A 72,089-nucleotide genomic window follows, 5' to 3' on the forward strand; every position below is an offset into this window, starting at 1 on the left:
GTTTCCATCAAATTGCATTTGTGTCTCTCCTGTTTTTGTTTTTCCTACTCATCTTTTCTTTGGAAGAGATTTCTGTCAATGTGAAGTCATGAAAATTCTTCCTAGGAGCCAATTGAGAACATCAGTTTTAGAACTCAGAGTTAAATGTTTTCCCACAAATTAAAAATGTATGGACTTTTGCATCTTGACTTTGCTCATTATCTTTAGTTGGTGAGGCTGGATTAAGAGGTGAAGGACCTGTATTTCTTTGAGAAAACTAATATCTATAATTTATAATTTAAAGGAAAATGGAATAAAATTTAAAGTTAGGTTTTGCACCAGTAAGTTCATTGTTCCAAACTAAGCCAGATAAATTAGGTTAAAAAGCTTTTATACCAATAAACACTTTTAACTTAATTATTCATTAGTTTTTTAATTCAATTAAATTTATGATCTTACCACTTATAAAGGTAAAAGACACAACTAGAAGATTTATAAGAGTGCAACTAGCTTGAAGTATATAAACACTGAATGTGCTGGTTAAATATTTTAGTCAACTTGACACAAGCCCAGGTCATCTTGGAAAAGAGAATCACAATGGAGAAAATGCTTCCATCAGATTTGCCTATGGACAAGTCTGTGAGGGACATTCTCATGATTAATTATTGGAAAAGCACATGCCCAGCATACTAAGCATGGTGACAGCCATGGGCTGGTGTTCCGAGGTGATATAAAAAAGTGGGCAGAATTAGCCATAGGGATCAGGTCAGTAAGGAGCATTTCTCCGTGGCCTCTGATTCAATCCCTCATCTAGATCCTTTCTTTGAACTCCTGGCATAATGGACAATAAGTTATAAGATGAAATAAATCCTTTCCCCTCTGCATTGTTTGTTTGAAGTTGTTGCTGCTGCAGTTGTTTTTGCTTGTTTTGGAGTTTTGGTTTGCCAAGACAGGGTTTCTCTGGATGTCTTGGAACTCAGTTTGTAGTCCAGGCTGTGATGAACTCAGAGATCCACCTGCCTCTGCATTCTGAGTGCTGGGATTAAAGGTGTGCCCCTGAAATAGAATTACATCACTGTTCCACATCCTTTCACCATTTTAGCTTCTCTGATCCTCCACCTTCTAGTTGATAGCCTCTTCTACAAGCTGCTTTTTGCCGTGATTATGACAATAGCAATAGAAAGCAAAGTGGGACCCTAGATAAACTCTGCTTTATAATGACAATTCCACTGATTTCCAAGTGGGAAACCAAGCTACAGGTAGCCAATTATGTTTATTTCCAAAGACAGAAATTCAATCATTGATTAAACATTAAATCCATTGACAAAATATGCACTTTTCTGTAGCAGGAATCTTAAAAGTTCTTATTAATAAAATCAAACCCAGGGCCAGTTATTGGGGTGAACACTGGAAGATCAGAGAGACAGAATAAGCCACAGCTTCCTCACCTTACTGGATCCTCAGCTGGTCTTGTTTCCTCAGACTGGAGGCCTCTAAATCCTCATCCAGAATGGCTCTCAGCTGAACTGCTGCTCGAAAGCCTGAAGCTTAACCAGCTAAAAGCTTAACCAGCCAAATGCTTCTAGTTTCTGGTCTTCATGCCTTATATACCTTTCTGTTTTCTACTACCACTCCCTGGGATTAAAGGCTTGCTTTCTGGGATTAAAGGCATGATGAGTCACCATGTCTGTTTGTATCCTTGAACACATGGATTTCTGTCTCTGGAATGCTAAGATTAAAGGCGAGTGCTACCACTGCCTATCCTTTATGTTTAATATTGTGGCTGCTCTGTCTCTGACCCCAGATAAGTTTATTAGGGTGCACAATATTTGGGGAAATACAATACCACACTTTTCAGTTGGGTTTACTTCTGGACTTACCAGAATAGAAAACCAGTCCATTACCTGATTATCTTCAGTGTGTTTGGCATTTTTATTAGTCAACTTACCATCAGTATTAACCTGTACTTCATACTAGACTAAAGTGTAAAGAAATGGTTTACTTCAGTTCAGTTTTTTAGAACCTCAACCATGATGGTTGGCTCAAAAACTTTGGGGGTCTAATGCAGGAAAACAGGGTTAACATGCATTATGGAGCAAAGACCACTCATGTTGTAGACAAAGAACAGAGAAGTACTAGAGGCTCAGGGCCCCACAATTCCTCTCCACGTCACCAACTTAGTGACCCAAAGAACTGCTTCTTACTGGACCCCACTTCTAAAGGGTCTATGCCCTTTTCAATTGTGCTAATACAAGCTATTTGGATTCTTATCTTCATCAGTAACTGCATCATACTTGAATATAGCATTATAAACGTTTTTTTCTGCCAACACTGGGAATATTCCAAGTCTTTTTACTCTGATGTACTTTATTCATGATTCTCACTGTGAATTTATCCCAAAGCAGTGATCATAACCATACTACACATGAATATATTGCTCCTTGGAAATCTGACACCCACCACAATAGCCATCACCTTTAAGCTGGGCCTCCAAGAGAACAGACTAATGCATCAAACCTTTTGAAACTGTGACAGAATTGCTCTATTCTGACTTTAGTAGCACTGTATTTCTATATGAAAACCATATGCATTATTTTCTCTGCCTACATTGCTATGAGTACTCTGCTTTACAGGCAACAGGAAGGGAACTAAGACACTGTGTGTGGCTTGAGCATATATGAGACCTCAAAGCTGATACAGTGACATCTTCATCCAACAAGGCCACACCTATTTCAACAAAGCCACACTTCCTAATAGTGACACTCCCTATGAGTTTATGGGGGCCAATTAAGTTCAACCTACCACAATATGCAAATATGGGGTAAAACTAACAAAGAAAATTTAGAAAAGTATTTTCATGAAGAATTGTGAACTTATTTGTAACTTATGAGCCAGAAGTTGCATTTACTTTCCAGCAGAAACACAGACAGCAGAGATCATATATACATGACTTCAGTGGCTGTTGCCTTTGAATTTGAAATGTCCCTCATAGGCTCACGTGTTTGAAAACTGGATTCTCAGCTCCTGGTGCCATTTCAGATGTTTATAGAACTGTTAGGAGGTGGTCCTTGTGGGAGAAGCTATTTCAACAGGGGCAGGCTTTGAGGTTTTGTAGCTGCACCCAATTGCCTATTCTCTCTCTGTTTCTGTATGTAAATGAAATGTGATTGATCAGCCTTACATTTCTGCATGTTTTCCCCCACCATTATGGTCTGTATCCCCTCTGGGACTGTGAACCAAAATGAAATGATTATCCCTGAAGTTGCTTTTTTTCAGGTCATCCTACCACAAGAAGAGATATGTAATTGATCCAGAGAACAAGACAAATTCTACTCTTTAAATCCTTGAAAGTGCTTAGAAAACAAATGAGTAGGCAAATTGTCAAGATTTTGTCAGAAAGACAGACTTCTAAGCTGGCATTCATTAGAAAAGATAAAAAAGAAACAAAAATGCACATTGGTATATTTTATTACTCTTTGTACCAAATTAATGGGAGCACCAGATGAAGAAGAGCTCACACGTCCCTTTTTTTGTGATGACTTGTGTTTCAACATCACAGCACAAGGTTAATGCCCTGTATCACCTGCTTATATTCCTCTAAAGTTCAGGAGGTAATGAGAATCAGGTAAATTTCATTACTGCCTTGTCATACACTGTCTGCAAACTATACCAAATTACACATTCCATCTCTTTTTGTTACAAATGACTAATAGGGGTAAAGGAGAAAAGCCACAGATGCAGCATTCTTTTATCAAAAGACAGAGTCTTCCTAGCAAAACATTTTTATACAAACTATTATTTCTGAGAATTAAAAGTTAAAGCTTTCAGGGATGGAAGAGGAGCATAAAGAAAAATATCCTTAATTGTGTGTGAAGAAAGCTGCCCATTCCTCTTTAAATTAAAATTCCTAAAGCTGAGATCAACCTGATAAACTCAGTCCAGGTAGGTCCAGTCCTCTCCTCCAAGATTGAGCCAAGCGTCCCTGTATAAGTCCCAGGTTTCAAACAGCTATCTCATGCAGTGAGCACAGGACCTGGTCCCACTGCCTAGATGCCTCCCAAACAGATCAACCAATCAACTGTCTCACCTATTCAGAGGGCCTGATCCAGTTTGGGGCCCCTCAGCCTTTGGTTCATAGTTCATGTGTTTCCATTCGTTTAGCTATTTGTCCCTGTGCTTGGGGGTGGGCTTGAGGGGAAAGGGGAAGGGGGCAGGAAGGGGGAGAACAAGGGAATCTGTGGCTGTTATGTAGAACTGAATACTATTGTAAAATAAAAAAAAAAATCCTGAAGCTGAAAATTTCAGTGGTTTCAATGGATCATAACAAGCAAATTATGTTCTATTATATTTTTCTTACTCATTATTAGAGATCATGAGATCTCTGTAATCAATATAGGGCCTGATCTCACTATCTAGACTTTACTTCTAGGCACTTGAAAAACTGAGCTTAGAATTCCTTCATCAGTCTCTCTCTCTCTCTCTCTCTCTCTCTCTCTCTCTCTCTCTCTCTCTCTCTCTCTCCATGTATTTGTGTGTACTTGCATGTGTAAGCTATAGGAAAAGTCTTAATTGTCATCATTATTTAGGTATCATCCACCACTTTTGTTTGTTTGTTATTGGTCTATTTATGTAATAGTAAGTTTTTCTCATTGACCTGGAACTTGCCAAGTATTCTACTTTGGCTATCCAGCAAGTCCTAGAGATCTGCCTATCTCTACTTCCCACAGGATGAAATTACATTCATTATCTACCCTGCCAAGTTCTTTTTATACAGCTTATGGGGATCAAAATCACATCTTCCTGTTTGCAAAGCAGGGACTTTAATAACTGGATAATCTCTTTAATACTCTAGCATACTTTCTGGAAAGAACAACGACACATGTGTGATTTATTGACTTCTGTGTATATGTGCATGGATGCCTACACATCTCTATAAAATTATGTTTAGTTTGACACAATGTTTTGGTATCATCAACACATTTCTTAAATCCATAGTTCAAAATTGTGATCTCAATACTCTGCTGTAGGAACAAATAATATAGCTTCATCAGCCACATATGCTCAGTCTTGTCTATCTACAGAGATGATATAATTGATGGTGAAATCTTTGCCTAAATTTTCTCTCTTAAAAATTTGACCACCTAATTTTTTGTGACACATAAAGTCATTAAATGATAGAGGCACCTTTCACCACTTGGTTACAGAGCTGGAAAATAAAACATCTGCCTAGAGATGCTGATAACAAAGTCTGTGTTAGAGAACAGGGTCATTTACAAGTCAGCTTCAACTCTTGCTTCCAAACTGTCTTACCCCAATGCCTTTAGACTACACGAGAGAATCACTTCAGCTTGTTGGTTCCTTTCAAAATTTTAGCCTAATTCCTCAAGTTAGTTGTTCCTGACTTCATTGTCACAACTAGATGTGAAATGATATTACCAGTAAGTGGTCTGGATAACTAAGTTAGTTAACTCACTGTACATGTGAATTCGGTTTATAATATAGCATGTCTCTCAGTAACTCTAACTTAATATACCAAATAGTAAAGTCAAGTGGCCAGAGTCTATACTGGGTAGTGGCATTATGGTAACCTTTCAATTCATTCCCAATTAGTCAAGAACAATGAAAGCATGATCCCGAGGTGTTACTATTGGGTGACACAGATCCAGTGCTTCAGAAACTCCAGTGTGCTGTGCCCAGGGAGTCTTATAAAAAGCCCAGATTCTTGAGACTCATTCATGCCATATGGAATCCATATCTGTAAGTAGAGTGTAAAGTTTTAACATGCCCCATGATTCTGATTGAGGCATAGAGAACATTTTAGGCTGTGGTAATTAACCTCAGAATTTCTCACACAAGTAACTTGATAGACTTTTGTTCAAAATAGATTTGCTGGGTACCACACAGATATGCTGATTCACAGTTTTATACAACATATATTTACATAAGATCCCCAGATAATACTGAAGCAGTCTTACAGTTAGGAGAAACAAGTTGAGGCTCTTACAAAGACCAACTCAGAAGTATACAAAGATAGATTCTTTCTACTTATATCTATCCCCAAATAAAATACTTTTTAAAAGTTATTTAATTTGTTCTTTAAGAATTTCATGAATTTATATAATATATTTGGATTACTCCCAAGCCGTACTCTCTTTTATCTCCTTCTCTTCCATTACCACATCCATCCCCATTTTCCTGCTCTTTTACCTACTCACTTTTTTTTTTCTGACCCACAGGGTTTGATCATTGGCTTTGTTGTATATGATTTTGGAATTATCCATTTGAGACTAACATGCTCACGAGAGAGTATATAACTAAAGAACGAGTCTACCACTTCCAGACTATTTATAGCCAGCACTTCTAAAGTAGCAAATAGGACACCTGTGAATATCTCTCCACATATATATTTCTGCATTTGCTGTTCACTGCAAATAAAAGCTTCTCTGATTATGGTTGAAGGTAGCAGTTTGTCTATGGATATATAGATACAGATACAGATGATACAGATACAGATATAGATATTTAGGAGGCACCTGACACTATAAACGTCTGTGGTATGTTTCTCCCTAGAACTACAACTGACCCATGATCAGATTTTGTCCAACTTCATAGTATCAGACATTGGAGCAGTACCTTTTTTCAGTAGTCATATTTGATGTTTTAATCAAGTCCAAACCACATTGGCCTACTTTAAAGCACTTCTGAAGACTGCCCTTCCTTTATCCTTTGGTCTGAATTCCATTTTTTTCCCCTTTTTCTAATTTGGATGCTTGCCTACCACTCTAATTTAAACGGTAAATAACTAGAGATGGAATTGAGTGAAACTGCTTTCTTCATTTACTTCCCGAATTTCACAATATATCAAAGTTTTAAGTAAAGCCAAAAATCCAGACTATGTGAAACTGTAAGAAAATTGTATTCCATGCTGTCCTACTTTCTGCTTTTTCACTTTAGATTTCATATTTTAGGGGACAAACAAGGTCTCTTTTCTATTATATGACAGTATCAGAGTGAGAAATCAAAATCTGTGCCATATTGGAATTGAGTAATTTACCCTTCTAAACTTTTTCCCCTTTGGAAACTACAGCAATAGACTTTTAGTGAGTAGACAAAATGCTAAAATGTCTTTCCATCTGTAAAGACCATTGTCGTTTGTATTCAGAAACACTTATAGCCCCTTGAGCTAACTTTTCTCCATTTTTAGCTTTGTTTACACTCATTAAGGACAGAATGCGATGTGGTATTGTAGTGTATGCAGTGTGATATTTCAGACCCCAGAGTGTGCACTGATCGAATTCAGGCCTCCTTCTTCTACCATTCCCACCCTGCTTCCTCCTGCCAATCACTACTCAGCTTTCATATTGACAGTTTAAACTGTTCCACATTTGAGATAATGTGCAGAACCTGTCTCTGTGTTAGACTTATTTCTATTAACCAAACATCTGCACTTTCATCCATCTCGCTGAAAATGATAGAATGCCACTCCTTACCAGTGTACAATGACCCATTGTGCACATATACCATATCTTCTATACCATTTCATATATTAGTAGACATATAGGCTTATTCCATGTATTGGCTGCTCTGAACTTTGCTGAAGTATCATAACTGTGTTGGTATCTCTTTGAAATTCTAAGTTCATTCATTTCGGATATATGTACTAAGAGGGATAGCCAGATCTTTTTGACATATCTATTGTAGTAAAAGTATTATGGTAGCTCAGTTGTTATCATTTATATTTCTTTAATAGAAAATGTTATCAAAGAGCTTTTATATAATGAATTTCTATTGAAAACAAAAATAATTATTAATGGTAATTTAAGGAATTAATCATGGAGTTATTTGTAGTTTTGAGAAAACAGTGCCTCATTCAGCAGACAAGATGAATGAATGAAGGCTGCTGTGTGTGCAGTTATCTTTCCTTCACTTTATATTAAAGGGGCACATATGATGCTACAGGCTGATTCTGGAAGAAATCTGCATGTGCGTTCTTATATTTCTATCCTCCACCACATCTCTTCCACACCTAGAAGCTCCTAAAATCCCCGTCTCATATCCATGCAATGCCTTACTGCCTTTTGCCATTCTCATCCTTCCCTGGGAGGAGTTGGGACTTTGTCAGCCCTGACATCTTTGCATCTGGCCTCTCTTTGCCTAAATGATTCTCAGAGGAGAACCAACACTGGGGCAATTCTGTGAAATAAAACCACCAGCTCAGTTCACACTGAAGACAATGATCCAAATGCAAACACGTAGGTAGTGCCTAAGAGGTTTATTGATTAGAGCTTCATGTGTTTTTCTTTGTTTTGTTTGAGTTCTCTGCATTTTATCACTTCTTTTTCTCTTTAATTGCATATATGCTGATGGTAAAATTTTAAAAAATTAACTGAAATACTTTTCAGAAGCCTTCTTTAACTCCTAATAGGCACATTCTTTAATATTAGGCTATTTACCTCAATATTATTCATTTATAATTTTGAAAAAAATGAAACAACAAAAAATAAAGACATAACAATTTCAGATAGACCCAAATATTTCCAGTGAGCCTCAAGTAGTGTTGATGAGGGCAATTCCTTGTGTCTTGAGTATGAAGCTGGATAGGTTTTCAGACCCTCTATGACAGTGTCTTTGGGATCAAGTATTCCTGAAAAATATGACTAATGGTATGAACTTCTTTTTAATGAATAAATATGTTGAGTTGCATTATTTTTATTACATATTTACTAGGGCATTGCTTTCAAGTACAGAGAGAACTGTACTGTAACAGCTCTGGAGATGAGAAGTCTGCAGTGGCAACGCACTCCCTATGAAAGGGAGGAACTGTTGTTTGTAGAGCAAGTAAAAACTGATGATGTGGTGTTAGATGTAATGGGCAGAAAAGCATTGAATAAAGTCAATACTACATTTTGTTCTCTGTATTGTTTTCATTTAACATTACATCCGTAACCAAGTAACATGCAGTTCTATTCATTTTACTGCTTATGTGTGCACTAATGTATCTGTGTATAGATTCTAGATTACAAAGACTTGCTTGTCTTTTCCAGTCTTCAGTGCTGTAGTGCTCTTTTCTTTTATTGGATAAAGTAATAGTATAGGCTGTCTGGACACTGGCGAACCCCAGGGCCCTGTTGTCTTTGATTCCCCAAAACTAGATTCATTAGGGCTTCTCATCACACCCTTTGTGATTCTTGGGCTCCAGCGTAGATTCTCAGTCTTGCAAGGGAAACATATTACTGACCTCTGCTCAGCCCATTGTATAGCCTTTTATTTAGCTTGTATTTTCATAGACCCTTATGTGGACATATTTTAAGTTTTCACCTTCATCATAATTGTTACAAATTAACAGTAGTCAGCTACCCTTTTAATTTCAATATAAACTATAAATCAAAGAAAATCAATATTTGTATAGCTTGATCTTCCAACATTTTGAAATATTCTACATACCAGTATTTCCATGTCTCCTAAGTATTTAAATGCATATATATAATGACAAATAATATATCTATATAATATATATATATATATATAATACTTTTATTATAAATAGAGCCATTTGCAGGTCATGTATAATAAAGAATGCTATTATTTGAGACATTACATAAATGCTCTAGTGTATTTGCTTTTAAGGAATGTGTTGTGAACACATTGACCTGCCTGTTCTTGTCAGAAAATGTTATATGTACACATCAGGGTTCTTATGTGATATTTATTTTATTTGATGAAACAATGTTTATTGAGAGCAAGGAATTTTAAAATGTATGTGTTTTTCTTGAGCTTAAACTATAGGGGAAATGCACAAGATGTTAATATATTAATTATGAAGGAGATACCTGTTTTTCAAAAATTACCGAAATATTCAGGATAAAGCAGGATAACTGATCTATGTACTTCCAAGGCACATGTTCAAAGAGAGAGTCAGGCAAAGCAAGACAGAACTCAACTTGCTATCAGCTCTTGTTACTGGTGGCATTTCATTGGAACACAGCTGTCTTCTTTTATTGTAGATAGTCTCTAGTTCTATAGATTATATTTGTTGACTTTGATAAGGGTAACACAGACTCTGTGAATGGCAAACCTTAATTGTCTTGTACAGTCCCTTTTGTTGACTTGTACACTGACTTCTCTTTTCTCCTTCATGTCTGGGCCATTTCTTTCAATCAAAGATATTTGTGGAGTTTTCCTAGAAATGTAACCATTAGGGGCAAAAAAAAAAAAAACCCTATGAAATAGGCACTTATTAATGCCATAATAGCACATATAAGCCATAAATAAGATTTATTTCTTCAATCTGTATTCATAGCTGTGAGTAAAATAACTAATGAAATCAAGTGAAAAGTTCTTTTGAACAAGTAAGAGCTCCCAGTTGAGACTGGCAGACAGAATTGAGAGGCTTCAAGGAATGTCATCTCTACTTAAGTCCATTTAGTAAGCATCTTCTAGGCACAGATTCTTACACATGTATCTCTAGTTTCTTGTTACACAATCAAAGAAGAATAATGACAAATAATACTATCCACAGCATGACACATATTCTACAACCAAAGGTCAACTTGCTTTATCATCTCAATGTTGGATAATTATGCTTGTAGAAAAGAGAGATATGAGGATGTCCACCCCCCCCCATTTCTCTCGTCCAATGGAAAGATAGTGCTTGAAAGTGCAGGATTTCTCTTACTTAAATCAGTTTATCTACCTGCTGAGCTAATAGTTCAGCAACTGCAAATTACATTATTGTTTCCACATCTGTTTTGATCATATCATTAATCAGTTAACTAAAATCCCAAAATTCATTTCCTATTTAGCATGAATTCTAATTGGTCTTAATAATAAAAACCCAGAGTCAGATATCAGGGTGAAAGCTGAAAGATCAGAGAAGCAGCACAGCCAGCTATTAGAGAGACTTTTTACCTCTTGGAATCCTCAGACTGAAAGGGTCGAGCTCCTGTCTCCATCCTGCCTTATCACTTCCCTTCTCTCCTGATCCATGTCATTTCCTGATTCCTCTCCCAAGTACTGGGATCAAAGGCATGAGATTCCAAGTGCTTGGATTAAAGGTGTGTGCCACCACTGTCTGGCCTGTAGTGGCAAGTTCTACACACTAATCTCTGGGCAAACTTTATTTGTTAAAACACAAACAAAATATCACCACATACTTATCAATTAACATTCAAACTAGGGGTATCAATAAACTAATAGCCATATTTTCCCCATTTCTGATAGCTGTGGTGATAAAGCACCAGTGTATATATGAATGCATATACAGACTTTTAGATTTGTTTTTTTTTTTTATTTCTGTGCCGATATTGTTCTTTGATGTGTTTGTTCTCTTTACTAAATTCTTGAGCCCAAACCACATTTCTATCATCTCTTTAGACTTCCTTGGTTGACATGTACAAAGATGTTTCTGTCACCTTGGAAATAGTTTCCAAAAGCTCCTCTAGGCTGGAACTTGGTTGCTAGACGTCCAGCCTCCTCCTGCAGGTCATTCTGGTTGTGATCACGGGAGACATGCTTTTCTTTATTGACAAATTCTGCCTTAAATAGATGGTCTTTGGTAGCTACTTCCTAAAGAAATCCCCCTTTAAATTAAGAAGCAACCCTCTTCTTATACAAGGCTAAAATTTTATTTTTAACTTAGTTGTTGGAAATACTGTTTATTTTTTAAAATATATACTGTAATTTTGATCATATTCTTTGCTGTCCACCAACTCTTCCCTGTTCCCTCATACATACTCCTTACTGACCTTTTATTTTCTTTTACTAAAAGGAAAAGGAAAACCAAAATAACACACACACACACACACACACACACACACACACACACACACATACACACACACACACACATCATAGAATCTCTTTTGTGTTAGCTAACTATTCCTAAGCATTAAACCTGCCCTAGAGTGTAGTTGATAAAGCCTCTCCAAGACGTTACTAATTGCAAGGCCTGCTCCATGAGACAGAACACATAACTGATACTGATAGTAAGGGCCCAAACATAAGACTACACAGATCAAGGGCCATATCAGAAAACAATGCTACAGGAACACAGCGATAGGACTCCAGATGACATATTGGTACACTCATGGATCAGTGCATCATCAAACCCTCATCAGAGAAACACATTTCTTGCAGTTGTGGGAAATTTACACTAAGACCAACAAATAGACAATGTTCAGAGAGTAAGAAACTTGAGAGCACTCAGCCCTAAATGGGATGGATTTATCATACTCCTCACCTCAAAGCTTCAGGAACTATGCAAAAGAGGCGATGGGAAGATTCTAAGAGATAGGAGTAGGGGATTATTTCAAAGAAACAGCATTTTCCAGGAATAATAAGGGTGATGCTCTAATGATCTCATAAAAAATGTCTGAAAGGACTCACAAGACCTGCAGTTTCAAACCATACAGAATCCTAGAAAGCAGAAGGTAAGAGGCACAAAGTCCCACCCGTAATCAAAAAGATTGTATAAAGGTTTTCAATAGCAAGTTCTTAGATACTAAAGTTTAATAATTCTCAGCTTTCACATGCATTTCTCATATTGTCTCCCCGGAGTGCACTGGGGCTACACAGTCCAGTAATAACAGCGACTGGACATTCAGATCTGTCTCTGATTTTTGGAGCTACAAATTTCACTCCAACTTATATTTTATTTGCTTACTAACAGAGGGTTATTTGCAAAGGACTCTACAAACTGGTCTTGAAATTTTCCCCTATCAGTTAGTCATTGAGTCCTGGAAAGTATCTGAATATGCATAAATGTTCAATAATTTAGCATGCTCTAATGTCTTCCCTAGGAGATTTTTTTTTGCATTATCTGTATGTTAGTTAATTCAAATATATACCAGGTGTGCAGATAAGTTTGCTTCATATGTCTAATCTGAGTCCCACCATTAAAAATTTCTTTTAAATCTCATTCAAATTTTGCATCATTGGAGCAGTACTTCTTCCTATGCATACATTCTGAACTTAAATATCCTCAGCAAAACCAAAAGATTTTTCTCTATTTTCTGGTTATCTAAGGAGGAAAAATATAAAAGGTTTATGATAAGCCAGATATTATTTTAAATTCTTCAAACACACCACCATTTCAATATTCCTGGCCTAGGTACTGTTATTGCTGCCCTGTATTGAAGAGAGAATAAATACTAAAGCATATTGAATACAGGGAACTCTTTAAGGTGATACAATTAGGACCTGACAGACATATAAATGTAATGCAAGCCCATGTGTTTAAATGTGATGTTTATTATCTGTAATTTAACAAACAAGACAAAGGTAAAAAAATCTGTCTTTCATCTTTTTATCATACTTAACATATAACTCATTTCTGCTTTTTAATGACAGTGAGCAAGATGTATATTCTCTGCTCCATTTATTTTTTGTTATCTAATCAACAGGATATTTCATATTTTGGTAAATGCTTTAATTTATTGCTTTTACTTATAATTTAAAAATATTTTCTATATGTAAAAATACATTTTTGCAATTATTTTTAATTCAACCAAGACTTCCTTGTATACTTTGTGAACTATTAATTCGTTGAGATCTTATAGTTACTTTCTATGTTCAATACACTTGTTAAATAAATGAGTGTGTGTGTGTGTGTGTGTGTTAACTGATAAGCTATATGCCAAGGTTAAAAACATAAAATGTTTACACTAATGAACATATGGTCTAGAATATAGAAATACAATATCATTGAAAGGAAATAAATGTCATGACTGGGGGCCTCAGACTACTAAGCATAACCTAAGAGCAAATGCAAAAAATGCTTTTATACTACACAATATTTAAATAAGCAGAGATATTTAACATCTAGGTCAGAATTTCAATTTCTACATGTCCTTACACATTTCTTTCTCTTTTTTTCCCCATAACAGCATGATCCTGCTAATGGGTGCTCTCTGAGGTCTGGGAATAACTGAAAGGAGATGGATTGGCCTATTTGCTTTACAAATTGAAACCCAAGTGGCCAGTGTGATGTCTGTTTAATATCTGTAGTCAAGTCTTAGATCCTTTTGATGTTTTAAGCAAAGACTAATTATTGTTTAATAGTAAGAGCAAGCTATATTCCAAAGGGAATGTTCTATGTCTACATGAGTTTGATTCGATCTTGAGCTTCACTATCTTCTCAGCGATCAGTGCTTGGCTGCCTGGTTTAATGGTAGATATTTTCTCCAGCTCACTGGAAGTTCAGTTAAAGATATAACTTCGTTGTTCTCTTGGTCAACATACATTCTCTTAGTGCATTTACTAACCTATTTCTAAGTAATATTCTTTTACCAAGTATCTGCTGTGTATTGTGAGAAAGGCAATAAAAGATTCCTGTACTTATTCCCTGTATTTGAAATTTTACTAAAAATGAGAAAATTTCTGTTCAGGAAGCAACTGGAGAAGAAAAGTAAGCAAGTAATCTTTAAGTTGGAATATTTGTTCATGCTATAACTAAAATGTTCCCAACGTCATAGCCTAAGTACTTGAAGATACAGACAATTGGAGAATTCTTTGAAAACAACCAGACATGACCAACAGTTCAGGCATAATTTATCATCAGAAAGCTTGACCCAGATAGAAATAGGATGATATATAAAATGTGAAACATAGAATTAAAGAGTAAGAAGTCAATATGCTTAAAAATACATACTATAGAAATAATGCTTAAATAATGAAATGCTATGTGTACGAAACCGAAAGAATGTAATATGGACAAGACTACTCTACAGGTCCTGTCAACAAAGTTCTTAAAATGGATAATGATTCCAGAATAAAATTTCAACTTTAGAAACTAGAGGAAAGAACGTGAATTATTAAAAGGGAAACCAAGTTAGATGATGTGATTATCTGAGTTTCTTAAAGGTTGAAAGAAAAAGTCTTTTTCCTCTTCAACTTTTTAAAATACACAAACATAACAACTGGATAAATAATTTGGTGGGATACTATCATGGCATTTACAATGATTAAATATTGATCAAGAAAAGTGTTGAAAGTAAATTCTGTGTATTATCATCTCTACAACCATCACAAAAATAAATATACAAAGATATCAGTAAAGTGCAACAGACTTGATAAGGCAATGCTAGGAATAATTTTTAAATGAACTCTGAAAACCATAAGAATTTAATATACAGACTACAGATAGAAAAGAAATAATAAAATAATAGGCTAAATCTAAGCACATAAAAAATTTCATTCAATGTAAATTACCTAATCACATTAACTAAAATCCAGGGCATCTTGGTTTTATTCAAGAAGCTCATTGAGTGATTGGGTGTCTTTCTTTATTGTGTTCCACCTCTTTCTCTTTTTTTTCCTTTTATTTTATTTTACAATACCATTCAGTTCTACATATCAGCCACAGATTCCCTTGTTCTCTCCCCTCCTGCCCCCTTCCCCTTCCCCCCAGTCCACTCCCCATTCCCACCTCCTCCAGGGCAAAGCCTCCACCAGGACTGAGATCAACCTAGGAGACTCAGCCCAGGCAGGTCCAGTCCCCTCCTCCCACACTGAGCCAAGTGTCCCTGCATAAGCCCTGAATCTGAAACTCCTTTTGTAGACTAGAATGGCCACATTATAAACTTCTGGAGTCAATCTTTGTACACTCGTTAATTCTGGGCTTTCACACAATCATTACCATATGGTTTTTGTGGATGGTAGGTATTTGAACTCAGATCCTGCTTTCACAGGACGTTGTTTTACCTACTAAGTCATATTACAAACCCCATGATAATTCATCAAATTATTTATAATTTTTCTTTATTGTTATTAGGAGTAGTAACAGGTGTGTGTGTGTGTGTGTGTGTGTGTGTGTGTGTGTGTGTACATGTGTATGATAAGTGTGTACATATCATGGTACACTTTCAAGAATTAATTCTCTCACACCATGGATTCTAAGCATCTATATAAAGTAATTATTTGCAAAGTGTTTTAGTCACTTTCATTGCGTAATAAACCATAACCAAAGCAGTCTATACAGAAAAGTTTATCTGAGCTTATGGTTCCAGAAGGTCAGAGTCATTGATGGCAAAGGAAGGCATAGTTAGTGGAACAGCAGCTGAGAGACCACATCTGGAACTGCAAGCAGGAGGCAGAGAAGGAACTGGAAATGGCATGTGGCTTTTGAGACCTCAAAGCTCTCCTCTCTAGTGACTTACTTCCTCCATCAAAGCCATACCTCCTAAACCTACAGAAGCAGTGCCACCAACTGGGGAAAGGGTATCCAAATATCTGAGACTATGGTAGTAATCTCAATCAAGCCACCGCACAAAGGGAGTGCTCTTATCCACTGAGTCATATTGTTCTAAACATCTCTAATCAATTTAAATATGATCTTCTGGATCTGTCAATCCCACCTATAAGTATTTAGTCTTGGGAAACAGAAATGTGTTTGCATGCAAGTCTGTATAGAAATGTTTATATAAAAATATATTTTTAATTGCCAATATTTGAAAATCCAAACACTGTCTACCAGTACATGGAAAAACATACTACCCAATTCATAAAAATGAAAACTCATTAAACCAAAACCAAGAATATTTGCTAATTAATAGAAATCAAATACATTTTCAAAGCAATATTTTCCAAAATTTATGAATCATGTTATGCATCAGCCTTTAAAATATCAAAAAATAATAGTGGAGGATGTCGCATATCCATGCCCTTTGGAGGATGCAGGAAAGTGTGACTATATAGTGATGGTGTAAAGATGTCTGGGGAGATGACAAAACATTAAGAATCTGGTTGCTATACTTATGTTGAACTGTATAAGTAGTAAAGTTCATCAAAGTTTTTACTGACTGATCTATAGCATTGTATCAGAAATAAAATATATTAAATAAAATTTTCCGCATAGTATTTCTTGCTATTCCATACTCTTATCAAACCTATGAAGTATCTATATGTATATATAATAAGCCCATTGTCTTAATCAATTTCCCTTTGCTACTGGAAAGATGACACAGACTTGATAAGTTAGAAATAAAAGTGTTATTTTGCCAATAGTGATGGAACCAGTTCAAGGAGCCATTGTGGAGATATCCTTCTTATGGAAGATTCTAGAGGTAGTTCAAAAACTTGTCTGGAAATAAACAAGGGTTGTGCATATCTCATCTGTTCTCCTCACAAACACTTAAGGCGTCTATTGAGGTGTTCTCATCAAATCACCCCCTCAAATGTCCCAACCTAACCACTATGAGTTCCCACATTCTTTTTTTATAATGTGAATAATATTTCAACACAAGAAAACCAAGATGCAAGAAATAGCATTCACTATTTTCAATACAAACTGTCTTTTATTTTTTTACTGTACTGATAATTGAACAAAGTATTTTATCTACCCATTATCTTTTATTCTTCACCAATGATTTTAATCCACCTGCTAAATGTTGAAGGGAAAACAGTGATTATCTTCTGGGGTTAAGAAACTTTCTACAAGGAAATTCATGACGCTGTCGGAGTGCTGTTAATGCTTAATTCCATCATAATGATGGTATTTACACAGGTGGGTACATTTTCTTTAAATTCATCACGTAATCTGGGTTCGTTTTAGTATGCATAACTAAAGGATTTAATACAAAAATAAAAATGTACCTCTTATGCAGTTTTAAAAGCCACTTAAAATGTCAAAAACACTTATGGTTTCCTCAATGCCTTGAAAATATGTAATTTTTGATTTAATGAAGGCATGGAAATGTGAATGGTATTTGATTATCTGTAAAATGTCATATTGGAATATAATTGTGTGTATGTGTGTTTGTGGGTGTGTGCATCTTGTTTGCAATTTATTATTATGTGTATTATTATTAACATTCCCCAAATTATTATTATGTGTATCTTTTTATAATTGACCTCAAATTAAAGTACTTAGTCCATATTAATGATGCCACAGGGACATTAGATTATTAACAATAGACATTAATTGAAAGAATATTGATAAAGAAAGGACATAGAATCTAGACTCTCATTTCTGTCTTTTGCAGTCTCTCATCCTTGCCCATTCTTTTCTAGCTTGCAAGTTTTAGCCACTGCATTCTCCTAGTAATGGTCACACAAGCTATTCATGGAGAGGTATGCTTGCAGAGGTAATTCAGAAGATTCTTGATATTGAAATGTAAGCATCAAGATGATGTTTCAGCGTGTCATAATTTTATAGGCCATGTGTAGAATGACCTTTATATTACTTTAATATTAGACGTTATTGGGATAGACTGCCTCTAGTTGTTCTTGCTCAACAAGAGAGTGCGTTAAATCTAATCAAGCTTGGAAAGTGAATTCCATAGGAATTTCCAAAAGCTTAGACTACTCTTTGAAGGGGGCTAATGTAGTAGAATTTTAAGTAATATTTTATTGAAACATTCTAGTATGTATTTAATCTATCAACACCTTTAGTTGATTCATGGTCAGAGTTAATCTCTACAAAGGCTTCATTAATAACTAGTGATTTTAGGACCCATGATTTCATGGCCTTTGGTAGCTGTAACTGATGTTGAATATACTCACATATCTTATTTATTTATAATAGCAGAACAAGCAGCAGTTAAGCAAAATCCACAGCATAAAATTTAAATCATTGTTTTTCAAATAACATTGAAGCTTTTTAAACATAGAAGTTCTTAAGACACATCCTTGGAGATCACAGTACAGTAAAATTCTATGTGGGGGTTGCTGCGGCTGATCACTGGCAATCATCACTTAGGAATAAACCCAACTAAAGAGAGATGAAATGTGTTTGAAAAAGTCATATGCTAACAGGATCACAAAAGCATGGCAGATCAGGCTTGCATCAATTCTACAGATTTCTTTCAAAATGGATGTCTCTTAGGCATTGGTTGTTCAAATTTTCTGCCAATTAATGTTATGGAATACATTTTTATGTGAATATTGACTCCAATTTTAACAAAACCAAAGGGTTAAAGTCTGTGAAACTTTCAGAGAATATGACTTGTGATCCTTCAACAACTTTGTACAGTTACCACATGTACAAACAACAACAACAACGACAAAAAAACAACTGAACTCAGCTTTTGAAAAAGCCCTGTAGTAAGGAAGGAACATAGGGCTCTGTAAAATCCGAGGCCACTGAAGAGCTATCCTTTTTTGTAAGTAAAGCTCCTTACAAAGCTAGTTAATATGTATAGTTGTTTTAAAATGAATACTTAAAGGAAATAATAATAATTAGAATAGCAATAATAAGCTTTAGAAAATGCAATTTACCTTCAAAGCATTTATATAAAGTGTTTGTAGGTAAGCTGCACACACACACACACACACACACACACACACACACACACACACACAAACCCAGAAACAAACAAACAAACAAAATCCCTCTCAAAACCTTTTCTTGAATGACAAAAGTATTTGTGAAGGGTTTCACTAACTTTTATATTTTATCAGGCATAATTTTACATTTTTAAATAAGTGGGCAGTAGAACATAAAGCCCAGCAAAGCCTTTCTTTTTCATGTAAATGAGCTGCTTTTTGAGGAAAGCAATGTTCACTTGAAACTATAAGCCTAATTGTATTGAGCTTGTCTAATCAGGTCATTCTGTGTAGGTCTCAGTGAGGTCTAGCTACTCTGTCTCGACTCAGGTCGATGCAAAAGGAGCTGGATTTAGATGGCAAAAGGCTGAGTAAATATATTTTTAGAAACTGCTGCACGGGAGTGCATTTCCCTTACAAGTAACACGTTTACTAAAGGGTAATAATGTATTAGAAACTGAGCTGAACTCTTATTTTGATGGAGTTGAACCCTTCTTTCCACACATGCTTCTGGAAAAGCATCTGCAGGTAGACCCAGTACAGTCCTTCCAGGGGCACACACAGATGTAAATGCCAGACCCAGATCAGGTCTGCCTGGAGCACACTCCAGGGGAGAAGGAGAAACATCCTGTACCTCTGCACCCCATCTCATTACTCTGCCTTTAATGAGACTCTAAGTGAACACCTGCCCTCCAATGGAACAGCCAGCCCAATAGCCAGGCCCAACAGTCCTTTGCTTTCATTCTTTTCATCTTTAGTTTTTAAATGGTTGAAGGGAACTGTTTAAAAGAATCAGTACAGTTGTGTATTTTATTCTTAGAAAAATCCTAAGCCATTGTATATATTCTAATAGCTTTATGTAACAATATAAATATTTACAGCATTGTGTTGATTAGTCTATAGCACTTTATTTCTTAGCATCATTTACTAAACATAATGATCCTCCAATTAGTTGGATCATAAAAATTACCCAGAGGGCTGCTGAGAAATACACAGTCACGAGCCCTTTCCCAGAGTCTCTGTAACAGAGGCTGAAGGGAATGAACTTTGAATGATTATTTCTAACAACCTCCCTAGATTATATGGAGAAGACTGTCTTAAATTCTGTGTTGAATGTTTTGTCTAATTCCAGGTTGTTTACACTGTGATAAATAATGCCAATACATTACATCTGATTATTATATTCTAGCCACCTGATTTTCACAGTTTGAATTCAAAGTGGTAATTTTGCTTGCATAAAACCAAGGCACAATTGAAATCTGTGAGCATCTATTGCCAAGCTAACCTCAGTGAAGGCTGGACTCATTTACATCTTTGACACTGTATTAGTTGTCAGGGTGAGGGGTGAGTGGACTAAGATGCTTGTCCATGTTTGCATAGCTATCACAGTACCTTCATGGGAAGGAGCACTCTTGTCTTCTAGGCAGCTTGAAAGTTTTCAGCATTTTGAACGATAATTATAATCTGAGGAGGAATTACAAGGTCATCTCAATCAATATTGCAGAAAGCATTAAATAAGTTAAATTAGAAACTAAATCCTGCTTTGCCTCTTTCCCTAAATGTTACATTTTGAAGAGTCACTATGTAATTTTGAAATTAGAAGGCAGACAGCTCTTCTAATAAAGTGGTACCTTAAATTGAAGATTTACTAAAAATCTGATGAACAAGTAAATGAGGAAGTTTTTCCAAGCTTACCTGAATTACTAGATGGAGTTTTCAGGAATTTTGCATTTTTCTTAATATCATAGGTGGATGTTGTTGGTGTTTGTTTTATTTTGATGTGATTTTTTTTTGTACAACCTAGTCAGAAAGTCTCTACCTTAGCCCACAATCCCATTTTAGAGCACAGTACAGGGATATTATCTTTCAAGTAACAGAAGAGGAATAATGTGGCCATTTAGCATGTGAACAAAGTCATATCTGTGTCGATGAATACGTAATATTTTCTGCTCTTTCATTTTATGATTTGATTACAAATTTATCCAAAGCCATATGTTTTATTAAAATGTCACAAATGAAAACTACTCTTTTACAAATCCAGTTATATCTTAGTGTATAAAAATTTGATAAAGTAGCCCAAACAACTTTAATAATGTTAAATAGCCCTTAACCTGATAGCTTTGAGTTTTATAATAGCATATAGCTTCTTAACAACGGGAAATATAGCCACATATCCCCTACCTTGTTTTCAGATATTAGATGTTTTTTCAACTGCCACTTTTTCTCTGGAGAACTTTATTTGAAATTTTGTCATTTCCTGGCCTGTGAGATGACTCAGTTTGTATAAGTGCTCATCACGTAAGACTAATGAATTGAGTTCAATCACTAGAACCCACAAGTCTGGTGCAGTGGTGTTCATCTATAATCCCAGTCTTTCTGTGGAGAGATAGGAAGTGGGGGGGGGCAGACAACTGCCTGGCCAGCTAGCCTGGAGTCTGACTAGTGAAAGAAAAGACCCTGCTATGAGTTAGAGAGAACTTAGTCCTGAGGTTTATACTCTAACATCCACAAGCACTGTAGTGTGCACCTACACACATGGACATGTGCAAACAGGATAACAATTAATTAGTGAATCAATCACTAAAGTTTCTTTTTCTACTCTAAAATTTATCATGCCAATGGTCTTTAAATACTTTTCTTCATGACTCCCCAACTCTTTCTTGAAGTTGAGCATTTTTACTGATGTAAGAACTCCTTCCCCGAAAGTAAAAACCTGAAGGTGGAACCGAGTGCTCGTGACAAACATGATGTACCCTTTGAACCCCACAACTGAAATCTTCAGTGGCCTCTGTTCCTGAGTGCCCAGAGCATTCACTCCAAGAGCATCAGCACTCCTTTCTCATTCTTCCTTATCTGCCACACATTTAAATATGTATATGATTCAGACTGTCGTATATGACTGAATTAGATAGATTCCTAAGCAAATACATGTGTGATTTTTAGTGTGATTTTTATTCCCAGCAAAGCTGTGACATTGCATTTACTCTCCAAAGCCATTTGACTGTTCCCTTGGATTTGCTCAGGTGAAACGGTCTCTTCTGTGATATACATCTCATTAATGTTTCAGCATTTGAGGGGCATTTCAATTTGGGGCCAATATTTCCACTCCTTTTATCTTTCTCAAAAGATTACTCTTCTCAATTGGAATTTCTCATGGTTGACATCACCCTGCCAGGCTGCTGGTTTCTTCGGAGTGATATGAATGGCAATAAATACTATCCCAGGTTTTATTTACTTTGCCTCTGCAAAATACCTCCCTAATTATTTTGAAGCAAGCAGCTTTGCACAGAGATTTTACAGCCTTCAACCTAGTGCAGATTCAAAGTTTGTTTTCCATTGTTGAAGACTGACATTTTCAAAATATAACTTTTATCAGTACTGTGTATGCTTGTGACCTCAAGAGACAAACAAAGAAAACAAAACAAAAAACTTCTTCAAGGCTCGGGTCCTTTCATAGGCCTGAAACTTGACCTCATACTCATTTATAAATTTACATGGTATGTGAAGTTAATTTAAATGCATATATCCTTTCGTGTGTCCACATTTCATAAGCACTTGGCATGCAAATAGATTTTAAGGAATCATTACTTGAAATTGAAATAAAATATGTCAAATACTGGGTAAAGGAGATGTACCTAGTTGTTCAGACATCTAAATTTGAGTAAGTTTAAAATATAGTCCCCCCTTTGTCCTAGCATGATACATTTATTTTTGTAGTCAAAGTTTTTAAAAAACTATTTTAGTAGGAAAAAAAAGGTCTACTGGAGCTGAAAAGAGCGCTCAGCATGTAGGAGGATATAATGTTCTTGCCGAGGGCTAGAGTTCAGATCTCAGCACCTAAGTCTGGTGTCATGCACCCACTGGGACTCCAGATCAGGGGAATCTGGCTGTTTTCTGCATTCCATGGGCACCAGCAGTCACATCCTCACATGTGTTCCTGCCCCTGACAGTTCACACACATACACACAATGAAAAAGTAAAATAAATCTTAAAGAAAATACTATACCAACATGTTTTTAGAAACCTAATTATGATTTGAATGGCTGTCTCCTGTTTCCATACAAAATATCTTGGTTCTTTGGGTAGCAATGATTGGAAGTGTTGCTAGTCCTCATGATGGTAATACTATAAAGTGCTGTGGACTTTAAATGATGTCAGCTGCTGAGGTAATTGTAGTCATACCTTCAAAAATCACCCAAATACCATATCTTTCTCTGCTTACTGGAGCAAAAGAGAAAAATCCTGTCTTAATTTTCTATTTCTCTAGTAGATATCTGGAAAAAATAAAAAAACAACAACTTGTGGTTACAATAATGGTACATGTACCTTTGTGGTAGCCAACAGCTCTCTAAATGGACTTTTATTATTTTTTATTAAGAAATATTTTTTCATTCATTTTGTACACCAATCAAAGATCCCCCTTTTCTTTCCTCCTACCCTCCCAGCCTCCCCCCAAACCATCCCTACTCCCATCCCTAAGAAGGCAAGGCCTCCCATGGGGAGGCACATCCAGTAGAGGCAAGTCCTATCCCCTCCCCCTGCCTGAAGGCTGCAGGAGATTTCACATCATAGTGTGCTCCAAAAAGCCCACTCATACACCAGGGATGGATTCTGAGCCTACTGCCAGCAACACCCCCCCCCAAGCAGATCAAGCTACACAATTGTTTCCCCATGCAGAGGGCATAGTCCAGTCCCATAGAGGTTCCACATCCATTTATCTAACTTTCATGAGTTCCCACTAGTTTGGTTTGGTCATCTCTGCAGGTTTCCCCATCATGATCCTGATGCACTTGCTCATAGATTCCCTCTTCCCTCTCTTTGACTGGACTCTTGGAGCTCTGCCTGGTGTTTGGCTGTGGATCTCTGCATCTGCCTCCATCAGTCACTGGAGAAGAGTTCTGTGATGACAGTTAGGGTATTCACCAATCTGATCACTGGGGCAAGCCAGTTCAGTTCAGGCACCCTCTCTACTATTTCTAGTAGTTCAAGCTGGGGTCATCCTTGGGAATTCCTCGCATTAAGACCAACTCCACAAGAAGGAATTTATGCCTCATTTTGGACAACTACTCAACTACCAGCAGCTCATGGGGTCAAAGATTTTGGAGGCAAACCCATTCTACCATTCTTCTAAACTAGAATAACCCCTAACTGTATTCTGAGTATTTATCCTTCTACAGATAAATATTGGCCTGATCCATCATCAAAGAAACATCTTCTCGCAGGAGTCAGAAACCAGTATAGGGCAACGTAACATATTAATATGCATAAAGCAAATGACCATCACAAGTGCTGCATGTAGAGCTCAGGAATGATAAAGAGTAGGCAGAGAGATTTTAAAAGCCCAAGGAAGAGGAAATTTTCTATTTTGTCTCCTGGAAATGTCAGAGAAGCTAGAACCACAAAGTCTCCTCAGCATGGCTGCCTAAACAAGACCCTAACAAAGATGACAGCAATAGACAGGATAACATGAAAGGGTGTATTCTGCTGGGGCCTCAGCTTCTCACAAAGAACTTCAGAAAAATAAGGAGTGTCGAGAGCTGGAGAAATAGCCTTTCCCAGGAAAAAACCTCCAAATTGGCAATCAAATACCAAGTGAAATCATGTACTTACAATAAGTTTATATGAACTGAATAGGTTATATTTATGTATTTGAAATATGTATGGGTTTTTTGGGGGGGGGAGTGGGAGGCTAACACCCACCTTTTATAGGGTTAATATGAGGAGGAGAGAGGGATAAGAAACTTTTAGTTAGAAACATAGTGGAGAGGAGAAAAACAGAAACATAGGATAACTTTGGGAGGACCAGGATCAAAATCTACCAGCCCCTTCTATCTCTTCAAAGGGGCATTTTATAAGAATGCCAAGGGGCTGGACAAAAGACTTCCTTGCTAGATCAAAGCATACCACAAAGGCTTGTGTAGACCCTTCCAAACACCTGGTAACCATGACTGTGGTCTACTCATCCTCTTATGTAGCCCTCTGGGTAAAGCAAGCTCAGATTCTTGGACCTTGAGTAAGTTCTCACTAGGAAACCTCTGTGGGTCTCTACAGTGGGGTGCAAAAACAGTTTAAAAAAATAGGGATAAGGAATTTGAGAGAAAGAGAGGAAGGAGAGCACTTGGGAAGCATTAGAAAGAGGAAAGGGAAGATGTAATTGTATTTTAATTAAAATTTAAAAACAATGTCAGGAAGGAAGCATTTATTTTGGTTCATGGTTTAAGTTGTTCAAGTCCTTTATGACAAGGAAGGGAGAAAATGAAGCAGATGATTTCACTTTGTTCCTAGACAGGAAACACAAGGATGAATACTGGCCTCCTCTTTCTGGAACCAACCCCCATGAGACAGTAACACATATATTCAAAGTGGGAGTTATTCCTTCTTCAATAAACAGCTCTGCAAGTACCTTCAGTCATACCCAAATATGGTTCCCCTCAATTATTATAAATTGGGCTGTTAATAATAAATGAAGGTCACAAACTGCCATCCCCTTACATGCATACAAGTATCCAGACATTGTTTCTGTTTTCTTCAAACAAGTTCCATGCCCATGGGGCCCCTTAATCATATACTTGAATGTCCAAAACTGTGAGACAAATAAAATATCTGTCTTTATTTAGTTGCTTAGTATTTCATTGTACTAATGTGAAGTTTTGATATATTAAGTTTAATAAATCATCAATAATGTTTTAATAATATTTCTAAAATTTTCCTAATATTATAAAATCATACAATATTTAATACCTTTTAAATGATTTTGGTGGTTAAATTACAAACAATGAGTAAAACTTTCTGACCCCCCATTTCAATATGGTTATTATATTACTTTTATTATTCTACAAAAGGATAAAATAGGAAGGAATTTAAATGCATGGAGGCAACTTGAAAATGCCTTTTCTTTACATTTGCACAGTTTTTGCTATCACCATTTGATTTATTTTCTTGGCCTTGTTTTTGCCTATGCTCCATCCATCAAGAAGTAAGTATGTCCCTTTTAACATTTACTCTGAACTTGATGTAGATCTGGTACCGGTGACAAATGGCAATTTACTTGAAATGTCCATAAGATTTCTGGATCACTAAATGTATAAGTCTAAGAAAACAATGGCCTTAGATAATTAAAGCGCCTCCTAATTAATCTTCCTGATTAATTTCGCTCTTGTGGAGGCTTCTCAAAACATCGGCCATTGGGACATTGCTGAGAGGGAGTCTTACTTTGACACTTTGCTTTTGGAGATTACTGAATGGACCAGGGACTGAGTCAAAGTCAAATCCCAAGTCGATGGATGTTAATAGGATGGACAATGATCAACTCTGCGACTCTTGCTTAATCAGCATTCACTGTTTCTGTTTGAGACAAAGTCTTATGTAACAGGCCGGTGTCAAGCTTGCTATGGAGTTGAGGAGGACCTTGTACTAATGATTCTCCTGCCTGTACTTCCAGAATGCTTGTATTGCAGAAATGCATTACCATGCCTAATTTAGGGGTTACTGGAGATTGAACCCATGGTTTCTTGCATGCTAGGCTAGTCTTCTTCCAACTAAACTCTACCCTTTCATATCTCTACCTATACCATTCTACCTCCAGTCATGCAAATCCAGGCTATTGGCATCATCTCTTTCCTGAACCCAGAGCTTGTGCCTCCTTGAGCTCCTTCAATACCCTGGACCAGTCACCCAGATATATTTGAATGAACTCTTTGGCTCCTTTCAAGTTTTTGTTTTCTTTTTAACTTAACAAGAAGAGACATTCTGTTTCATATATAAGGTCTCAACCCGATTTTTCATTGTCCTAGTCGAATTCAAATAATAAAAACATACAAATTAATACATTGTTGTGCTCAATCTCTGCTTAGTAGAAAGCAGTCAATATGAAACCAGAGAGTGTCATTTATTTGTTTTCTTGTGAGCCAGTTTTTCAAATCTTATCTGTTCCACATATGTTTGTTACATAAAATTCATCCCAAGTCTTCGGTTTCACTGTAATGTGGCAATGGTGAAAAAAGTATTGGGAAAGAAGACTGAACACATGATGTATCTAACCAATCCCCTGGAGTAGAGCATTCTAATTTCATAAGACACCTCTTCAAGGTCTAAAATTGCGAGTTGAAGCAATTTGTAAAGAGAAGTGAAGCAGATAAACAGAGCTGGATGACACACTCCAGCCTTTTCTGATTGTGCCTTGGATTCCACATCTAAGCAGCATTTAAAGCCAATGTTCTTTTGAATCCACAGGACAATGCCATTAGTCAAGTGAGTCTTAGATTCTATAACATCATCCTACCATCTGCCCTTGCAGGACTTGTCTTTTCCCCGAGTTCCACAAGCTGTGTGTACCATTGATGTCACTTGTGGGGATAGCTGGTACTTCTCATCAAACACTTTATGGGCTCGCCTTGGGTTTGTTTGCATCCCAGTTGGCAAGCATAGTGCCTCATGCCGGGCTGGAATGAATACATTTTGATCATAGAAACGAAATTCTACCTAAGCTTTTGCACTTCTGTCCCATCTGTTCTTTCTGACACCAGTGTCTCCCTGGTTCCTTGTATGGACATTCTGCTGTAGCAGTACTTGTTAGAACAGTAAAAATATATTTGCTTCTCTCTTTCTCTCTTTCCCTTATTTAAAATCATTTGTCAGGTTAATGAAAACCCAAATCCCTTAAATGTTAAGATAAATTTAGTCCTTAACTCTCTATATGGCTTTCTTTCTAACGATCCATTCTACGTCCCGATTTGTTTGGTCACAGCATAGATAACCTTTCTTTAGCAATGGCTGTGTGCTTAGAACTGTCTTTTCTTGGCACTCCAGGAACTGACAGGGATGGGTTCCCTTTGTTGCCTGGGTCTCAGGCTGGAACAGTCACTGGTTAGACACACAATTTCTGTGCCACATTTGCCCCAGAATATCTGTTCACCTCATTCACTCCTCAAGAATGCCTTTGGTCAGGGAATGGGGTAGATAATGCTTCATTTCTGTCCTATCCCCTACACCTCACAGAGCACACAGTGATGAACATTTGTTTAATGGGTGATTATGTCAGTGATAAACATGGCAAAAACAGAAGCACCACAACTTCCTTTGTCTCCCAGAATATCTTATAGGTAGGGAAAATTGTGGGTAAAAGATTATGCAGTTGTGTGTTGTGGCTGCATGGTTGTTATTGCCTTTCTGTGATGCTCCAGTGGGCTTTCACCATCATGGAGGTCAGGGAGGAAGCATTTTCATTTCATATCCAGTCAGATTGAATCATATAACAAGTGAGTCCAATTGTCACTGAGATGGTAAAGACTGGAATACAAAATGTGCTTAGCATAGTATTCTCTGAGTCATGCATTTTTGCAAGGCATGACCCATGCGTAAGAATTTTGATGAGAATGTAAATCCTCTATTTTCATTAAAGAATCTACTTGTTGAGATGTGTCGTTTCACACAAAAGAAATCTCTGTCTCTCTAGAGAGGCAGAGAGAGAACTCAAAAGCCAAATAAAATGTGTCTTCAATAGAAACCCTTGAAAATTAAGTATATTCATGAGGGTAGTCAATACCAATATGTCATGTTTTAAAGTATGAATCACAATAACTTGTGCTAAAATAAAAAAAAATGCACTTACAAATAGATTTAGTTACAAATTTGTTGGCATGTTTTAAAAGTTCTTCAAATAAAAAGAGATGTTGAAATCAGAATGTTAACTACAAAAAAAAGTCTAAAACCTGTTTCAATTTTAGAACATGTTACTATGTGGGAGTATGCTCAGAAAACTTTTATAATAAACGTTCATGAATAAATCCTCATATCTCTCACAATAAATGGTGTTCATTGAGAGGACAGACTTCTTATTTTTTATACTTCTCTTTCAGAAAATAAGTAAGAGAGGAGAATTTGTCATTAACCGGTGTACGTAGAAGACTTTGCAAGGATTTGAGTAAAAAATATCTTTAAGCTGAGCCTGGTGGTGTAGGCACAGGCTCAGGAGCAACTCCAAAGACTGAAAAAGGTAGGATAAGTTTCACTCATTAAATATGTGCTACACATGACTCACTTTCAAAGGGAAAGTACTTGGCAACAGGGATAGAGGGGTGAGAAAGATGCGATTAGCCTGACCACTTCAGACCATGTTGAAATGGACAAGTGCTCCTTATAAGATAAGAAGGGTGTGCTCAAAGAACAGAGAGGTGTTATGCATTAATATATTTATGTGACATAACCTATTCTAATGACTTGTCTTGAAATGAATGGCTTCTAAAATGTGAAAATCAACACAGCTTCTGGAGAGTAAAGACCATGTCTCCAGAGGTATGACAGGGAAGCAGAGAATGAATGAGTCTTCTTTATGCCATAGTACCCCATGTACCATGTTTGTTTCTTGATTCTAACTCATTATTTGATATCATGGTAGCTGCTTGTGTGATTAGTTTTAGGTTTAATGGGTACTGCATTAAGGGATACCTAGAAATCTGGTAAAATAATATTTCTAGTGATTCCACAAGGGTTTTTACAGAGGAGATATTATTTGTTAAATAGGACATAGTAAGAGCCACTTCCACTGTGACTGGGTGTCATCCAGTGGGTTACAATCCAGGGGGAACGAAGCAGTAGAGGAAGCATGAACAAACTCCCTACACAGAACATGGAACACCATTCCTTTCCTGCCTTTTGATCTCAACAATGCATTTCCTTCAGGCTTTGGACCTTGGGATTTCTAGTACAATTGCATACTCCCTGCTCAAATTATCAGGGCTTTCCCTGTGTCTGGCAGCCTTACCAACAGCTTCCATGGCCCTGAGCCCTTCAAATTTGGACTGAGCTATGTTTCCCCATCCTTGGTTCTCCATCTTTCAAACAGCTTATTAGGGAAATCTCATTCTCAGTGACCTTGTGGATGAATTCTACTAAATTTCTTGTCATCTATTTAACTAGTTGTGTTTAATCTGTCTTGGTGGAGAACCCTGACTAATACACTGCTATATTTCCACATCTACAGGATTTGTTCATCTCACCCTACCTAGAACTGCTTCTTATACTTCTTCTCTTGACTACTTCTGATTTGTAACACAATGCTAGATCTCAGTTATCAAAACCTTCAAGAAGCTTTTCTAGTTTGGCACCCAGATGCTTCTCTTTCCATTGTGTTCTTTAGTTTCTGTTTACAACTCGATTGTAAATTTGAGATCATGATTTTAATAGCTGCAAAGAAAAAATATCTGATTTTTTTTCTTTCTATCTAGTAATAATATATTTTTATAACTTCTGTGTTCTCTTTTGGTCTCTTTTGTGAATTTCAATTGTTGGTGTTTGGTTTGACTTTTGTTCTTCTCTTCTTGCTCCTGCGTTCTTTTCTCATAATAATCATCAAAGAGCTTATGAAGCAGCTTCTGTTCTCAGATGTCAATGTTAAATAGTATGAGTTATTGTTATCCAAAGTTCATTTCAAAGTTCTCAGCAACCACTGCCATGAGTGTGTTGAATCAATGCTATGACTTTCTGATTAGGTAAGAGGCCCATGTCTGTTTCTTTCTCGATGAAAGAAATAAGAGCTGCATAGGACCATGAGTATAATGGGAGGATGAAACTTTGAAATTTGACATATTTCTAGCCTCACTCTTTCATTTTATGTTCTTGAAAATTATCTGTTCATGAAAATATTCTCCACTCATACGTCTATGGGCTTCTCCAGACCCAAAAACAGACAAGTTGAAGTTATGGGGTGGATAGAACAACTGATTCAAATTTGACATCTTAAATGACACATTGGAGTAATTAATTTTACTTGAGTACAGAAGGTAAGAACTAGATGGTAAAAGTTGATACATGCTTACTAGCTTGGTGTGACAATTTGCATACATGTATATTGTGGTGGTAATCTAATTGTACTGAAATATTATTTTGATTGTATGTTAATAAATAAAGTTGTCCGGGGGTCAGAGCTATTAAAACCATAGCAAGAGTGTGGTGGTGGTGGTGGTGGTGGTGGTGGTGGTGGCACATGCCTTTAATCCCATAAGATCTCTGTGTGTTCAGGATATAGCCAGCATTGGAGACATATGCCTTTAAGACCTAGGGGGCTGTACATTCAGACAGTGACGAGGCAGTCATGTGTTTGGGTTTACAACCAATGAGAAGGCAGAACAACATACTATAAAAAAACGAACCAACAGGAAGTAGCTCTCTTTTCGCGAAGCTGGGACAGCAGGAGGAAGGGTGAGATTTTAGCTCTGAGCTCTGACCTCTCGGCTTTCTCTTTTACATTGTTTCTGTGTTTCTTATTTAATAAGACGGTTGGTTACAACTATATCTGGCGCCCAACGTGACAAGAATCCATTAAAAACTGCTTGGCTTGGCGGCAGGTCCGCTTTCCCGCAAGGGCAGCAGGCGGCCCGCGGCAGTGGCAGCGGCAGCCGGCGGCGATCGGCTTCTTAGTCCGAGCAGCGGCTTCTTAGCCTGGGTCTAGTTCTGCTTGACCTCAGGCTGGACTATCGGTGAGCTGCTTGCTTAAATCCTGCTTGCTTAAAGCCGGTGCTACAAACAACTCAGAGTTGCCCTGCCCTACAGGGCCCTGCCTGTAAAGCCAACGCACGTGGTCGGGGCTTAAGGAAGCCAGACCCAAGCCTTGACTCGGCACAAGAGGGAACACGTGGCTGCATTTAAACTTTAGCCAGCTACGCTTTCTTGTTCTCTCTCTCTCTCTCTCTCTCTCTCTCTCTCTCTCTCTCTCTTTCTCTCTTTCTCTTTGGATTTACACCTGGGACACTAGGTGGCTGCTTTGAAAATCCCCTCGGATTTCTACTGTTCTACGAAGATTTGGTAAGTCATAACATATCAGATATTTTAAAGGAAACTATCTAAAAGAGAATTTTTTTCCACATTAAAAAACAAATGGGTTTTATGTGTACATTGGAAGAAAATTGGTTTTGTTCGAAATTTTAGGCAGTCTGACAATGGAACAACTATATAATATTAGTATTGGTGGAATTATGCACCTTATCACTATAATAATCCACATTTTAATATTTAAAAAGATAGTCAATTTAAGTGCCAGGATAACAGCTTTAGAAGAACTTGTTAAACCTGTAAAAATTCAGACAGAAGAAATTAACAGTGAAGTTGTTTCAAGTCGGGATCATAAGGTTGCAGAAAGAAAGCCTGTTTTCACACAGTCACCCTTAATTTATCCTGTAACCGTACAGCAGATGCCTGATCAAATGGCTACACAAAATAATTGGGCTCCAATTGAAATGTTGGATTTAAAAAGGTTTAAGGAGGCAATAGTATCTTATGGCATGCATTCCCCATATGTAAAGCAAATGTTAAACTCTTGGTCAACATATAATAGGATAGTACCACAGGACTGGCGGGACCTTGCACAAGGTGTTCTGGAACCCAGCCAGAGACTTCAATTTCTGACTTGGTTTAAGGAGGAGGCTAAAAACATAGAAAAACAATGGAGGGATAAAGGAATACAAGTTTGCCAGGATCAGCTTATGGGCGAAGGCCAATATGCTTCAGCACAAACACAATGTTTATATGATGTCCAAACCCTAATTTTATGTCGAACGGCAGCCTTGAATGCATGGGACAGAGTTGAGGAACCAGGAAAAAAAATCTGAGTCATTTACAAAGGTGATGCAAGGCCCAAAAGAGTCTTTTACAGATTTTTTACAAAGACTGGCTTCAGCAGTAAAGAGAATGGTCTCGGATTCAGAAGCTAGTAAGGCAATAATTGAATCCTTGGCCTTTGAGAATGCGAATGCAGCATGCAAAAGAATAATCAGGCCATTAAGGGCAAGATCTGCACCTATGGAAGATTGGATTAGAGAAACAATTAATGTTGAAGCTGATGAGCATGATGATACATGGGTAGGAGAAGTAATTTCAAAAGGTTTGAGGAGTGTTAGATGTTTTGGATGTGGAAAGCAAGGACATTTGAAAAGGGACTGTAGACAGGTCATTCCCAGAAACAATGTTTCTTCAAGGAACAATGGCAACAGAATGCCCCTTCCTTCTGGAGTATGCAGAAGGTGTGGTAAGGGAAAACACTGGACCAACGAATGTAGATCAACAAAGGACAGACAGGGTAATCCTTTGCCTCAGTCTTCGGGAAACTCCCAGAGGGGCCTCGCGCAGGCCCCCAGTGCAAATCCAGTTCAAACCTTTCCTGCAGCCATAGAGGAAATGCCTGCTCTGGAGAGCGATTAAATAACCAAATGCCTATTGGAATAAATCATGCTGGTCAGGATGATGAAACAGAGAGAATAGAAAATTCAGGAGAAAACATAAAGAAAATTTTTTGGCAAACTTCTATTAATGAACAAAGACCAAAATTAACGATAAAAATAAATGGTGTTTTGTTGTCTGGTCTGGTAGACACAGGTGCGGACGTTACCATAATTGCACCAGAATTTTGGCATCCAACTTGGCCTCTTCAGGAGGTAAACGTTCAACTGTTAGGAATTGGGACATTATCTCAGGTGAAACAGAGTGCAAGATGGCTCGAATGTATAGGTCCAGAAGGACAGAGAGGAAAATTAAAACCATATGTGGCTAACATAACTATGAACCTGTGGGGTCGAGACTTGTTGCAACAATGGAATACTCAGATTAACATCCCTCCAATCTCAGAAACAAATCATAAACTAGCACATGTTACTGAGAGAAATATTAGAAGATATTGTTCTAATGAATGGTCACCAGCCATCCATATTATACAAGAACAGGGCACAATAACTGATGATCTTCCAAAGACACCAACAGCTCTACCTTTAAAATGGTTAACAGACAAGCCTGTATGGGTCCAACAATGGCCTTTAACAACAGAGAAACTCCATGCTTTAGAAGAGCTGGTAGAAGAACAGTTAAATGCTCAGCATATTGAAGAATCAACCAGCCCTGGAATTCTCCTGTATTTGTTATTAAAAAGAAATCTGGTAAATGGAGAATGGTAACAGACCTTAGAGCAATTAACAAAATAATTCAGCCAATGGACTCTCTACAATCTGGGATGCCTTTGCCTACTCTGTTACCAAAAGGATGGCCTCTCATAGTTATTGATTTAAAAGACTGTTTCTTTTCAATACCCTTACAAGAAAAAGACAAAGAAAGATTTGCTTTTACAGTGCCTACTTATAATAATTCTCAACCGGTTAAAAGATTTCAATGGAGGGTCCTCCCACAGGGAATGTTGAATAGCCCAACTCTGTGCCAATATTTTGTACAACAGCCATTGGAAGTGATACGTAAAAAATTTCCTAAATCTATAATTTATCATTATATGGACGATATTTTACTAGCTGACTCAAATGCAGATACTTTAGAAATAATGTTTGAAGAAGTAAAGAAAATTTTGCCTTGCTGGGATTACAAATTGCTCCTAAAAGATACAAAGAGGAGATTCTATTAATTATTTAGGATATAAAATAGAGCTACAAAAAATTAGACCCCAAAAGGTGCAAATTCGGAGAGATAGACTACAGACTCTTAATGACTTTCAAAGATTATTTGGAGATATTTCTCATCTACGAACTATTGTTGGGGTAAAAAATGATGAACTGACTAATTTGTTCAAAACCTTAGAAGGTGACAAGGACTTAAATAGTCCAAGAGAATTATCACCTGAAGCTGAGAAAGAATTAGCCTTGGTAGAAAAGAAAGTGCATGAAGGACACGTGAATCGTATTGATCCAAAGCTGGATTGCATTTTGGTTATCTTACCTTCTAGGCGTTCTCCTACTGGAATATTAATGCAGAGGGAAGATATTATATTGGAATGGATATTTTTACCAAATAAACCAAATAAAAAATTAAAAACTTATGTGGAAAAAATCTCTGACTTGATTTACAAAGGAAAATTGAGACTTCGTCAATTAGCAGGCATAGACCCAGCAGAAATTGTCGTACCATTAACTAAGGAGGACATTGAAAAATTATGGACAGAAAGTGAACCTTGGCAAAGAGCTTGCAGTAATTTTTTGGGAGAAATTAACAGCAAATATCCCAAAAGCAATAGAATTGATCTTATAAAGAGAGCTGAATGGATCTTGCCTCAAATTGTACGGCAAAAACCCATATCTGGAGTTCGTACATTTTATACAGATGCCAACAAAGAAGGAAAGGCAGGTTACAAATCAGAAAATTTAAGTAAAGTGGTTCAAAGTCCGCATAATTCAGTTCAAAAATCAGAATTGTATGCTATTCTGTTGGTATTAATGGATTTTTCAGAACCTCTCAACATAGTAACTGACTCTCAGTATGCTGAAAGAGTGGTGTTACATATTGAGACTGCAGAATTTATCCCTGATGCTTCAGAATTAACTTCACTATTTATTCAATTACAAGATACAATCAGGAAAAGGAATCATCCTTTATATATAACTCACATTCGATCCCATACTGGTCTGCCAGGCCCTCTAGCACAAGGCAATGATGAGATTGATAAATTATTGATAGGAAATGTGCTGGAGGCCTCAGAATTTCATAAAAAACATCACGTTAATAGTAAAGGTTTAAAAAAGGATTTTTCCATAACCTGGCAACAAGCCAAAGAAATAGTAAAGAAATGTCCTACTTGTTCCTTCTACAATCAAACGCCATTACCAGCAGGATGTAACCCAAAGGGTACTCAGAGAAATGAAATCTGGCAGATGGACGTGTTTCACTTTGCAGAATTTGGAAAATTGAAATATGTACACCACACTATCGATACTTATTCAGGATTTCAATGGGCAACTGCTTTGAGTTCTGAAAAAGCTGATTCTGTAATCACTCATTTGCTAGAAGTTATGGCCATCATGGGTATACCTGCACAAATCAAAACTGACAATGCTCCATCATATGTCTCTGTTAAAATGAAACAGTTTTTTGCTTATTACAATATAAAGCATATTACAGGCATACCACATAATCCTAAAGGTCAAGCAGTTATAGAAAGATCAAACAGAACTCTAAAGGATATGCTAAATAAACAGAAATGGGTAACAAAAACCCCCAGAAATAGACTGCATAATGCTCTTCTAACTTTGAATTTTCTGAATGCCAATGAGAAAGGAACAACAGCTGCAGAGAGACATTGGATAATAGAAAAAACTACAGAATTAAATCAGCCTATATACTTTAAGGATGTGCTGACCTCAGAATGGAAACAGGGTATGTATTACATTGGGGACGAGGTTTTGCTTTTGTTTCTACAGGAGAAGATAAGCTGTGGGTACCATCAAAATTGATAAAGGTTCGATTTGAACAAGAGAGACCTCTTAATTGAGGAGGTGATAGTTCATCAACCAGCATGAACATCCAATTTAAACTAACTTGTATCAATAACACATGCCTTTTCATTTAATCAGATAATAACTTGTCAAAAGGAAACATCCCCAAAATTAGTCTTGGGGAAAGGTTTTTGTTTTTGTCTTTTAGGAGAATGAAGGTTAAGGAATCTGAAGGACACTGGACAAATGAGACAACTGAAGAAAAGTGACAAATCATCTATCCCAAGAAACAGAGTGAAACGGTGTATGGGTATATATTATCTAAAAAATTTTTTATGTCTTCCTAAATGTTTGTTTCTGCTTTTCTCTAAAGTTTAACACTATTGGTTTTCTAATAGTCCCAGTTCAATTAAAATTTAAAGCTGACTTTGGAGTTGGAGAATGGCTCTCTCCTTCTTTAAACTCAAGCATGTTGTTAAAAGGAAAATGCAAACTCCCTGTATCATGCCAGAATAAGAGCCATCTTCTGCTATGGTACAGGACAAAAGCAAAATTAATTAAGGGACTATTCTATTACTAATCTCAACTCTTTGATTCTATTCTGATTCTTTAAACTTTTCTCAAAGTATAAATTTTATATCAAAATTTACAAGATTAATATATATATATACATTTTAAACTTTGTTAAGATATGAATGGTCACATAGAGTACTAACTAATTCTAGAAAAAAGGCTAGCTGCATATATATGTTTTTGTGTTCGAGTCTCTTATCAGTTTTCTGCAGGAAATCATGGCCAGGCCTAACATCAACTGAAGTCTCCAGAAAGAAGATGGGGCCCCACAACAACAACAATTCCACGTGGACAATAATAATATCATTAAGCTGACAAACATCATCCACAGATCAGCTTTGAACTACAAGGTGCTCAGAGCAATTTTGAGATGACTAGCTGAGATGATCCAGTCTCAAAGACTACTTGAATAAGGACTTGAGATAAACCCTGAACTTTGGCATTATACACAGACTGGATAATGAAGGATATAGTTACCTCTCCTAGAATTTGACAATTAACCTAAAATTTTTCTTTCAGGATAAAGAAAACTTCGCCCATACCCAGCAGGAAGCAATTTTAAGAATACGATGCCCACATTCCCAAAGAGGTGGTGTGGGCGGGTGGTTTTTTGGTCTTTTTAATGGGTTTTGGGTCTGGGATAATTTTCAGTATTTAGGGGGGTTGGTTACAAGTTATTGTCAAGGGTTAGGAAAAAGGCTAAGCAAAGGAGATTAGATTTAAGGTTCTTGTTTAAAAAAAAAAAGAAAGAAAAAAAAAGAAAGAAAGAAAAGAAAAAGACAATTACTAGTTTTAAATACTTTACATTGGATTGAATTGTTTTATATTGTATACAAATTTGAAACTGATATTGTTAGAAAATGCTATATGTATATTTCTAATTGTATTTATTCCATCCATTTAACAATGTAATGCAAATTTCTGATCCTTGAATGTTATTATTATCAACTATTAGGATATAAAGAAATGAAAGCTAGTAGTTAGACATTATCATAGAACTTGTAGTCATATTAGATATGTTTTAAAAATTGAGCAGAGATGTTTTAGACAGGTCATCTTCAAACCCTTCAGAGATCTACAGAATATGGCATTTAAAATGTTTTAATAACTTAGAAAATTTTTCTTTTTTGAGACATGTCAGCTCCTGGCAGTACCAATCTACTTTAGAGAAAATATGGGCATTGAAGAAACTGCATATGGAGTCAACTTTCATTCTGGCAAAATTAGCCACTGGACAACAAAGTATCCTCGAATCAACAGGACAAAATGGACAGACAGATCACGAAACAAGGGACTACTGATTCTTGCCAAAACAAGTGTGGTTATGGCTTTATCAAAAGGCATCTTCTGAGGCCAGGACAATATGGCCCCATCCCTGAAGTGGCCTTCGCATCCGGAAAAGGTACAGTGCCCTTTTCTTCGAAGGCAGCTTAACAGGCAGAGGGCCGATGGATTCTGTTGTACAATGGAACAGCAGCTGAAAGCTCATGCCTCTCAAAAGTAGACTGGCATTTAATAGAGGGATGTGGAGAAGAAGGGGATGCTGAGATGAAGCCATATATACACAGCCAAGAAGAATGGACAGCTGAATTTAAAAACTGTCAACAATTTCCAGAATTTAAAATCCTGAATCATGACAGGACACTAGTGGAATTCAGGTGTTTCTGGTACGTGGACTGCTCTCACCCAATGTGAGGTTGAACTGTTGACCTTGTGTACATCCTACTTCACAAATGAGTCTGTCAGATACACTAAGCCTATAGGCTGAAGATGATGCCCCAACACTGCGGAGAAACCTCAGGTGACTGCCCAGGCAGCTGGCTGTTTCTGTCAACTCACAAAATTTTTTGGAAGTTGCTTGCATGCACTTCCTGTTTTTATTTTTGTTAGCTAATATTATTCCCTTCTTGGGTCTCTGAGGGAGTTGAAAATTAGTTAGTTATGGTTGAAGATTAGTTAGTTATAGTTGAAAATTAATTAGGATAGAAAGTGCATTAGATACATCTTGGATTTACCAAAATAGGATAGATAATGGAATTATTTTCTCTGATTTGTCAAATACCTGTTTAGGTATTTATTACTTGTATATATTGTATATAGTTATTGTACTTTTGTATATAGTTTTTCTTTTGTTAGTTATAACCTTTTGCTTTTTTTCTTTTTATTAAAATAGAAAAGGGAAATGTGGTGGTAATCTAATTGTACTGAAATATTATTTTGATTGTATGTTAATAAATAAAGTTGTCCGGGGGTCAGAGCTATTAGAGCCATAGCAAGAGTGTGGCGGTGGTGGCACACGCCTTTAATCCCATAAGATCTCTGTGTGTTCAGGGATATAGCCAGCATTGGAGACATATGCCTTTAAGACCTAGGGGGCTGTACATTCAGACAGTGACGAGGCAGTCATGTGTTTGGGTTTACAACCAATGAGAAAGCAGAACAGCATACTATAAAAAAACGAACCGACAGGAAGTAGCTCTCTTTTTGCGAAGCTGGGACAGCAGGAGGAAGGGTGAGATTTTAGCTCTGAGCTCTGACCTCTCGGCTTTCTCTTTTACATTGTTTCTGTGTTTCTTATTTAATAAGACGGTTGGTTACATCTATAGTATATATATATATATATATATATATATATATATATATATACATATATACACATGTACCACATATACATCATACATATCACTTATATATTAAACCATTATATATATATGTATATATATATATATATATATATGATTATAAAAAAGATTCCCAAAGGATTACTGTGATTCTTACCAACTCTTTGACATCATCATGATGTGTGTGGTGCATGTCTGTGGTGTATTCACGTGTGTACATATATAAGGAAGCCAGAGTCCTCTGTGCCTTCCATTGGTACTCTCCACCTATTCCCATGAGACAGAATCTCTCACTGTGCCTCAAACTCACCATTTTGGAAATGCTGGTAAGCCAGTGAGCTCTTGAGATCTGACTGCCTACCCCTCCTAATGTTAGAATTATAGGTACCTGTGACCATGCCTGAGTTTTACATGGTATATGGGATTAAGAATCAGACTGTCTTGCACACTGAACCGTCTTCCCAGCTCTTTTCTCTGACACATGCTAACTATCTTTGTTGAAATAAAATGTTTAGGAAATCTTTTCCCCTACATCTACAGCAACTGAAGAAGAAATAAAAAAAAAAGAAAACACTTTGAATCTCAGAAACAACAGCGTAGTCATAAAGCTACAGAAAAGCATACAAAAATGAGGTCTATTATAATGAATCTTTATTTAGTAATTCAATATTTGACTGAGTTGAAGCTTCTATAGTCTCTCAGTATTCCCATGAATACCTATGAAACTTACATAGGTAATTAGACTCAGTATGGTAGAAAAGTAATTATAGAACTGAGTAGGTGATCCTGGGTGGGATATATTGAAAAAGTATGCCATAGTCATACAGTTTTCCCTCTCAATGTTGTGGGAAGTAAGAATAAAGTAGCTAATGAAAAGTACTTTTATGTTCTGTTCACTGTGGTTACTTTGGTGACTTCTAATTGATTCACCATGGACAATAAAAAGGAAAGGGATCATCATTGCTACTGCCTCAATTGACTTTTCTTTTTTTATTCCATTCCCTAAAACAATCTTCTTTTAGCTCAGGCATAATCATAAAATGCCTTTTATTCTTTTATTATTACCAATTTCCTCCCCTATTTAGAAAAATCTAAATTCCACTGCAGGCTCTAAACGTTCTCAGGTTGCATATAAAAGCTCCCAGAGCTACTTTCTATTTCAAAGAATCAAACATTTATTTGGGAGTCTAGAGAGATGATTTGTATGTAAAGCTGTGGAAATTCAGGGAAAGAAATTTTAGCAACTGACATTTGGGTTGCACTTGAAAAAAAAAAAAACAGCTTCCAAGGGGTTTTGCAATTGGGTCTCTAGGAAAGAATCTTAGTGCTGGGAATCACTTTATCTTGGACCTTAGAAATTTTCTCTCATTACTCAGAACACTCTGCCCTTTCTTGAAATCTGTTGCCATCTTATGCCTACCCTCATATTAGAATTTATTTGTCTCCAAGATGCCTGTATATCTCTACTTTTTCTACAAGGTTTTCACTAGAAAGACATTGATATCTTGACATTAGCTACTGAATCATGTGCTCTAGTTATGAAAATGGTAAGTTTCATGCTGATATCGATTGATAAAAGTCCATTTATAAAGGCAGGATTAGTGCCAATAGTGTATACTGTCTTGATGGTATAAAATATTGAGCTAAATTTTGTATAGTCAATAAAATTTTGGTGAAAAGTCTAAATCAACAAAAAACTGGTGTTGAAAGCTGGGCGGTTGTGGCGCATGCCTTTAATCCCAGCACTCAGGAGGCAGAGCCAGGAGGATTTTTGGGAGTTCGAGGTCAGCCTGGTCTGCAGAGTGAGATCCAGGAAAGGTGCAAAGCTACACAGAGAAACCCTGTCTCAAAAAGCAAAAATCACCCCCCAAAACAAACAAACAAACAAACAAACAAAAAAACTGGTTTGATACTATTCGAAGTGCCAGCTCGGTAGCACGCTAATCACACTGATTTTACTAACACCTTGATGTGGGAATTTAGTTCCTCAGAATCCACTGTTCTAATTTTGAGTCATGTTTATCTCCCAGTAGGGCTAAGATCAAATTATTGTTTTTTTTTTTTCTATGTGTCTTTTATGGCTTGAATGTTTCTGTCTCGCAACAAGCCATGGTAAAATTTCTTAGCCAATAGTACGAAATTAAAAGATTAGGCATACAACTGAATGTACCAGGTTTTGTTGACTCTCCATGGCAGCTCTTACCCTTTTGTAGAAGTAGATGGTGAGTGGGCTGGGGAGGAAACCTAGGGGGAGCAGGAGAAGGGATGATGGAGATCTTTGGTTGGTATGTAAAATGAATTTAAGAAAAGCTTAAAAAAGGAGATGAGGCATATACATGCAACAATAATTAATCAAAAAAAAATAAGGTTACAACCAATCATTAGCTTGGTGTTTATGTAGGACTCCTAACAGTGGGAGCAAGCACATCTCTGATTCTTTCGCCTGTTCTTGGAACTCTCTTTTCTCCTATTGTTGCCTTGCCCTGCTTCAGTATGATGGCTTTTGCCTTTTTTTTTTTGTTGTTGTTGTATCTTGTTTTGTCCCATATGGCTGTTGTCTCTTGGAGGCCTGATTTTTTTCTGAAGAGGAAATGGAGAGGTAGTGAAACTGGCTGAGAGCAGAGACTGGGGGAGCTTGGAGGAGTAGAGGGAGGAAAAACTGTGGTCTGGAAGTACTGTACAAAAGAAGAATCTATTTTCAAAAAAAATTAAAAATAATTGTTTTCATTCAGTAAGAATTTTTAAAAACAATAAATGGAAAGAAAAAGAGGCAACGAATTTGAAAGAAAGCAAGGAGTTGCATATAGAACTGTTTTAAGGGAAGAAAATAAAATGATGCAATTGCATTATTATCTAAACAATAAAAGGAATAATATTTTTAAGATAGATGAGGCAATTACATGCATTTTGCTTTTTTGTCCTGCCCATCACAGGAGAACATAATATCAGTGTCCTCCAAGGCATTCAAGAAGATGTCAGCATAGAAGCAGAGAAATCAGGATATCTGTAAATGTGAACTCTGTTGGTAACGTGGTCATACATATTCCAGCTCCTATGAAATAAAATTGAACCATAGCAGCAAACCCCTAAGACAAGATCATTTTGAAAGTAACACTGGTGTGTTTTCTCTGCTTCTAGAACTGATTGCTCCTACTCTAATATATTGTCTCCCACCCTACACTCTGAAAACACTGTCCTGTGTCTCCTGAATTTCTCACATCTTGATGAAAGACTGATTATTTAATACAAAGCCTGATGAGCAACAGACACATTTTCTCTGACAGGCACAGAGAAAAAAATGGAACAACTTTAGAAAAGAAACTCATTATAATTATGTCTTTCCCATTTCCTACTTCTAGAACCATGACATGTTCTTTAATCTTTAGAAATCTACTGTTATCTATGAAATTGGGACAGTTACACTCTATCTACAAGATTCCTGTGCAATTGAAATAAATGGGTAGTGCACAGAGAGTATCTAGTCCATTAGATACATGTATAGAAGACAATAGAAAATTAAATAATTTTGTGTTAGTATAATAAAAACAGTCTTGAAGATACCATCTGAAATTCATATTGTCTATAAATTTCTTTTAATAAAGTAGTAAACACAAGGTTGTTTTTTGACAAAAGGGAAAAAGATGAAACTTGTCTTTTGATACATGAATAGGTGTTACAACATAGTTTCAAAGTATTTCCAAACTAACAGTTTAAGAATGGGGGAAAAAAAGAACTTAACAGTTTTTTTAAAAAGATAGTTCCATAGCTAATGGATCTGTGAAAAACTGTTCAATATCACTAATTATGACAAAATGCAAATTAAAATGAAATGACACACTTAGTACCTGTCAGATTGACTCTTATCAACAAGATAAAAGGCTAGAAATACTATAGAGGGTAAGAAGAAAAAAAAAAAAACTTACACACTGTAAGAGGCATTATAGGTTAGTGTAGCTATTTTAAAAAATAGCATACTTTCCAATCCATTACAAATCAATTCAAAGAAATTCAAGTCATACATGTACTTGTTCCAGAATACACAATACACGGAATCACCCAAGAGTTCATGGGAAGATGGATGGAACAAGAAACTGGCTTATGTACACATTATGGAATATTACTCAGCCACGAATATAAGAAAATTCTGCAATTTGGAATAGCAAAGATGAGTTTAAAAACTTTTACAGTAGTTGGGATCATACAGTCACAGAGTCAGATTTCCAATGATCTTATTCGCTTTTGGAATCTTTAAAAGACAATGAATTTGCTTCCTGTCTTCACTTTTGCCATTGTTCACCAGGCAGTTTTTGATGATATGGGAAAAAAAAAAAGAAGAGCAATTAGTTCTAAAGTTGATCCTTTATGCTTGTCTGCATTTCTCCAGTAATGATGAGATATTGAATACTTTAATTTAAGCAGTTTCTCCAAGAGAAAAATTAAATGAAGAGTTTGAGATTTGGTGAGAGAGTTGAGACTTGAAAAGAGTGAGCTCAAAATCGCTCTAACTTCTTAGAGACTATTAGTTAATATTAATTTTTAATTTGTTTCAAATAAGAATCACCTTGGACACAAACCCTGTTTATTTCTACTAAGTTGTTTCTGGAAACTCTTAATAGAGCAGGGCAGAAACATTCTCAAGGTGGATGGCCTCATTCCATGGGCTGCAGTCCTAGAAAGAATGAAGAGAAGCTGAACACCAGCATACATCTCTCTCTGCTTTCTGACTCTAAGTCCAATGTGATCTGTCACCCTATGCACCTTGCTAGCTTGACTCTTCCAGCTGTGAGCCAAATAAAACTTTTATTCATTTTGTCGGGCATTTCCTCACAGCAACAAGTAAGTGATATAGGTCTCATTGTCCTAAAATATTTGAAATATTTCACCAAAAATATAGGTAGAACAGTCTGTTTTTGACTCTGCATAGTTGCTCCTGGATAATAATAGAGTTATGAATTATATTATTTCCAAATGAATGAGAGAAAAAATAGGACTAGAAAAAAAATGCATCTGCAATATTTTATAGACCTTCAATATAACTTGGGAAGACACCAACAAAACAAAACAAAATTGAACTCACAAAATTTGATAGTAGAAAGACAGTTACTAAAAACTTGAGAACTAAAGTGAACAAGATACTTTGGTCAGCAGATAAAATTCATAGTTAGGGAAGATGAAAGTAGATGCTGTTCCTTTTGCTATAAGGTAGTGGAATATAAGTAATTAAATGTCATAAGTTCTAGAGAATGGCAATAACCATCATCCTCACTTGATGATTTCAAATTGAATGATATATTGATCTTTATTTCTGTTCTTTTTTTAAAGACAGGTTATTACTTTGTCACACTGGATGGCCTAGAAATTGCTATGTGGACCACACTGGTTTCAAAGTCACAGAGATATGTCTGTCTGTCTCTTGAATGCTGGGATTAAAGGTGTGCACACTGCTTTTCACCTTAAGTGATACGTGGAAATAACACCGAACCATGAAAATGCAAAGAGATTTGGTTTATTAACTTAAACTCAAGTATAACTTAAAATAAAGAACCATTAATTTTTATAGTGTGAAAAATTTCCACAAACTGCTTAGCTTTATAAAGCAAGAAATTTATTTTTTCACTCTTTGAGAGTCCTAAGTTCTAAATCCACACGTTGTAAGTGTTCACTCTATCTTTGGGAAAACTCAGGAGAAATAAATCTTCCCTCTGTTCTCTCCCACATCATCAAGCTTGTCAGCAGTTCTTAGCATTCTTTGTCATTAAGTCTCATAATCCTAATCTTTACTCCAGCCATCACATGTCTGTCTCCTCTATGTCTGTTTTTATGTCTTTCTCCTCCCAAATAGTCCCTTGAGTTTAGTATGTGTCCTGCTAAGTTGTGTTCTAACCATATCTGCCATGTCTCTGTACACATGGAAAGTTCTATTCATAAATCTCAAGAACTGATGCTTGACCATATCTTTTTGGAAGACAAAACACATTTCCAAACATAGGGACAGTATAAAAAGCAGAACATAAAAGAATGAAAGAATAAAAATAAATATCCCAGCAGGAGAAGATCAAGGTCAAGAGCTCATTTCCAAATGAATAATAAAAGATTTGTGATGTGCACAGACCTCTACAAGGCTAGTGGAGACAATATTTGATATTAAAGAAAATAAAAGAGTGTGTTTCTTCTTCTTTAGCTGATGCTGGCTTTCTTTCACTTAGAATCACATATTAATCCATTCATATAATACATGCAATGAAAAGAAAATCTCAAAGTGTGATGAATCTGGTGTAGTTCAAAGAAGACTAGCTTAGAATGTGTGTGGTAAAAGATGTGAACCCTAGGTCTCTGATTTATAAACTGTGTGAACATAGGACAATCTGAGACATTCCAGGAATTCGTTGTCTCTAAAGCTGTGTAAGATAATGAAAGAGACATAATCACATTTGTGAGCACTGGTTTTCATAGAAAATATAAATGGAAGTATCTTACAATTTGAATGGCAGTGAATATGTCTTAATAAGACTACAGGAGACTTCTTGTTTAAATATCATGCAATTACCTTGTTCTTGGTTCTGAAACTTTCACTTTTAGCCAATGATGGTAAAATTACTATATCATTTTTAACCTTCATTTTTTGTTAAAATTCTATCACCCAATTGTTTTCGTTTCTGAATAATGTTATGTCTATATAGTTATTATCTTCTTCCTTTAATTTACTAAGAAAAAAGTAATGTTAAAACATTACTATAATTAAGACAGACGTTTCACGTAAAATAGTCTTAAACAAGCGAAGAACAAATATCAGTGATAGAACACAGAGCTAAGTTTTTGTTGGAACAGATCTAAGTGTGCTTGCCCAACTGATAGTTTTATAGTCAGAAAATAAATACCATAAGAACACATTTGAGATGTGATTTCCATTGGGTATAGAAAAATAAACAAAGACAATTCTTCACCATGACTTCTATATATGGTTAAGAAAACTCTCCAGCAGGGCTTTGAAAACACGGCTCTGAAGCATGACTGCAGATCAAGTGGTGAAAAGAGGATTTACAGCTTGTAGCACATACTCTCATCCCATGGACATCCATTGTAGGAGGACTACCGGCCTTTAAATGAACTACATGTTGCTCCTATTTTTGGTACATTACAAAAAAGGAATAAATTGTGGGCTACAACTAATTTATGGAGTATTCCCACTGTTGGTGCCTTTCATCATTCCCATCTTACCTTCCTCACCTTGCCCACACCTTGTCACTACTTAGATAATCTAAATGCCTTCTCTTTACATCCATGAGAAGTCCAAGAAGATGCTCAGAATCTTGCATTAGACTGCAGTGCTTAACCCCCTACCCCTCCACCCCCCAAAAATTCATTATTATAGTCCTCAGAGTCATCAGCTAGAACCTTGGCAGAGAAGACTGGGTGATCCATGCTATGTTTAGTTTCCTTAGCTATAAATCCTATTGTTAGTGATAAAATAAGTGATTTTACAGTCCCTGCCATCAGAAAAAGCTAATATGATATGCAACTATAATAATAGAACTTAAAATGTAAAGCATTTTATTGACAATAAAACTAAATCAAAACATTTCAGAATTTTACCACATAGGAAAAAGGAGATTGTGGACAATAGCATACCAAAAGTTAAAGTATTGGAGAAGCTTTACTGTGAGTTTACTACAGAGGTTGTTGGCCATACAGAGTGAGTGAGTGGATGTTGGTGCTACCTATATTTCTAGACATTTAGGCTAGGGGTGAATACATGCCAGTCTGAGAGGTGTGCATCATACTTACCTCTCTTGAAACTTCTCTTATTCACACAGCAGGAGTCTCTGTCAGGCACAATTAACCTGGTAGTCTTTAGAGCCAGGTATGTTGGTGAATGCTTCAAAAACTTTGGTTTGTAGAGCCATGATATAGCTAATGCTCTAGCCAAATATCTATAAAACACATATATGTTCTAAATGTGTCAATAGGTGAAAAGGTAAACACAAGGCATAGATATATTCATGAAGTCTGTAAAGTTTTCAGAACCCTGCAGAATTGAAAAACACGCTAAAGGAATCAAACTACATAAGTCAAGTACACTGCTGTGTATCAGAAATAACAGTCAATGACTAGACTCTAGCAAGTAAAGAGGCTAGAGGCTGATGGTTGCCTGTGGAGATTGATCTACCAACTAATCTCAGACTTGGGGCTGTCAGATCCCACAGATAATGTTCAAGGATGATGTCTGTTCTGAGCTACAGAAGAAGTGCAACTGTGCTCTATATTAATCATTGACTGAACCAGGCCTGCCTATACCACTTAGAGTTCTTAGTGAGTTGGCCTCTAGCACTCTCTTTTCCATAACTGTTATATGTGTTTTTCTTTCACTTCGAAGCTGTGGCATGCTGCTAATCCCGCATTTCTTATGGCTGTCTCTGATTATCAGGCTCCAAGGTAGCTCTGTGTCAAATAAATCACATAACCTCTCAAACTCATGCCACACAAAAGCCTTCTGAGACTTAGGGAGTGATAAAATGGATCTGCAAATCCCGACAACAGAAGTTGTCTTACTAATATCCCAACTTCAATTCAAAGCTGTGAGAACTTTGAGCTTGTTCTGTAGGTCAGACTGCCAATACCTTACAGCAGGTCTGCAAGTCAGTCTCCTATCATATTTAGGGCTTCAGTTGATGAGATGAAATGCTATTACTAAAAGCAGCTTGGGGTAGGAATGGGTTTGTTTAGATTACATTTCCATAGCGCAGTCAATCCTTTAAGGAAGTCACGGTAAGAATAAAAGGATAGGAAGCTGGAGCCAAAAGCTGATTCAGATGCCATGGAGGAGTGCTACTTACAGGATTGCTTTTTCTGCTGTCTTCTTGTTCCCAGAACTGCCAGTCAGGTGGCACTACCCACAATAAGCTAGGCACTCCTGTATCACTCACTAATTTGGAAAATACCTATAGGCTTACCTATAATCAAATACTGCAGAGGTATTTTCTCAAATCAGAGTTCTTATCCTCAGATGACTCTAGTTTATGTCAAGTTGACCTAAAACTAGCCAGGACATCTCCCAATACTCAAAACTTCAAGCATTGTCCAAAAGTGCAATTTCGAAAATGCCATGAGTTTCTATAAAAATCCATTAGTGACAACTTTTCAAGATACAATGCCAGAGTAAACACTCCCAGTGGAAGAAAAGAACAGGAGAACCCAGGGAAGGATTGGGCCAAACAAGGTCAAACAATCAGGATGAATAGTAAATCTTAAACTTTATGTCTAGTATCTGGGACAAACGATATTACACTGTGAATTCCAAATAAATTGGATATTCCTCCCTCCCTCCCTCCATAGCCTCCCCTGTTGCATTCCCTATGGACACTCTCTTGGTTTGACACTGGTCACTGTCTCCACCTTGCTTTAGAACATGTTACTTGTTCCTGGCTTGTCTCACCTGGATACTCCACTGAAGGTTTGGCTTCACATGTATAATTTCATACCTTACCTCCCCATACATGAGATGCTTCCCTGACACGTCTAATATGTTTCTCTCTGATTTACCAAAATTTTAAACTCTCGAACTATACAAAAAGTATGACTGTAATATCAGACAACTTTAAAGTATCTGACAAAACAACTTTTCATCTTAATTACTTTATCTCATCAATGTAGCATGGATCTTTGTGGTTTTGTGCTCAGTAAATCCCATCTCATTCTGAATGACTATAACCATGTGCAAACAATGAAATGGGTTCACTTGTTCTACTTGTTCTATTAAAGAGTCACCATTTTGTTTCATTTCTAGTTGACTTCAAATCCTCCAATATAAGATATTGTTACATATGGTTCTTATGCCTCCAAGTATGTAAAAAAGTGAACATATAGTAAAGAAAATGGCAAAATATAATAATGAACACCTTGTCATAACTTTAGGTTCACATCCTCCTTGTGGAGTATGATAAACTATGTTATATATATATGTTATATAGTGATGTAAACAGCCAATGGGAACAGAGAGTTTGCAGTATAAAATTAGAAAGACATACTAATTTGTGTTTTATTCCAAACATATTAATTTTTCTGTTTCTCATTGCTTAGTGTATACTAAATGGACTCTCATCATATTTGAATACTTGCATGATATATAAGATATGTTGCGATTAGGTTTTTAAACCTTTGACAAGAATTATTTTTGATAAATATACTACTTCTAATTAGAAAAATAGTAAAAGCTGGACTGTGTAACTTCCAAGGTGTTATTTATTTCAGAAAGAGAAACTGAATTCTTCCAAACTAAATAAACAATATATATGCTTGTTGACAGGTACACATTCTAGTATTTAGCTCTGATGAAGTCTAATGAGTATTTCCCACTCACTTTCCTTTACTGTTAATTTGAGTACAGAGTAGGGTACTTTTGCATAAATGAGTGAAAATTATCAATTATGTTTATTTTAATTTTATAATACTTATTTGAATACTAATCTCTTTTTATTTGAAGTTCAATAGAATTTATATTAACTGCATGAATATGATCATGTTAAAGAGTGAAGAAAGCTATACTTACAAAAGTAGTATATTCAAAGCTACAGTTGGAATAATGAAGACTAAAAAATCAGAGGATGAAAACATCACATGGTAGAAACTGACATATTTATCTATAACATGTTGCAAAATAACTATTTATTTTCTCTGAAAATGTTACATATTTCCTATGCATTTGATGGTGTTTTATTGTCATAGAAAAATATATTTCATTTCTACAACAAATATAATGCATTGGCATACAATGTCTTAATAAAACTAAGCTACATATTTTGGTTCTTTTACATACAAAATAAATAATCTTGAGGAAACATGGTAAAATTTGAAGCAGGTTCTTTTTGTTGATTTTTGTATGCAAATGCTTGTGTGTGTATGTGGGTGCATGTGGAGACCAGAGATAATCCTTAGTGTCTTTTATCATGTGCCACTAATATTCTGTTCAAGAAGATTTTTTTTTCTGATACCTATGGCTAGCTAATTAGACTCTATCAGCTGGCCAACAAGCTGTGGATCACATGTCTTTATCTCCTCAGTACTGGGATTATAAGTCTTCAATTCTTTACTTGGGCTACAGTGATAGAACTCAGTTCCTCATACATATCCAGCAAGGCTTTCACAGATGGAGCCATTGCTTCAATCCATAAAACCATAAATTCTTATAACATCATATGGCAATGTATATTGAAATATTTCCTAACAAATACTTACCAAGATACTTGATACAAATAATAAATATTGGGTTTTACCAAGTATAAATCCATTGGCTCATAAACACATAAACCTACCCAAAGCTCAGATACCTATTTCTATTGCAGAAGTTCCTTTCTTAACTAACTTTTAATGATGTGATAATCTACCAACATATGGAGTATGATTCACCTGGGAACTGTAGTCTGAGGCATGCTCTTCTGCTTGAGGACCTTATTAAAGTTGTGGTTTCCTAAATATGCCAAGCATATATTAAAATTACATGGAACTTTTGGGATAAAGATGGTACTTTCAAAGCAAACAAGAAAATCAAATCCCACCATAGACTATGGTGATTCTTTATTCAAAACAAAACAGTGACTTCTTCTGCTTCTAGTGTTGAAGATTTGAAAATACACCCTTAAACTGGTTGGAGGAAATGACAGAATTAAACATAGATAAGTAAGTAATGAATAGGAATGTCAAAAGATGTTGAAATTAAATCTTTCTTGAGCACAACTACAGATCAAGCAAGCAAGTAATGTTTTTCTCAACTATCATACTTCCTGGTTTGTAACTGAACATTTATATACAGGCAGGAGTAATCTGTTGGTATATAATTATCCTTTATTTTATTTTATTTTTAAAATGAGAATTTTGTAATGACAAATATTTCTTTAGTAGTCTTTAATATATTCTTCTGTAGATACTAATGTGTGACTCTAGAACATAAAATATATTTTATAATGCTGTCTTTTTCAATATTCTAATGTCAAGTTTCCCAAACATTTGAAAAATGTATTTTCCTTTTTTACTTTCTTTTTATTTATTCTATGTGTCCTTTATATCATATATCTTGATCCCATTCATTTTTCCCTCTCTTCACATCTGCCCCTGGCCCCTACATCGTTCCCAAAAAAATAAAACAAAATCCAAGAGAAAAAAAAGGAATAAAAAGAAGAAAGATAGAAAAAAATAAAAAGGAAAAAAATTAAAATCTCATTGTGAAAGCTACAGTGTGACATGTTGAGTCATGTGGTAATCCCTTTGTCCATATATCTTTACTTGCAAGTGTTCAGTGCAAAGGGTCATTGTCTGATTCGAGGCCTCTGGTTTCTCCTACCCTATTGATGCTGGGCCCTCACTAGGACACTTCTGGGATATTCTGGTGTTGCCCTGTGCCGTGAAGATGCTGCAGCTTTGAGTTTGTGGGTCAGACCCCTTCATGTGCTCCAACAGATCAGAGATGGGATGGATGTTGGGGTGGTCCAAGTCAAAACCCTGGTTCTGAGCCTAGGCAGCTTCTATATCCTACTCCTTTCAGATTACATAAAAGGCAGTGATGATGATGATGAAGAAGAGATTTTTTTCAGTGGAGTTGTCTGCTAGTTGAGAAGCAAACTCCAAATATCAGCTTTTATAAGTCATTGTCCATGCTGCAGAGGGCAATACCACTGCCTTTGAGACATCCATACTTCTTCAAGTAACCCATCAACCATATTCCAGTAAGTAATCCCAACAATCTCATTGGATCATTAAGCAAGACAGGGTGGACTCATTTCTTCAGTCTGTCTTCCTACCCTGTCTTGGGTGAATAGAGGCTTGTTCATGTCTCCCCTGGAGACAATCGGTATTATATCTATGATTAACATGCACATTAAATGTGTATTAAGTAAATTTATGATTAAGGAGTATCTGTGTAAACTTTGTATAACAATAAATCATTCTAGAGACTTCAGCAGAATATCTCAAACTACCCTTTTTGAAGTTGTCCTGCATTTCAAGGCTTTATAATAACTCTTCTAGCTTATTAGCTCTTAAATAGAAAGATATCCTATTGCCATAGTCAGAATTTTGGTAGCTGTAAGGTATTTAATAGATCCCTGGTCAGCCAGAATATAAATAACATTTACTGATAGCACAAATTTAATTTTATTGAGCATAGATCTTTGTATGTTATCATGTCGTTCAATGGCAAAGTTAAATATTAAATATAGTTGTGTTTCTTCTTAAAATTGGCTTCTGCAATCAGTTATGTGCCATTGCTTTATTCCTTATTTTAAAAAGAAATATAATGATAAATAATTTTATTTATTGTGAGTTGACTCAGGCATCAACTATGACATTGTGAAATCTCAGAACCGCAGCAGCAATGTTGGGAGTGGTAGATTTCATCCATGAGTTGAAACAAATGCACTTCGACCCTCTGAGGATTTATATATGTTTATTATCAATATGTCTGCAAACATTGTGCCCTCATACAAGCTAAATGACTTCTCCTCTTCCAAGTGCAAACAGACGAAATAAGAACATCAAGACGATTAAGCCACTTTGCATGGCAACTTCACATCGACCCTTCTAACTCATTGCCCTCTAGGCTGATGGGGACATTCACACAGCCATTACTTTATGAAAGCTGTGCCTAAAGAAACTGTAAAGGACTCAGGAAAGCCCTGTGGCGACCCACTGGAACATGTTTCTTTTCTCAGAAGTACTTTAAAACTCTTTCTGTGGTTTCTTTCCTGCACTCAAAAATTCCCTTGATCTTTCTAAACCATTTAAAGTACATTATTTATTAAAATCTTCAAATGTATTATGTTGAAACGTGTTTTAATGATATGTGAGCATAAAGATAAGTGGTGTGTATGTGTTGTTTGTGTCCTTGGATTTGTGAGTGCAGCAGAAACAGAAAGAAAGATGTGATAAATGAAAAACACTCTCAATTAGGAATGAGAAACATAGCTTCTGGTTGGAGGAAAGAGTGTTGTTCCAGATCAGCTTCAGACTTCTAGACACATGCTCTTCAATGTTAATATGAGGACATTAGAATAAGGACTCTCATATGGAGTTTTGTTCTAATAGCCCATGATTATGAAAACTACTTAGAACCATATGATGAGCAAATGACTTCCAATACTAGTATTCTAGTATTTTCTTATAACTCATCAATTTGTCAAAAAGCATTTAATGTGAGATAGATCAATCATAAGACTTGACAAACCATGCTTGATAGTGACATGTACCATCTTATGAATCATGGAAGAGGTTGGGGACCACAACCTCAAACCACAGATCCCCCTGCTTAACCTCCCAAGAACTAGAATTATAGGTATACACTACTGTGCCTGGATTTGACATTTGTTTTCTGTCTCTTTTCAGATCTGTTGTCTGTAAATCATGTTTATACGTTTCGTGAAATAAAAGATCATAAAACTATATGAATTAAATGTAATTATCATTACAAGTCATTCTCCACTTGCAGTTTCTGCATTCAATGAGGAGAAAGATAAATCCTGTGCTGATGAAATTACAACTACTGATATAATTTGAGGGTAGATTGGTTGGGGAAGGCATTATGGAATGAGAGCTACTGATTTAAAAGTTCTCCACGATTAATCATTTGTAGATTTTGCTCATTTTTTTTTCATGGATTGTCATTCAGGTACGGTGAAAGAACAAAATTTTATACAATTTCTTTACCTGCATGTTTTGTGTAGAAAGCAGAACAAGGCTGGGATTTATTAAACAAAATCAGGAAGGATGACAGTTAATGAAAACATACCTCCTGTACATTATCTGCAGAGGACAAATTTCTACAGACACTTTGAACAGATGTTATACAGATGTAATCAATTAATGCCTCTGATGCAGAAAAGGTGAATGGAAAGAATCACCAAGACCAATTCAGTCAGTTGAGATGATTCAACTTTTTAATAAAAAACAATTGAATATGCAGAGGCTCTCGTTCTGTCTAAAGCAAATGCATGGCTCATTTTACAAATGCTGATATCAGAGGACATTTTTACAAAAGTTGTTCATTTTATCACTGTAAGAACAAAAAGAGGAATTCCACAGAAGGGAACACGATGAAGACAATGTGCAAACACTTTTGAATTCCACAGTAATACATCAAGTGACACTGTAATGTTATTCAAGATATAGCCACACAAGGAGATCTATTAATGTAAACTGGCCCAAGTGTACCTATGAGCTAGCAGGATGTCCAAGGACACATAGGCTAAACATCCTACAGTTTGTAGATTGTGTGCAGATATGGCAATTACTCATGGATCTTTATTACATTGAATACACAATTTTAAAGTTGAAATAAAAGCAGATTTTCCTTTTCAGGGCTCAGCCATATTCCACAGAAAAGGGTGTGTGAAATAATGCTTAGCGGACAAAAGAGTCAGAGAATCTATTTTCAATCAAAAAATGAAAAATAAAAAAATGATGATTCACACCCGATTTCTCCCCTATTTCAGTTTTTCATCCTAAATTTCTAAGGAGAAAGATAAGATCTCGATGACCAACATTAGACACTAGCTTTTTGTAATCTCTTAACCACAGCAGCCAAAACTGCTTCCACAGAATATAAGCCCAATACTCACACTTCAGTTTCTTTGCTGTGCATTAGAATTATCATCTTAAGCCAAAAAGAATCACAGCTGAAAGTCAAATCCCCCATCTCTTCTATACCAAGTCCAGCATCTGAAGAGAGTATATATCCTTTCAAGTTACATTGCAGAAAGTGCAAATAAATCCCTCTACAATGACATTGTATGATAAACATACCTGTTAATATTATAGTCCTTCTATACATTGTATTTTTTATGAAGCCTCTTTGATCATATGGGGAGGTCTTGATATGGTGTGTTAGTATTTGATATAATTCTGTTCATTTCTTTCTTTTTTTTTCTTTCTTTTTTTTTTTTTTTTTTGGTTTTTCAAGACAGGGCTTCTCTGCATAGCCTTGTGCCTTTCCTGGAGCTCACTTGGTAGCCCAGGCTGGCCTTAAACTCACAGAGATCCGCCTGGCTCTGCCTTCCGAGTGCTGGGATTAAAGGCATGTGCCACCACTGCCCGGCTCATTTCTAAAATTATGTCTAATGAATGAAAAATACATGTAGGCACCCATTGCCTGCTTTGATCATCTGTTGTGTGCTAGTTGCAAAGATTCTAGATGCTGAAATAATTTAGTGTGACAAATATGTTATATGGTAATTCTTGAGTTTATTTAATAATTACCTCCCACACTCAGAAGATCTAGTGTAAAGTATATATCCAATAAATATGTTAACCTAAGGTTTACCTAATCTTTATAATATTTCTTGAGCCAACTCCAAAAAGACAACCAAGCTGAATTTAATTTTTCGAGGGGATCTTAACTTCTGCAAGTTATTGTAACTTTGCTTCCATTTCCTCATCAGCAAAACAAAACTAATAAACATCATCAACTACAAGTTTTATGTATAAACCAGTCAAGGAATTAAATATGTTTATAGTACCTGACAAATATATTATCATTAAGTTCCTATTGTTCTTTTGTATTACATTATCATGTATCCCATAAGAGTTGTAATCATGATGTAGAGGTCAAAAATGAAAAATAGAAATAATAACTACTAACAGAGAAACTTTATACCAACCTATTGTTGTCTCACAGAGAAAACTAGCATGTATAAGATCATATTCAAAGAACAGGATTTGGGCAAGGCTATATTTTGTGTTGATACAAATAAATACATTTAGAGAGAAATTGTATTAAGTTAAATTCTTTAAAGATATTAAAAGTAAAATATAGAAAGTTTAAAATAGTTCACTCTAATCCCATATGACAAAACACCCTACCATCAATGACTCCATATAAGAAAAACTCAAAAATTCTCACCATATTGTTTTTCTAAAGAGTCTTGATGTGGCCTTAAAATCTTTCAAGCACATACTAGAGGACAAGAACAAATGCTAGAACTGATCTGTTAACTGTGTCTAACCTTGTTTCTCCAAGTACAAAATTCACTGGATTTGGTTGTTGACTCTTACTGCACTAGCTTGGAATTTGTCAGGAAAAGAAAAAGACGTGTGTCAGCTAGAAGATTTTACCTTTGGTAAAATCAACTGATGTTTGTGAAATAATTCTTGACTTTTAATCTGGTCTCTAGTTTCCTTTTCTCTTATATGCTCTGCTTTATTTTTATGAGATTCAGCTGAGTCACACAGAAAAAAAAATTAAATGCCTTGTCTCAAGTTCTGACTTTAAAGCATTTGTTTTCCAACTTGGCAGCCTCTGTCCTTTACTTGTGGATGATCCATCATAATGACAACTCAGGATCTGTCATCATCCTGTGGTGTTTTACACAATCACACAAGAACATGAATAGAACTGCATACTACAAGCTGTGTGAGTGTTTTCTTTTTAAAGTCAGCATGAGTCATCTGATGGCTTATATACAATGGCTGTGTATTTAAAGGAAATCTTTTAGTTCCTGCTACTTGCATTTTTTCCCATTCATTTTAGAAACCAGTAGTGGTAATGATTGTTTCTTTCTTTAAATTGAAGTTACAATAATGACACTTCCATGTGTACTATTTTTATTTTCCTGGAGCTAGAGAATAGAGCCAGGTCCTTGAAATTGCTAAGAAAATGTTCTACCAAGGAGCTAACTCCCAAATTCCAGTGTGCACTATGTTTGAAAATCAATTATTGTCAATGGATTTTGAAACTGATAAAATGCAAATAAAGAAGATTTTAGCACTGGCTCAGGTCTCATTGACTGATTCTTTTGTTAATTTGTTCATCTTTCTGTCTTTCCAAATTTTCCAGATTCTTCCTACATCACTTTGTTTGTGTTGACAGTCTCTTGGAGGAAGCTCTACTGCTGCATTGAATATAACCCCCCCCCCCCCCCTCTCTCTCTCTCTCACACACACACACACACACACCACACACGCACACACACACACACACACACACACACACACACACACTGCCATCCCCTTCAAATTGTCTTCTAGAGGCATATCACAGAATTATCTGAATTTAATTGTTGATTGATTCAAGCACTTTGAAGTTGCCTTCAAGAAATAAAAGATTCTACATTTAACTTAATCTTCACACAATAGAGTTTACTTCAAAAGAATGATTTTATTTTGAACAGGTAAGTCTGTTTATTTAAGGTTTTAATGTTTTGAGTGGGGAAATGTTCAAATCCAGGCATCTATGAAGTTTTTTTTTTTTTTTTTTTTTTTTTTTTTTTTTCCATGCATGTCTATGTGTAAGGATGTGCCTCTTGTCCCCTTCCCCATTATCTTCATGGAAATGAGTTCTGGGCATAGTGTGTTTATAACTATTAAATGCCATGTGTTGGTCTTCTATGCTATAATGAAGTACATCCGTGCCTTCTGAATTTCCCTGGCAACTATCTCCATATTCTGCCTTCCAATCGCTGTCTGCAAATGTGACCACTTAAATCTGATCCCCCTGTCTGAATCAGTTATGCAGATAAAAGGCAGCCAAGATCTAAGTGAGGCTCCATGTGGGACCCTCTTAATACTTCCCTTCAGAATAGATGTGGTTCCTCATTCCAGGAATGTCTGGTTTTTGTTTCTTCCACTCATTCTTTATCTACTCCCTTGTCTCCTCCTGGATTCTTGTGAGCTCTGTCTTAAGCAGGAACCAATTAACCAAAGGCTTTCTGAAATGCAAACAGTCATAACATATGTATTGTCACTCTCAACACTGCTGGTACCACTTCAGATGGGAATGATGGAAAAAGAACAGCTCTTTTCTTCTAAATTCAAATTTATCGTACCGGTTTTAATCCTGTGTTAAACAAATAATTACTTAAGCAAAATTTCCCTCAATTTTAACTATTAAGTACGTATAAATGCTGAATATCCATCAAGGGAATTCAAGACTTCTAGAAACTCTTCTGGATTGTTTTAATTTTGTGAAAGATCACCAAGCTGATGAACTAGGTTTTTTTTTTTTCATTTCCTATCCCAGTGTACTTTTGTAACAGTATAGAAATAAAATAAAATTCTGAAAATGTTCTGAGTTTTGTGATTGCAGAGATATACAGACTTTACTAGTAGCTACTCTTAAAATTAAACTAGGACATGATTCATGTTTTTCAAGAATGTAGTTTATTAAATTGTGCTTTATGAATCCACTTTCTCTGTACATTTCATTCCAAACAAATTAGTAAGCTTTACTTGTTGCTAGAGTTTTCCTGCCTTGCCCACAGTCAGGACAAATCTTTGTCACCCGCCAGTCCCACAGCCGCTCAGACCCAACCAAGTAAACACAGAGACTTATATTGCTTACAACTGTGTGGCCGTGGCAGGCTTCTTGCTAACTGTTCTTATATCTTAAGTTAATCCATTTCCACAAATCTATACCTTGCCACGTGGCTGGTGGCTTACTGGCATCTTCACATGCTGCTGGTCATGGCGGCAGCTGGCAGCGTCTCTCTGCCTCAGCCTACCACTTCCCAGAATTCTCCTCTCTCCTTGTCCCACCTACTTCCTGCCTGGCCACTGGCCAATCAGTGTTTTATTGACCAATCAGAGCAATTTGACATATAGACCATCCAACAGCACTTCCCCTTTTCTTTTTTTAAAAAGGAAGGTTTTAACTTTTATACATCTCCAAAGCCAGCTTGGTATATTTGGGAATTTGGGCGTAGCTTCTCTTACTACTTCCTGCTGGAGGGGGGCGCTGTATCTTATGGGGACACAAAGAAAATTTAAGGATCATGGAGTAGTCCGTGAGGCTGTATCGTCTGAGCCAGTTGCCTTGAAACAATTCTGGATGTTGAATCATCTGGGCCATGGTGTCATCAGAGACCTTTCAGGTGGTCTTGGCTGGTGAAACCTGATGTATCTTAATCTGGAACAAATCCATAGCCTCTGGCTTTCTGTAGAAACAAAAACAGAGCCTCCTTTCCAAAGCAACATATCCTTACATCCAAATTTTGAAGTCAAGGTACCTTTAAAATATACATTTTGGCATAACTCAACAGTTTTTGCAATCAAATGTTTTTCTTCAGTTACAAATATCAAAGAGAACATAACCAGATTCTCTGTGTGGTAGCCATCTTTACATGGCTTATTACCTTTACTGTTTTTTTAAACACTTTATTTTTAGATACTATTGTTTATTTAATGGTATTTTTTTTTCTTTTAAGCCTACATACATTTTTACATGCATTATAAGCTATTTTATCTGAATCAGTCTTATTGTGAACTTATTGCTTTAAACTGTAGCCTTCTAAGCCTGAAACGGAGCTGTGGCTGCTGGCTCCGCCCCCTTCAGCTTCCCAACATGGCGGTGGAACGTTTTTCGCCAGCTCTGGGAGCCATCGTGGGTCTATGCTTTTATCCAAGCAGCGTGTAGCCCAGAAACCTCTTTTTTTGTTTTGTACTAGCAAAGACTAAATCCACCACGCAGCTTAATGTGCCACTTGCAGAGGCCTCATTCCCGCCATACTGCAGGTCAAGCTCGCACGCTAGGAACCCGCCAGTAACTCAAACTGGCAGCTGCTGCTCATTTGAGACAGACAATTAGGAAGCTGTTTTTAGTTCCGTTTTAGAATCTTTTCTCAGGTTTTAGGTGGAAACTCTTGCCAACTCGTTGGGTGCCATTTGTTGCTAGAGTTTTCCTGCCTTGCCCACAGTCAGGACAAATCTTTGTCACCTGCCAGTCCCACAGCTGCTCAGACCCAACCAAGTAAACACAGAGACTTATATTGCTTACAACTGTGTGGCCATGGCAGGCTTCTTGCTAACTGTTTTTATATCTTAAGTTAATCCATTTCCATAAATCTATACCTTGCCACGTGGCTGATGGCTTACTGGCATCTTCACATGCTGCTGGTCATGGCGGCAGCTGGCAGCGTCTCTCTGCCTCAGCCTTCCACTTCCCAGAATTCTCCTCTCTCCTTGTCCCACCTACTTCCTGCCTGGCCACTGGCCAATCAGTGTTTTATTGACCAATCAGAGCAATTTGACATATAGACCATCCCACAGCATTTACTTGTTATCATTATAGGGGCTAAATTATCTTAGCTTAAATTTGAGTCAGAGACCTGAGTAGCAAACATATTTATTCTGGTCTTGAATATTCAACTAGCTTGTATCCAGTGACAGTGAGCTGATAAGTAGCACTTCATAGGTAAGTAATGAATTCACACATACATACAGATAAGTATATATTCAATGCCTCACTTATTTTCTTTCTCACTAAGGTTGTTCAAGTACAAGAAGTATCTCTAGTATTTTCAGATAAGAAAATTGAGTTTTATGAGGTCATACTAACCTATATAATATCTCATGCAGCCAAAGGATAAGCCTCGAATCATATGCCAGCACCATTTCAAGTCACGCTCAATCGCATACTATATGTTGCTTTGGGAAATGACTATACATACAGACATAGAAGAAAATGATACAAAAATCTAATTTAGAAATTGCAGATTAAGAACCACTCTTCTGCATTAGAGAGAAATTTGAGATGACCATGGGAATTCTTCACCATTGACACACTGCTCTGTTTTACTGGAAATGGTGACAAAATAGAAAACTATCACAGATGCTCTGTAATAGAAATTATTACTAGTTTTGCTTAAAAAGTGATTGGCAAACTTATTTTTCAGGCTACATTGTTAACCCTTTACACCATTTTTATATTGTGATACATTTCCTGTTGTAACCATTCAATTACATTTTCGTAATTAGAAGCCAGAGACAGAAGGAAACAAGGGATTCATAGTCAGATTTAACATGTCCCATGTAATCTTAGAGTCTTTCTCCAGTGAAGACCATTGGCTCCTAGTGTAGGGCATAGGAGAACATGTGATAGCTGAACTTGTACTTGAATTTTCCCATCAGAACATAGGAGACATCAGAGAATATTGATGACTTGAGTGTCTACTACTCTGTTATCGTCTTTGCACTGTTTTTTGTTTGTTTCTTTGTTTGTTTTTAATGAGTCTCACCAAGAACAGGCTTCTTGAGAAAGTTGTGGTGTGAGTAAATGCCTGGTTCAAACTTCTATGGTTTTACTTTGTTGATGAAAGTAGGGATCAGTATTTAGCTATTTGAGAAGTAAAGGGGACAGAAAACTGAGCTAAATGTAGATTGCCTTATGTAGCAATGGAGTAATGTTCAATGTGAGGGCTTGGTAGTGACAACTTCTGGAAGGAATTAGTCACACAGTTTCAAGGCTTATTATTAGAGTTCTGGAAGAAGGATAACATGAATGTGATGTTCAAGTAACAAATTCCACTGGAGCTGTGGAAACCTTAGTGGAAATATTAGAAATTAGACTGTGAAATAGTGTTTGACAGCAGAGCTTGTCAATGGCCAAGATGTAGCCAGAAAATAACATTTAAAAATCAAGTTGATGTAAGACCTGGATACAAGCCAGCACTTTAAGAACTATAACACCAACAACAATAAAAAAAGAACTCAAACACAAATCATTCTTACATAAATAAGCTATACATCTTGAATAATTTATTTTCAATGAAGTGCTTTGGAAAAGTGAGTATTTTTGTTTTTGTCCATCTTAACATTCAAGTGAAGAAAAGTAATTAGAGGTGAGAAAAAAAAGAAGATGATATTATTGGTGCAAGAAGTTTATCCATGAAAGAATAACCATGTATTGAAATTGTAACATAAAAGTAGTCAGACTATTACTGATTTTTTTTTTTTTACTTAGGTTGCTTTCTCAAGTTTTCATCCAAACACAACTCACTGCCAATTATACAATAGTCAAGTCATGAACAATCCATGTACTTTTCATTTGACTTAACCTCTACCAAAGAAAGTCATCAACATTGACAGTGACTAATATTATATACATCCAAGAAGCAGGAGGAGATAGACAGTCACAGTGAACTCCTCAGATGCAGTACCAGTGTTTGTTTGTTTGGAGATCGATAGACATAAAACATGCAGAAATATTTATTTTGTAGTTTTAAGGTTTTTTTTTTACAACATACATATTTTTATTCTTCATAAGAAAAAACAAACAAACAAACAACCCTTACTCTCCATGCATAACACTAAAGTACCCAATTGATCCCAGCAGATGATGGCCAGGGAATAACACCAAATCCAGATGACTGAACCCTGTGCTTTGTGCCTGGCTTTTCCTGCTCAGTGCCCTGTCAGGGCTTCCACAACCCTTCCTTCTTTGAAGTCAGTGGGAGCTCAGAGCTTAAAGGAGTCACCCAGAGTACAGAGGGACACAGAGGACAAGCTGCTTGACTTTCTGCCCTCTCAGAGGAACGTGGGCTTGGTGAGTTAATAAGTGGGAAGAAAAAATCCTAACATTCATCCAAATGCAAAACAAACAAGTTCCTTTCTTTCTTTCTTTCTTCATTTATTTTTCAAGCTTGATGTTGTTTCTTTCATTTTTTTTTCTTTTTGTTTTGGTGTGGTATGTTTTTTTACCTTTGCCCTTCCTGCTTCCAACAGTGGTTGGAAGTACTTAAAACAATTTGGATGGTGTGTTCTCTTGTTATTCCTAACAGGGACTGGGGCAGAAAATATGACTTATGAACCTCTAACACTTTGATTCACTGTCACCAAAGATGGGAATGTAGAGAGTGAATTTATCAGGCCTGCCTTCCTTCTCCAGGGACTGCCAGAACCAAAATACCACTGAGGGAGCTTTGAAACATGAATCATCAAACAGACCCCTATCAATTGCTTTAATGCTAATAATTAGTGAGAGCCCTTACCCATGCTTTCTTTAAGCCAGAATATTTAGTATCTTTATCTAATTGCATATGACATTCTAAATATCATGCATTAATATATTTTAAATATTTTAATGAGAAATGTGTTTCATAACAGTTTTCCATAATGACTCATAACCATATTCTCACAAACTTATTATTTACTAAATATGCAATTATTACCTTATTAAAAGGAAATTTGAGTCCAAATTGAGTCACTTAATTTAATATTACTGCTTTGGCTACTTAATATTAACCTCTCTCATTTTTTCTGATAGATGAAAATAAATATAATTATTGTGTATGAATATTTTCTAGGGAGTTTGTCTTTATTATTTTATTATACTACTGTATTTACTTTGTCTTTTGAATTTCTTTGATTTTCCTGTGTCTTCTTTAATTCACCTGGTAACTCCTTGATCTTGTTAGATTCCCAGAACATTTTTCACTATGCCAGGATTCATGGTAAACTGAAGCACACTAAATTTATTTATTTACTTAGAAATTTTATTACATTTATTTACTTACTGTGGGTGAGGGTCCATGGTAAAGAGTATGTGTAAAAGACAGAGGGCAGCTTAACTACTTGCTTTCATGATATGAAACACATTGGGATGGTATTCAGGTTGTTACTCTTGTTAGATACTAACCACACTTACCTATTGAGATATTGAGACATCTCACCAGCCCAAATAAAATTGTTGTAATGCAATGGATTTTAATTTGAACTTATTTTACAAATTAGGAGACTGACCTTTTTTGGGGGGGTAGAACATATATCTTAGGGAAACTAACCAGCTGCTAAAGTTTTCTGATAACAGTACATAGGAATAGAACTTTGAGTGCTAAAAGTGGGAAATTGGAGACATACATGACCGGGAGCTGTACTCTGAGCATGCTCACATGAAGGAGTGATGGCAATGAAGAATACATGTGGTGGCTCACAGCTGGGTGAGACTGATGATCACTGTTTTCCTCCAATGGTGCCTTTCAGCATGATGAAAGCCATACTGATGATCTACCTGTCAGGATATGCTCACTGCTGCACAGTGGAGTAAAGATTACATGAGTTACCAGTGACCATATTATTTGGTTTAAGGCCTAGTACATAAAATGGAACTAATAGCTTATAATGTCAACAAGTCCACAAACACATGGCTAGCTAGGTCATGTGCCATTGGAGGAAATGTAACTCATGTTATTCTGTCAAATGGACATAAATAAAAGGATTCCTAATGTCTTTTTGCTTTATTCATAGACAAGTGCATTGCTAATCAGACAAGATTCTACTTGTCATAGAAGACAATTAGCACAGAAACTCACAATTGGTTAATGTCCAGAGAATAAGATTCTTCAGAGTACTGAGTCCTAACTGGACTATATTACACTCCTCTCCTCAAGGCTCAGGGACCCATGCAGAACAGGAGGCCAAAAAATGTTGTAAGTACCAGAGGTGGTAGGTAACTTCAAGAAAACTGTTTTCCAGACCCAACTGGGAAGATACACAAAACAAAACAAAACAAAAAAAAAACAACAACAAAAAACCCACAGCAATTGTACAGCAAACACAAAAATTTGCTAACTTAAACCAGACAAAATCCAAACAATGAGGTAGGCAAGATTTGTCATTCTTTATTTTTTTTATTTTATTTTATTTTATTTTATTTTTGTTTTGTTTTTCGACACACGGTTTCCTCTGTGTAGCTTTGTGCCTTTCCTGGATCTCACTCTGTAGACCAGGTTGGCCTCGAACTCACAGATATCCGCCTGACTCTGCCTCCTGAGTGCTGGGATTAAAGGCGTGTGCCACCACCGCCTGGCTAAGATTTGTCATTCTTATCTGGAAAGCATTCACAACCGATGGCTTTTGGGAGAGGAAAGTCAAGTTTATTTAACAAAGTGACATCTGCATATTGACTGCACTTCAGGAAAGTCACCATGCCCAGAAGCAATCAGCCAATGTAAATGAGATTCCATTGGGTTCAGGTTGGGGAAAGCAAAGATGAACTTGGGTAGGCAGAGAGCTAAGGTTGTATGTGAGAGAAGTTGCAGTGAGGGGAATAAATACGAACAAAATATATTACATAAAGTTCGCAAATATTTAATAAAACCTTATGCAGAATAGTTCATGTCACACTATTAAGTTTCAGAAGGCAGTCATTACATATTTCTGTGTCTGGAGGCAAGCATTCAAGGTAGATGCTGTTACAGCAGGGTTTTGTTTCTGTAAATAAAAATCATCGTGATTTACTCTTCACAATGTTTAAATATGAAACCTTATAGGGAACATTGTATCTTTCTGAAAACTGTAAACTCTGCATAGTGAAAAAAGCTTCAAGACTAAATTGCAAACACTAAGGTAACCCATGTTACATTTTTGCTGCCTGTTGCTTTCCATTCTTCAAGTCATCTCTTTGTTGAATTCTATGTATGAACCTCTTGGAATTAATTCATCCTACACTCTGTAAGTTAAGTAGTCTTATTCTATCTCACAGTCAGCTCACAGAGAGTTGGGGAGGTCATATAACTTGATCAAGGTCAAAAGTGTAAATTGTAGTCAGGATTTTGAATTTGAGCAATTCAAATTCAGAAACCAGCTCTTAATAAAAATGCTTTGCCTCTCGGAAGCAGTGTGTGACTTTACCACCACAGTAATTATTATCCAGTGTAATTGCAATTTAACTACCGACAGAGTGACTTCACCCCTATAACTAACACAGCAAGCAAGTTATGGGGTTGACCTAGCTTCCCTATATCTTAACCTTATTAGCTTTCCATTATTCCATATTATTTCTCACTATATTTTTCTTATAATATTAGCCCACTTAACAACATTTTGTTTATTCAACAAATTACTTTTTCAAACTAGCATAGAGAAATAAAAATAATTTTGGATATGACTGCTTTTGGGCTTTTAAATCTAGTAGGGAGGATTTTTTATTTTACATTTGTTTATTATGATTATAATAATTATAATTCCTGCACATGTGTGTGAGAGAGGATGTTATGCACAGAAGAGTCCAGGTATTGGTGGAAGCCAGAGGGCATCAAATTCTCTGTAGCTGGAGATACAGGAAATGTTGAGACATTTGATATGTTGCCACAAGCCAAACTCAGATTCTCTGCAAGAGCAATATGCATACTTAACTACTGATCCATCTCCTTGAGCCAAATCTTGTTTTATTACTTTTTATGAATGGTGTAGTATAAACACAAGCTTTATTTAAGCAATCAATCAGATAATAAAGGATTGCACTGTGGTTGAAAGAAGTTAGAAAAAATTTAGAGCTCTATCTGCTAGTTGTCCATTGTTCTCTATAATCTAGTTGGTGGCTTGGTCATAAGTTTTGAACAGCATGGATGGGTTAAGAACATGACATACTCTAGGATCATGCTATAGCTGATCACATTTGATTTATGTAATGGAGAATGATTTCATAGACTTCATGGAATTTGACTTCGAGTTAATGTGTAAGTAACTTACAAATTGCATGTCATGTCATCATTTTGGTGTATATGTATTAAAAAACAATCAAAATCACTGCAGAGAAACATGTACTTGGAATGAACAATGGCAATGGGAGACAGGATAGATAGTATGAGATTTTGGAAGGTAAGAATGGGATATTATCACTATTGATGATGCCCTAGTTGAAAAAACTGCCTTGGAGAGAGAAAAATATATGGCCATGAACAACAGGCATAGACCACATAAACAAGTATGTTCTTAATGAGAAATTGCCAATGCTCACTCTTCAATTACAGTAATTGTATTTATGTCTTTTCATAAATGTAGAACACATGATATGGCCAGAATGGTTGAATCATATGAAAAATAATAATTCAGTCAGGATTTCCTTTTCTCTTCCTAAAAAACTATTTATCTACCTAAAATATTTAGAATATAGCATAAAGAGCCTCTTATATTTCAATATAGTATCATATCTGCTGGCATGGCATATTAGTGTTGTCTATTGATTTCTATAAGTTCTGAAATGCAGATAGTGACATGATAAAATATTTGTTTCATAAAAACTTGTTTAGGTTAACCATACTCCCATTACAGACTCTAAAAATAACCTGGTATGTATTATTCAAACCCAAAATTGTGCTTCTGGTAACTATCCAAATGTCACCATCAGAATAGAAAATATGAAAGCCTAAAAGGGTAAAATACTTTATAATTGGCTGGTAAAATACTTTACAATTGGCTATCCTTTAACCATAAGAAGTTGGAAATTAAAAAGATAAATGTTAAAAATAATCTATTATAATCATTTATATTTGGATTTGTGACTATTTTATATGTTTTCTGTCAAAGTCATCTTTGCAATTGCATTTTGAAAATGTTGATCAAGCTGGATCTCTAATTTTATATTAAATGTTTATAATATTTATACAAAACAATGAATGACTGAAAATATCTATCTTATTTTTTTTCTATTTAAAGGCTATGTAGGTACTTGGAGAGACTTCTTGTCTGCTGTGGGATGGTCTTTCTGTATGCTGTGAATATGTGTTGCTAACATTGGTTTATAAAGAAGCTTTTTGGCCTATGACAAGACAGGTTATAGCCAGGTGGAAAATCTCAGCAAAAATACTGGGAGAAGGAAGGCAGAGTAAGAGCAGACGCCAGCCTGCCACCCAAGAAGCAACATTCCAACAGACCAGTAATGCTATGGCCATGTGGCAAAACGAAAATTAATTTTAAAAAAATGGGTTAATTTAAGATGAAGGAGCTAGCTAGCAAGAAGCCTGAGCCAAAGACCAAATGGTATGTAATTAATATTAAGCATCTGAGTGATTATTTTATAAGCTGCCACTGACTGATCAGGCCACAGGAAATCTCCAGTCTACAATTGTCATTTAAATAATCTAAGTATTTAAGAAGTAAATAATACATGTTTAGTCCAGTAAGACTATGTTAACCTGTAAGTACCATGTTAACATGTATATTTAAACAAGTTTGAAAGTGAAATGAGTATCTATTGAAATACTTTAAAATTAGTAGCATGCTAGACTGACTAATAAATATTTTCAAAAGAAGTAGGCCCTATGATATGTAACTTATGTGGAATTCAAAACCTAAAATGACATTAGAAAGATAGAATAATTCAGTAGAAATAGAAGCTCCTCCCACAGTTCTTAGTAGATATGGGAAAATTAGAACAATCCAGAGAGTGTTATGTCAAAAGTAAAATCAAACAAAACATTTAGAAACAAAAGTGCTCATGGTGATTAAAGGCATTGCCTGACAAATAAAGTAAGTGGAAAGTTGAAAAGTTCTCTTTCATCTCAGCTTGTACACTGATTTCCCAAGTGTCTTGTTTCTGAACCAGTAGAAAGTACAATTTTGAAGGGAGTCACAAATTGTTGTCTGTGAAAAAAAGTTCTATGATTTACTGGGCGAATTCTCATTCTAAAGAAAAATATGCCATTGTATTCTTCCTTATTTCTCATGCCATCTCTAAAATCAATGTGATTAAAATTTTCCACATATAATTCATAAATGCATGTTCAGACTTTCTGAACTTGTTGAAAATAAATGGCATTCATGATTGACTGGAAGTGGAGGCCCTATAGTTAACACCTCATTATCTTTCACTCCCAGTTGAGTCTGCCTGGGATGAGGGACTGCTGTCTACTAGCTTTTATTGAAGCCATCCATTACTTACAAGTTAGCCAGGAGAAGAGGAGTTTCGGGGTATACAAATGACTGATCTCTTATTATTTGGGGAAAGGTTAATAGAGGATATATGGGACTGATCTTTTTCAGTAGCTGTGAAGTACACATGGCTTACTAACCTAATTCAACCAATCAAATTTTAAAGCCTTTTCTTTTTCTCACTAAGCTGTTTGGACCCCTCTGGAGGCAATATTCAGCTGCCACAGAGGAAAATGTCCTCATTTGTGTGAACCACATAAAGGCAAATGTTGAGATTTATTTATTTATTTTGTTTCCAAAATGAAACATTCCTGGCCAGTTGACATTCCAGTAGGTTGGGTCAAGCAAACTGTATCAAGAGAGAAGTGTTTGCTGACAGTTTGACAAAAGGGTATGTTGCTTTTATTTTGCCAGAGAAGTGGTTAGCCATTGCAGCCCCACTCCCAATGAGACCTCTGGGTATTGCAGGGATATCCATTCACAGATTTCACTGTGATGAATGGGGTCTTAGCAGATGCCTTGCAGAGAGAGTTGGGGAAGAATAGATTCCTCATTATGTCTGCCTTTCACCCCCCAGATTGGGTGAAGCAGGTTATCAGAGAAATAAAAAATGGTCTGGGAAGTTTAATGAATCCCATCTGCTCTAGCAGTTAAGAAAAGTCCTTCAAAAATGTTGAGTAGAAAATAAATTAATCTATTTTAAAACCATATATGTGCTTATATATGCATATCATATGTATGTGACAATACAGATATGCACAAATAACAAAGTACATATATTCCCAAGCTTGAAATTATATGTGAATAGAAAGATTGCTACACTGCATTCAACATGAACCTCTAACTGTATGTTTCTGAGACTAACTGATAGTTGCATTGATTGAACATCAAGAAAAATGAATCAAAATACATTCGAATGATTTCAGGCTTTAAGTCATGATGAATAATTTTATATCAGGAGATCTTTCCCTACAAAATATCTCCAGATCTTGAGAACACATGTGAAGAACCAATAATAACTTCGTTGCCATATCACAATGCAGTGCTTAACCTGATCTCAGAAAGGCAGCTGAAATTAGAAAAAGGCAGGAATAAATCATTTTGTTAACTTCTGCATTAACATGGTGATTAAAAGAGGTTCAGTCTACATAAACTACCTTAGACACTTTTATTCCATTTTTATTTCATCTGCTGAATATTTCCTTGAATCAATTTTATGTCAATATTCAGTTAAAATATTTTCACTAACAACTAGTATTTAGTATGCTAAAAATAATTATATATATATGTATATATATACATATATATATATGTTGTAATGCTGTATAAATAATGTATACTGGGAAAATAACAAAAGAAAAAACTATTAATTTGGTTGACTACTGCCATATTGAAACATAATAGCATTGATACTTCATAGCAGCTTGTAAATAGTTAATAACTTTACAGTATTGCTGCTAGGCAACCAAAATTTAGAAAAGAACCATGAAAAAACGATATATTACAAGTAAGTGCAAGTTTTAAAGTCTAGCTAGCTCCTAAAACAATTTTCATTTCATTTAATTTATTTTATGGAATAAATTCTTCCCATATTGAAAGTGTTCCATGGGAAAAAAAAATATGTAGTTCTATCAAAATTAGGGAAAACATTTTCAGATCTTCATGTGTGACCACTAAGAAGCTTGCTTTATGATTATTTGATTCCTAACAAAAACTTACTTTAAGCTACTTAAATGACATGCATTTTCTTACTCATGAAAAAAATCAACCCATGAGATCAATATTAAATATATAAGCTTTTATTTTAATAGATATAATACAGCCTATTTTTTAAATGAAGTATTTCAATGGTTGAGTAGGAACAAATTATAAAAGCTTTAGGATCCTTTCTTTGATAGGTGTGTAAAATGAATGAAAAAAATTCTTAAAAAAAACTTTAGGATCCTTAACATCTGTCATAGTAGTTCTCTTATTTCTGAATATCCATGAATCACCAGAAGAGCTTCAAGAATAGTTTGCTGGATTCTGACTGCTGTAGTTTCTACTAAGACTTTTAATGAAAAAAACTTGTCTGGAATTCAGGTTATCAATTTAATCCATGAAAGCCCAAGGTACGAGTAAAGGACCAATTGTGAAAGGAGGAGGTAAGGAAGTCACAAAGAAAGACCATGATGGTGATGTTATGAAAGACATTAATCACAAAGAAAGTGAAATATCCTTCTTTTGTATATAGAAGGCAAATTTGTTCTTTCTTTCTTTCTTTCTTTCTTTTTCTTTTTTTGGTCTATTTGTTTTGAGACAAGGGCTCCTTTAACCCTCAAAATTCCTGTGCTGCTGAGGCTAGCTTTGGCCTTATATTCCTCCTGCCTCCAGCTCTCAAGTGCTGGGATCATGAGTGTTCATTACCATGAGAGTTCAGGTAATGCTGGAGACCAAACCAACAGATACATGCACATTAACCTGGCCCTCGACCAACCAATCTGCCTCTCCAACTCTTAATGTATCTTCATCCTTCTACTTGCTGCCTGGTTGACTTTTGTTTCTTTGTTTATTTGACTGGTTGTTTTTGGTCAACCTGGCACAAGCTTCAATTATTTGGGAAGAGGGTCTTTGGTTGAGAAAATTTCTCCATCGAAGAATTGCCTATTGGTCAGTCTATGGAAAATTTTTCTTGATTAATGATTTATATGGGATAGCCCAGTTCATCCTCTGCCTGCAGCTAGTTCTGATTTGTAAAAGGAAACATGCTGAGCAAACCTGGAGAATAAGGCAGTGAGCAGCTTTCTTCCGTGGTTTCTGCTTGAGTTCCTGCCTCCAGGTGCCCAGCCTTGGGTTCCTGCACTGACTTTTCTTCACAATGGGCTCTAAATTGTAAGTTTAAATAAACACTTTTCTCCCAAAGTTGCTTTTGGTAATGGTGTTTATCAAATCAATAAAAATCCTAGCTAAGACACTTGATCATACAAAGCAACATAGAGGGCTGGATTTCTTTATTACTTTTTTTTAAGTTGCTAGAAACCTAATGAGGAGGACTGGAAGATGTTTTCGTTGGTAGAAA

Source organism: Peromyscus leucopus, chromosome 14 (assembly GCF_004664715.2).
Source record: "Peromyscus leucopus breed LL Stock chromosome 14, UCI_PerLeu_2.1, whole genome shotgun sequence".
Taxonomy (NCBI): Eukaryota; Metazoa; Chordata; class Mammalia; order Rodentia; family Cricetidae; genus Peromyscus; species Peromyscus leucopus.